Genomic DNA, 72,089 nt, shown 5'->3' with positions numbered 1-72,089 from the left:
CCGCCAATTGAAACGTTTTGTTCTCTGCCCATTTCTAATGAAGAGTTGCCGGCTTCATACGTTGACATCACTTCTCAGTCTAGAGTTGCTGTCGAATCTGCTCTGCGTTTCCAGAATATTCCTTTTTATATTTCAGGTAGACTTATACTGTCTTTGACCAATGAAACTGAGTAGTGAAACGTATTGGCTGCTCTGCCCAGGTTGAAGTGCATGTCCATTACTCTGTTCAAGTATGGTTGAACTGGTTTCAAAGGATTCTTGTTCCGTCTGCAGAGCAGTTCACAACTCAATAGGATCAAAAGATCAGAGAAGCCAGCAGTGAATCCCATTGATGAAAACGCCGCCTTGACTGGTCTGATTCAGTGTTGAGTTGAGCTGGAAGCGCAATCCCAATCTAGTCGGGAAACTAGACCCTGGCGACCATTCGCTTGCAGTAATGTTTTCTTGTGTGCAAGACGGAATTACTTTTCACAAGTCTAAAATATCCTTGGCACCGGAAAGCCCTGGGAATCAGTATTCAAATACTGCGGAAGTAATAGATAATCGACTTCTCGCTGCAGGAAAGCTCCGTTTCTATGTCATTGTTATTTCGTTCACAAGAAATGCGTACCAACCGCTCCTCGGACATTACAGTACCGTCAAAAGTCAGCAACACATACCCCCAAGCTTCAGTGATATTCTTGAGGAGTGAAACGGAGAACAGTTTGATCAAAGAACAGCAAATCTTACACTTGAAAGGAAGATGGGACCATTCAAACGTTAACCGGACCCAATGTCTTACCGAGAATACCGACCGTTGCAAGTACAGGATAGTAAATATTCGCTGTGTAGTAAATTGCTGGATATCGCATTTTAGGTGAGAAGCAGCAAGCAGTTGTTCAATGTGTTCCAACTGCCCGTGTGATTGAAATACAATTAGGAAGCCCTTATAAAGGAGAGCGTGCCTACGCCTGCTCAATTAACGCAGACGTCCTCTGACTCACATCAGCCACAGCTCACTGAACGCTAAAAATAAACTTGTTTTTTGTTATTGTACTACTGAATGCATTATGTTACTCAGGGATATCAGAATAAATGTTCGTCCAGCATGTCTGGATAACACCTTGCAAATTTTATCTAACTCCGGGTTTGATTTGATAGAACAGACAAAATGATGGAATCAGTATTACTTAGAACATTGGCCATCCCCTCCAAAAAAAAAAACAGCATCATTACAATAGGAGCATCACATTGTGCTGCACAATAAAGGATGAGCATTTAAATTAAGATATTTATGTCGCCGTCATGTGGTTTTAATGTTGCAAGTTTCCGAAATTAACGAAATTTTAAGAAAGCAAGATGCTAGTGAATTTACTTATGCAGAAAGACAATGATATATCTAAATTCATGTTTGAGTGACGTGTAATAAGAAGCAAAAAGAAATTGTTTTTAATAAGAAAAATGACATACAGAGAAAAGTCTAAAAGACCTGTTCACTTACTTGCAGTGTTACTTGTTCGGGTACTCTCTTGCACCTTACGTCCTCATAAATTTGTCTGCGTCTGCGTGTAGTTTTTCATGCTTTCTAGTTCCACTGCGATTTCCGCCATTTTTATCAGAACTGTAAAAGTTTATTTACAAAACATATACACAAAACAATCAATATTTACAAGACAGTAGCTATACTGAAATTACTATATCATCTATAATTAATATATAATTACTACAGTCTATAAAGCAGTCGATACCGGAAGAATACAACAGCTCACTGAAATATCCCAATGTGCCCGCCGCGACCACGTGATCACTCTCCATGGACAGCTCATAAAAGGGGTAGGCAGTCGGCCCAGGCAGCGCTCTCCACCTTCCGCCGCATAGACCCGTGAATGGCCATCTTCGCCAAGCCCAGGACAAGCCCAACAGGAGATCCTCCTCACGCTCCGCCGCCCCCTTCAGAACTGGATGCCCCATAGATGAGGATCGCGGGACTAAAATGCAGCCAGAAGCTCAGCAGCGGCACTCTCAGAAACTCAAAGAGCGGCTGCAGCCTCTTGCATTCGGTTTACGCATGCTACACTGACTCCTCCCGCCGGCAAAACAGATAGCTGTACGGAGTGTCAGTGAACCAGCTCAGGAATCTGTTCTATGGGACTGCCCGATGCAATACCTTCCACCCCAAGTTTCCAACGTACAGGGGAAGCACCCCTATGTAAAGAGACTTCCAATGGACACATTCTCCGCTTTCAGACTCTAACACGGACCGCCAAGGCGTGCCCAACGGCAGACGAAGGCAAGGAAGTGGAACGTGTTCAGGAGCAGCCCGTATAAGAAGCGCTTCGGAGTGTCGTGGAACAGCACGGTGGGCAACACCGCAATTTCCGCCATTGCCTTTCCCGTCCAAATAAGGCCTCTAACTAAAACAAATTCTTCCACGTATAAACCTATATCGGCTGTGTTTCCACAAATCGCTCTCCTATTACAACAGCTAATTTTCTTTAAACTGTCAGCAGGTTCATAGGTAATAAGTGTTCACAATGAAAATAAAATAATTTCGTTTTCCTATCGATCCATATCCACAATATCTAACTATAGTATGCCAATGCTTCATCAAATGCACAAGGCTCTGGGTGTAGTTTATATATATATATATATAAAGAATTTCTATTAAGTATCTTCGTGGGATAGGGTAAAATGCCTGTTGGTAGTCAATATAGCAATATTAAATATTTCGGTTTTTTCCCTGGGTTTGATTTAAAATTACGGAATCTATTATCAGTTGTTCTTTACATCTTTTCATAGAATCATTTACAGAATCATTTCTGTTCTTCTGTATGCGCCAAGTGTTTAATGTTATTCTGTAGTGCCTGTATTAGATATTACTATCGAAGCAATGTAAACTTGTTCATGTTCCAAAGTCTTTGGATTTCCTTTTTTAATTCAGCATACTTCTTGCGTTTTTCACATTGATTTCTGAACGGTATGTGCTTTTGGAATGGCTATATGTGTTAAATAAGTTGTTCTTGCTTGTTTTGTCGTGCGTTATTATATTGTGGTTTGTCATCTATAATAACTGATCGATCATAATATAACTTCCGGTATTCTGACTTTAAAACTGGATCAGGCTAGTACTTGTAGTAAGGTGCGTTTTCATTTATGTGTTTGCATCTAAAGCAAATGTTTCACGAATGATATCGTCACTTTTTGATCAACGGTTGCTCCTGTGTGAGTCACCTGATTGTATTAAACTGATATAGGTTCGTGTAACGTGTCGGATGGAGTCTGGTTTTTCTCGGCATTTTCTACATTCATCATTTTGAATTTGTTGGTCTTATACTATGTATTTTTTAATAAATTTTTATGTTAACCATCTGGTCCTGTACTGCCACAAGGAAGCCTTCTAGTTCTGGGAAGAGATCGCCTCGGAGCCATAAGTTTGACGGTTCCTTGTCGGCATCTAGTCTACTGAGATCGTGGGAATATTTTCCATGGAGGGTCATTGTGTTGCACTTAAGGCATTTGTTTAGTTTTATTACATTTTCGCTTCAGTAATTCGTTTGTAATTATTTTCCAGTTAAAGTTAAGGTTGATAACTACGTTGCAGTTGTTGAAGATAAATTCATTATCTGTGATGTATCAAGGCATGCGATGACGTCACACACGGTTTCGCCGCCTCTTGTGGGTAAATACCCGTTTGGAGAAACGGGAAGGAGAGGGCTTCAGTATGAGGATCAGCGCGAGAAAAGTTCCATTCTACGCACTAGGAAAAACCATAGAAGCAACGCCATAAGTTCATAAGACAATCAATATGTTGAAGTAAAAATGTTAATGCTGATTCTGTTAAAAGTAATGACTGTTGATAAAGTTTATTTTCTTGTGCTATTGAAAGCGTTGCTGGATAGTTTGTGTTGAAGTGTATTTAAAGTTGTTGGCGTAGGTAGATTCTGACTGTATGTTGTACATTAATGAGACTTTAATGTAATATAATTTGTTGTAGCTTTACTTTTACAAGTATTTATGATGTAAATGTGATGCCAAGAAGTATACAAATACTGTATATATTTTGTATTGTTCTATCAACAGTTTTCACCATACGTTATTTTGAAGAGGGAACAGTAAACGATTAATCTTACTGCGATCCTGCCTCATTGACTTCGGTTTAACTCTCAGAGTTAGTTCAGAGTTTTTAAACCTGCACGAGAACGGTACAGTCATAGTCTTCCATTGGTTAATGTTTCTTCAATAGTGATAGTGTTTTCATTTTTCTGGGTTGTAGTCTCATTTAAGTTTCTTGCTGCATACATCAAAATTGCATTTGTGGGAAGTTGATTCCTGTTTCTTTTGTTGTTGCTGTTGTTGTTGATGGAAGTATATCCTTAGAAGATTTATTTTGCTGTTGTGTCGAATTTTAATCTCTGATGTTCCTCTTCCCTTTCTGTCTAAGGTAGTGTTAATCTAAGCGCGTACAAACAGACAATGTTTTCAGAAATTTGTCATTTTGTATCTTATTGTTCATTGTAAATTTTCCAGATCGGTTTCGACCCAAGATATTATGCCAAACGAATTCGATAATATAGCTATGGTGAAAGTTTTTATCGACTTTGTTATATTTTTACTGTTGAGCTTGGTTTGACAAATTTTCTTAAGCCTTGAAATAAATACTGTCAAAAGCTTTTCCTTGATCACGCTTGATCTGTTTTCTTTCCTTGTTAATATCCCAGATACATGTATGTTTCATATTTGTCCATAGGTTGTATTGTATCCTGCGGCGTTGTCTTGTATTCTGTTAACTCTATTGCACCTTTTTTTATGTTTAATAATCGATATATTAACATGAAATTTGGACTGGATAAATGTAGAACATTAAACATAAAGAATGATGCAATGGAGTTAATAGAATACATAAACATAAAGTACAATGGAGCTAATATCTTTCGAACGTGGTTACAATTGTAACGCTGCAAGGATTCACTGCTAATGTAATGGCTTCTTTGTAATGGTCACTGCTGAGGTAATGGTTTCTCTGTAGCAACAATGTTTGGGTTATGATCGGGAATAAGCGGACTGTAGTATGCATGTTAGCCAATCAGGAGATTGTTGCTCCGTCTTGTGGATCTGGAAGGAGACTTTTCGCGGTCTTCTGTCGAACAGGGATGCAGAGGGAAGACACGTGCGGAGAGATCTGATAGACCACCGGACGGTCTGGACTGGGATCTGACGACTGGAGGTCGGCGACGCTCGGAAGAGATCGATGGTGGAAGAATGGCGAATTCTTGAGTTACAACGTGCACTTTTGATTTTTCCTTAATATGGGCCCTTTTTAAAATTTTCATTACTAACCCGATATTCAGATTAAGATTCATAAACTTCAATCATTTAATTGCATACGGTGTACTGTCTGATATTTTGAGGTGCGGGTTTGTAACTAGGGGGTACATTACACAACATCCACACAGTCGTGATTTCTCAGTTTGGCGGGGCCAGAGGCTGTATTCTCCTAGACTGAGGGTCACAATTGTGCGAACACGTCCAGGATTGATCCTGTTGGATGCTGATTGTATTGCCCTGTTTAAATCTGTTGCTGGTATGGATGCTGCAGGGGTGGAGCAGTGGAGCACCTCCGTGGGGTTACCGGTATCTAGCGCGTACGTGTTTCGTGGTGTTCGTACCCTAGATGAATTGTTAATTCGATTTTTGTGCATGGTTAAAGTTGTTCGTAAAGTTGAAATTGTAGCGCGAAGGTTTGATATAATGGTGGGCTCAAACCTTGTTTTCGCGCTGACGCAACGCAGCTGGGACTGCCAGCGTCTATCGGTGCCCCAGGTGAGGCGGGGCCATGGCCTGTCCAAACTGTAAGGGAGGAGGAGAAGGTGGCCGAGCGGGCTGTGCCACAAGCTGAGTTGCCCGTAGTTGGTGGCGGATATTTCAGAAACAGGTCTCTAACGTTTTTTTTTAAATATTTTTTTATTGAAGGAATGACGCAATACAGAATACATAATGGATTACATTTTCTTCCATTTTGCTTTAATATCTTACCCCTAAACAAACCTCCCCTCACCCTCCCTCCCCGAAAATACCGTGGCAGCTAATGTATTTACAATACAACAATACACAAATACAAGTACGGACATTTCACAGTCATACTCCCACACCACTTCAAGACGAAGGCCCACACACATCCACAACATGTCAGATGATCCAGAATAGACTCATATTACAATTCATCAACCACCCTTTGAGATAAACCAGATACGTGTTAAAAGGGAGTCAACTTCCCAAGTACAATCAAATGCCCTCAACTAGTAGATAATTCCCTAAGTCTCCCTAAATATGTCAAGAAAGATCCCCATTTCGAATATAAATTTTTCACAGATCCCCCAAAAGTGTATTTAATCTTTTCTCATTTCAGAAAAAAAAACATTACGTCCTCTAACCAAGCAGCAGCAGCAGATGGGGGAGTGGCAGACTTCCAGACCAACAAGATTCTCCTACGGGCCAAAAGCGATGTAAATGCAACGATATCCGACTGGTTTGCATTTAAACCCGGATTTCAAAAAGTTTAATTAGTCCCCGTCCCCTGGTGAATGGTGAGAGTTCTGAGTTGGCATTAGCCCTTACCTGCCTGGCAAATAAGTGGCCCAGTGCACAGGCAGAGGGTCCCCACTGGAAGCTAAGAATATTTTCTGGAATATTGCCCACCCCTGAGAGGAAAAAAAAGGACAGGAGGGTGGAGAGTATCTTAGCCCGTCGAAGTCTTTGGACCGAGGTGCGATGTAAAATGTGAGGAGACCTTTCAGTCGCTGAAGGAGCTGCTGACCCAGGCGCCGGTGATGGCTTTTGCAGACCCCAGATTGCCTTACGTACTGCACACAGATGCCAGCCGAGAGGGTTTAGGGGGCATCCTGTACCAGGATCAGGGCAACGGGTTGAGGCCCGTGGCGTTTGTCAGCCCGAGTCTGTCGCCCTTCGAGAAAAAAATATCCCAAGCACTAGTTGGAATTCCTGGAGTTGAAATGGTTGGTGGTGGATAAGCTGAGTGACTGTCTATACCGGTCTAAGTCTGAGGTAAGGACGGACAACAGCCCCTTAACGTATGTCCTGACCTCGACGAAAATGAACGCCACAGGCAATCGGTGGTTGGCGACATTGTCCGCCTATGATTTTAGCCGCCTGAGGTACCGATCGGAAAGCCAGAACATTGATGCGGATGTTTTGTCCCGACGGGTGCAGGAGGGACTGGACAGGGACGAGCATTGGGAGAGCGTTCCTGCCCCTGTGGTGAAGACATCACAGTGAAGGCAGAGGAAAAGGGGAAGCAGGATCGAGCAGTGTGTCAGCTGGAGGCTTCTGATGACGCCATTCCCCAAGTTTACTGTAACCTGACTGCTCTGAAGACAAATCAGCTGCAGGAATCGCGGTCTGGGGAAGTGGCAGCTGCTCAGCGAGATGATCCGGGCATTGGTACTATTTTGTAAGCGGTCGAAAAGGGAGACATGGCTCAGGCGGAGAAAACTAACATGGAATGCGTTGTTACAGCGGAGGATTCGCGGGGATTCGTCGTCATGAGTTCCAATCAAAGCATTTGTTCATTTGGCGCTTAATTGATGAACTGGATTTATGAATTTGTACCTGATCGGGCCAGTTATCTGTCTGTGATATCTGCTCAGTTGTCTTCCCTCGATTGCCACTGACCAGTCTGCCGAACACATGCTGCATCGCTGGATATAACAGTCCAAATATCCTTGTGCCTGTGTTGGCGCTCTGAGTTACATATTTACGACATTCGGTAACTGAGACTCACGGTCGTTTTACTCTCAAAATGAAGATCCTATTCAACCGGCACAAACTGTACATTCACATCTCTGTTCTGCACTTATAGACCATCTATTTTAATTATAACTCCTCACCCTCCAGACAACAGAAGCATTTTCTTCATTTTCCAATGAAGACTTAACGACTTCAAAAGCTAACACCGCTTTTCTTTCTAGAGTTGCTTTCAAGTTTGCTTTGCGTTTCCATAATTTTCCATTTTCTTTTCGATTCAGAATAAGAGTAGCAGTACTGAAAGATTTGCAGTTAGTGTCCGACAGTGTTTTTGCCAATGAAAAATTCAGCTCCAAACTGAGTAGCAACGAGTATTGGCTATTCTGCCCATGTCGATGTGTGAGTCCATCACTCTATTCAAATACAGTTGAACTGTTTATTACGCTGTTTTCCGTAGAGTGGTCTTTTTTCGTCTGTAGAGCAATTCACAACTCAATATGATCAAAAGATCGAACAATCCAGGAATGTGTCCCATTGCTGGAAATGCCGGCTTGACTAATCTGCGTCAGCGCTGTCGCAGAGAGTGCAACGCCAATCCAGCAGGATGCTGGACCCAGGCAACCATTGGTTTGTTGTAATTTATTCCGGTGTACAAGGCAGAATAATTTATATCATGTCAGTTATATCCTTGGCTCCGGAAAACCCTGGGAATCGGTTTGCAAACGCTGCTGAAGTAAAAATAAATCAACTCGTTTCTGCAGGAAAAAGACGTTTCTTTGTTATTGCCATCCCGTTCACAAGAAATGCATACCAAACCTTCCTCGGACATTCGAGTACCGCCAAAAGTCAGAAGCAAAGACCATACCACATGTTGCAATGCAATATTTGATGAGTGAGGGAGCGCAGACAGATCAAAGTACAGTAAGACTTACAGTTGATAGGAAGATGGAAACTTACAAGTGCTAAACAGACCCAGTGTCTTACCGAGAATACCGAACGCTGCAAGTGCTGGATAGTTAATGCTCGCCGTGCAGTAAATTTCTGGATATCGCATTTTATGTTAGAAGCTGCAATCAGTTGCTCATTGCTTTCCAACTGCCCATGTAATTGAATTACGATTGTGAAGCTCTTTTAAAGGAGAACCTACATCCGCCTGTTCAATTAGAGCAGATGACCTCTGGCTCACATCTGCCACAACTCAGTCAGCACTTAAAATAAACTTGATTTTTTGAATGTAATACTGAATGCATTTTGTTCCACCGGGCTATTACAACAATCGCTCGTCTGAATTGCACCTTTCAAGTTTTATATAACGTGAGGCTTGAGAGGCTTGAGTTGCTGGAATAGACAAAATACTGGAATCAACATTACTTTTAGAACATGGATGATCCCCTTCAAATAAACACCATAGGTGCATCTCATGTGGCTGCACAGTGATGGATAACGACTTCATTAAAAATACCTTACTTCGCCTTCCTTCTCGTGGTGTTGTAGTGTGTGAAGATTCCGAGATGAACGAAATTTTAAGAAAACAAAATGTTACCTGAATTTATTTTTCCTGAAAATACAAGGATGTACCTAATCCATGTTTGACTGGCTTGTAATGAGAAGTAAAAGGATAGTGCTTTCAATAAGATAAATGAAATTTAGTGAGAGGTCTATAAACTAAAAGACTTGTTCGCTTAGTTGCAGTGTCGGTCACTGAGGTACGCTCTTGCATCTTCCACCTTCATAGAGGTATCTGCGTTGCGTGTGCAGTAATTCATGTTTTCTGGTTTCACTGCTATTTCTGCCAATTCCCTTCCTGTCCGAATAACTCCCCTAACTGAAACAGATGTTCTTTTATATGATCCTATATGGCCACCTTTCACAAAATCGTATAAGGTGTTGCACATTATTTCGGGTGCAAATTTTCTTTGAGGTATCATTAGGTTAATAGGTGGAAATTATTCACAATGACAAGGAAATGAAGGAAATATTCTCGCTTTCCAATCAATCCTTAAGTTTAAATATATCACTGTTCTGTTATATTCGAAGGAAAAACTGCACAATACAAATATCAATCATGACCCATCTGAAAATATTTCGCCATTCATATTACATTTCACTCATCAACATCGTTCATCTTATGAATATGGTCTATAGACAGTTTCCTGTGCAGTGATTTCTAGTTGGAAGGGGATATAAACCTTTCTGTTATTGGCCGGTGGATGGATTCCTGAAAATTGGTCTCTGTTCCTTTCACTGATTACCAGCTCTGATGAAATAACTTGAACACGAAACGTTAAATGTTTCTGCTGATGCTCTCTATCCTGATGTGTTTTCTTGGATTTTCAGTTATGCTTGCGATGGGGAATCATAATCTCTGATCAGTGGCGTGAAATGTTTTGAGGCAGCATTACAATACAATATATTGCATATACTATAAAGTACGGCAAGAAATATATATTTTAAAGAAAATAAATTGAATAACTGGTGCAAATAGAGACAAAAAATGAACGAGTAATTTTCATGGGTTCATTGTCCATTCGGAAATCTGATCGCGGAGGGGAAGAAGCTGTTCCTAAAATGTTAAGTGGATGTCATCAAGCTCCAGCACCACCTTCCTGGTGGCAGTAATAAGAAAAGAGCATAGTGGTGGATGTCGTCTTTTTGACCCATCGCCTATTGAAGATTTCCTCGGTAGCGTGGAGGCTGATGCCGTGATATAGCTAGCTGGGTTTGAAGCCTCCGGGAGCTCTTGCCGATCCTTCATACCAGCGGTGATGCAACCAGATAGAACGCACTTTGCTGTGCGCCTGAAGAAATTTACCAGGTAAATTTCAAGTCCTTGGTGACGTACCAATGGGTTCAGCGAATGTGGATGCTTAAACTGTCGTTTGTAAAAGCTAAATTCTCGGTACGGCTAGTGAGGAAGCAAATCTCTTCCCTCGCTTACTGTAGTAATGTGAGGTGAGTATATACCGTCCGGCTCAAGGGACATATTTATTTGAATGTTTTTCAAAAGTTCTAACACATTCTCCTTATCATCGACATGATATAGTACATCATCCTATTTCACACTGTCCTCACAGACGTGAAGGTCCCTTTCACGCTGAATACTGAAGCATACTGAATACTAAGGATCTCCCCTAACTCCTCTGACTCCAGGCACATGTTTCCTCGACAGTCTCTGATCAGTCATAACCTCATTCTGGTCCACATGCGTTACACAATCTCCACCTGCGTCTCATCGACATTTTGTACAACTGTACCATGAAGTCCTATGAACACCTGATGAGTCCCCCAATGAATGCACTCGTGCCATGCGATTTTTAGCACCCTATCTATTGTTCTGCCTTCAGGAAAATAAGCACTTCCTCCCCAAGGTATATCTGTCCATCACCACTCTCAATGCCATGCTATTCACTGAGCATTCCCTGCCCTTGCTTAGCTTCTCAAAATGCATCGTTTAGATCTTAACCGCGCTAGATTCTATTCGCCTTTCCATCCCCGTTTCCCAGTGGATCAGTATCCTGTCATAACATTAGACAGCTTTCTTCACCTTCTAGTATACCACAGATATTGTCATCTGCAAACGTACTAGTCAGCCCAGCAATGTTATTATCCGAATAGTGGAGATGACAAAACAACAGAGGACCCAACCACTAAGTGCACATCACTGGTCACAGGTATCCAATCTCGGAGAGGCCGAGCTTATTGAAGATGACAATGGAGAGGAGCATCTGCCTAAAACCAATCCCTCCGTGAGCTTTCTGTAGCTTGTCATTCTATCTCACCTTCCCAATTCCATGACGCTCTGCCTTGACTTCAGTTTTCTCCATTGCTACGGGGAGGCCATGGAAGAACCAATAAAGTGTTGATCAGCAAGGGACAACATGCTTTTCTTGCAAACATGGAGGCATTGATGGAAGAATGCAGGACCGATATCCTAGTATTCCTGGATATAGAGTAGATGATTTAAGCCGTGATATGGAAGGGGTAGGATTGGATAGACCATGGCATAATTGATCAAAAGTCTGTCACTGTACTAATGATGCAGAAGTATTCAAAAGCCCCTTCAAATTAGGCCTTGGAGACGGAGGATTTAAGAGTCTGTAATCGTTGGAATCTGGTGCTGATAACGGAAAAGCTCAGCTGCTCAATCAACAATCGTCAGGACAGAAGGTGGGTATTAATATTTCTGGCTGAGGTCCTCCATCAGCACTCAGTGGGGAAAGCAGAGCTTGTCAGTGTATAGCTCAACGAGAGAGTGATTACAAAGACTTTGGTTGGAAGATAGGCAGAATGGAAGAGAGATGGATCCTGGTGGAGGTGTGTAGGGCAATGAATGGGCAAGGTGAACAATAGTGGACAGCTGAGTGCAATAGGCCACCAGGTGCATAGGATACTGAACATGAAGTATTTGTATTAGTATCCTTGACTTATCAGTTACTCAAGCAAAATATGACATTATGTTCTTCCTGCTCGTGTTTGAATCCTCCGCATCAATGAAGAAGACCGAGAACAGACAGATTGGCGTGGGAGTGGAAAACAGAAATGAAATGGAATGGAGGCTAGGCACCGAATTTTTTTTTTTTTTTTTTGCAGTCCCAGAAGCCTTAGCAGCAGAAGGGATGACGAAGATTTTTCTTTTTCAGATTAAAACTTGTGCTTTCCGATGCCAGCAGCCGCTGAAGGGAATACGTGTGAATGAAGAGCTGCCGAACGTGACTTGAGAGAGAAAAAAAAAGTTAGGCAAATTTCTACCACTAGGTAATTCTCGGAAGAAACCAAGTCGTAAAGCTACATGACAATGGGCACAAAATACGAGCAAATGATACGCTATTGTGTGGACGATCAGTTTCTTTTTAACATGTCACGGACATATTTGTGATACATGGCTCCTCCCTCTATTTATTTGCACTAGCTTCAGCAAAAACGTGACCATTTATGGATCATACTGTTTTTTTATATATGCCAGATGTTTTCTCAGTGAACGTTCATAAGCTAACATTTACTTCTATGCAGTACTTCCATGCAAAATCCGATGTCCTAATCACTTTATTTAACACCGCCTTGCCTTTCCCTTTAAATGGCTCCAGTTGTTGCAGAGCAGGTTTACACATATTCCTAGACTATTGATATTCCTGAGCATGAATCTACCAAGGTAATAACCAACTCATCGGTACCTGCTTCGCTTGGCCATATCCCTGTGTTAATCCAATGAACTGAAATATAATTTTATAAGCATAATGATCACAACATCGGTATTACATTCATTAGGACTGTTGTCCTAATAAAATAAATGAATTCGTCTACCTTCAGTTAAAATGTTTAAGCACTCTCAGTGTATTGTGTGCCAATCTGGTCACCTACCTGCAGGGAAAATATCAACAAGATTGAACGAGTATAAAGTAAATTTACAAGGATGTTGTTGGGACCTAAGGATCTGCGTTACAGGGAAAGGTTGAATAATTTTGTACTTTATTCCCTGAAACGTAAAAGAATGAGGGGGTGTTTGATAGAGGTGTATAAAATTATGAACTTCGCCCGGCTGAGAAAGGAGGAGGGTTGGGCGTGGGGCGAGCAATCCATCTCGTAAAAACGTAGCGATAAAGAAACACAACCAGCAGCTCCAATGAAAATGGGCTACACCCGGGGACAAATTGAAAGATGTCCAGGGCAGAAGACTTCGGCAAGCTGCTGGGGTTGGATGAGATTGGAACTAGAAGTCATGGTTAAGGCTGAAATGCGAAATGTTTAAGGGGAGCCTGAGTGCGGGACGTCTTCACTTGGAGGGTGATAACAGTGTAGAACGAGCTGCCAACAGAAGTGTTGGGTGCGGGTTTTTGGAGTTTTGCTTGGGTGGGAGAGGTATGGTGGATATGGTACAGATGCATGTCAATGTAACTAGGCAGAATAATAGGTTGGCACATTGCAGATGAACTGAAGGTCTTGTCGCACTGTTGTAGTGTCTATGACTGACTCAGTAACACTCGACTGCGTGGATGTTTGACACGTTTTCTAAATCCACGCATCTTTTCCAACATTTATTTGAATTCTAAAGAAAATTCGTAATTTTATCCACAAAGTTGTCCTCTTAATTTCAGCAGATATTTCGTCCCGTTCTTCAGCTCCTGTCTGAATTTCTTCTGTGACAGTGTATAGATGCACGTGTTGGTGCAGGTACTCATGAATTGGAACATGAACCCAAATTGCTGAGCGATATATAACGGGTTACTCAGGTATCTGTTCGTGTAAAAGAAATTTTGACCTCTCCAGTTGGTGGTATACACTACGTAAGGCATCCACAAAACTATGAAGTTGGCTGACAGAGCGAACAGCAGAATTATTGACTTCCTCCGGTTCTCTACTTCCGAATCCCTCTGATTCTCGTTGCTGTTCCGGAGTCCCTGGCGGACTTTGTTTGCCGCAATAATATGCTGGATTGTTAAGGCATTGAACAATAAAATTAAACCGATTGGCAATAATGGTGTCATGATACTGTTAAATACCTGATATGCTGTCCACACTGGCGAACTGAAGTATTCAGTGCTGCCGACGCACCGCCAGGGTAAGTTGTCAATGATAACGTAAGGTTCCACTGAAAAATAAAATGGAATACATCTCGCGCAGCTCCCAATAGCTATAATAACTGTCACAATAGTCGCCATTCTTTCGGTGCAATATCGTTCCCGCAACTTTTGACAACAAATTGCGATACACCGATCCAGCGTGAAAGCCACCGTGAGCCAAACGGAAGAGTCCACGGCGCCAAACCTCAGGACAACTGTTACGGCGCAAATCGGAGTAAAGAGCAAAAACCAAGCATAAATATGTATGTTATTCATCTGCTCCAGAACGACAGCAATGATAACGCCATTCCCACTAGGTAACGAGTGATGCACTTGGAGAGTCCGCACTTGCCCCGAGACAGGATCACAATCGCCAGTAAATTAACTGTAAAAAAGTATAAAGCAGGTTAACTTGATTTGCGTCAAAACATTTTTTTATATCTAGTGACGTAACACGGCAGAAGGGCCATCCAGCCCAACGAGTCCACGCTGCACATTATGTGCCCAATTAACCTACAAACCCCTATGTCTTTGGAAGATGGGAGCATACAGGAGCACCCGGGGGAATCTCACGCGGTCCCGGGGGCGGGGGAGGTTCAGTTTACAAAGTATACTCTTTATTTTAGATTTCCAGTATTACAGTTGTTTTTTTTTAATTATTATTTACTAAAACGTTCTTACTGATTACATCTTCCAGTCATTCACATGTTCGTAGATACGTGACACCTCGCCTTCAGATAAAGATCACAAGGAAAGGCAGGCTGAGTGTCTTTTATTCGTTGCTCCATTGCCTGGGACTGCTGTTTGCAGTTACTGATAGTTTAATCCAGCAGTTTAAAAAATACTCGTGAGGATGTTGGATCAAACAACAGCAACTTGTGTCGGATCCTGAACACACACCTAGCACTCAGTGGTGGGAGTTGAACCCGAGACACTGGCATGGTAAAGCACTGCGCTGACCGTTCCGAAACATTTATGGGGAAATGCTTAGTATTGTGTTGAATGGACCTAGCTCTTCTATCGTATGCTGAGTTGGGTTGGCTTGGAATCGGCAGGTGTAAATTAAGCACGTTCAGGATCCGAAGTTGCACTCTAGTTGTGGGGTGGGGTGGGGGGAAAGCTGCGGATGAGCTGGCAGTTTAAAGTGGAGTCTCAAAACTCCGCAAGAAACTTACTCACGAGCGGCTTAATGCCGCAATCATCTAGACTTGGTCTGTCACTATAGATAAAAATGCCGAAGTCAGCTTTGATAATAGTAATACGGGAGATCCAGGAAGACTGTTCTTTCAGGCATCCAATATTAGACAAATAAAGCCGAACAATCGAAGTCAAACCTGATCAAAGAAGGCCATGAAGTCAGCCGGGGGGTTCTTCATATTATTGTTGAAATTGAGTGGACATTTAGTCAGGTATAAAACAAGAGTAACTTAATGCGTCCTTATGGCTGAGCTAAAAAAAACTCCCATGCTGGAAGTACAGCGGAAAGCAAATCAAAATAGTTACAGTGATTCTGAGGATTCCACATCATTGCAAGTTTGTTATTCTAAATTGCGAAATGTCAGAATTGATACAGGTTCAGACCTAAAACAATAAACACCTACTATGGTTCGGAAGGTCATGATAGGTACAATGGTGAGCAAAGTCAGTAATAACACAAACGGGAGTAATGCATACAACAAAAGAATCCGAAATTAGCCCTTACATACTGTTCGGGTCAAATTTGATCTGTTTGACATTTGACAGCAGTAAAAACACCTTAAATGACATTTTTAGATAAAATTTGATCACTTAACCTAAAATGACACAAAAAGCGCAAAAATGAATGTATTTAAAAATGTTATACTTTTGTACAGGTGCTGCAAGTTTTTGTACATTGAGGCTGTTCGGGGTCAAGTTTGACCTGTATCTATTGAAATGGATTTTAGATCTCTGAAACATTAATTAAGGCTTGGTCACCCGTTTATTAACGTCAGATAAGCTATTTATGCATTCGAAATAGATCTGTGGTTCAAAATTTAGTATGGACACTTGTGATGAAGGGATTCTTGGGCCGAGACAAAATTGACCCGGACCATACTGTGAAGGTTTAGAATATGAACAGGTTGTCTGAGAGAAATATATTAAAATAATAAACAAACCAGATATCTCAACCCTGAGCATTCAAAAAAAATCGTCTGCACTGGGTATCAAGACGAGTATCGTACAGTGCAGCCGACACAGCAAGAAGTCCGACCCACACTATACAGTATATACTGTAGTTCCGGTATCTTACCTGGAATACCGACCGTTGCAAGTACAGGATAGTAAATACCCGCTATGTAGTAAATGGCTGGGTATCCCATTTTCGCCATGCAGCAGCAATCAGTACTACAGAACGACCCCAAACGCCCTTATGTACTGGTGACTGTGTCAGCAATGTCTTATAAGGGAGTGACAGTCCACTGAGACAATTAACGTGGCCAACTCGGCAGACACATCAGGCACACACCACTGAACAAACACTTACTGTGAACCATTTTTACTCAATGTGTCACTGTGCGTTGAATTTCGCTCTTGCTTGAATATTATGATCTTTTTTAGTATCGTTTGCAGCCACGTTAAATGCAAATGTTGGACGATCTATTTCCATGACCGGAGATTAGAGCTGCTTTTGTAATCAACAATTAATAGCGTGGATAATCAGCTTCAAATCGCTCGTGTAGGTTCAAGATTGTTTATTGTCATCCTTCAGCTCACAATGTAAATGGAAACGACATGATTGTGACTCCAGATCAGATTTAATAAAAGCATTAAGAACATAATTTTAAAGAAACAAAAAAGCGCTGCAAATATAAACTGAAAAGCAGTCCTAGAAAACACAATATACAACTAACTATTATATACATAGACTGACTGTATGTATATAAAGTGATGCTCAGCGATCCATATGTAGTGGTGCTTTGGTCATCTACAACATGAGGTGTGAAGCATGCTGAGAAGAAATGGACTTTACTTTGGCAGGGTGCATGAGGTGCATATCTTCCTGGAAAATGAAGATGTTACCTCACCTCCAATCATTTCAGCCGTTCTCCGTGCTGGAAACAGCAGTTTCTGTTTCTAATTATATTTGTATTAAGATTAAAAATATAAATATTTACAGCGTTAAGTCAGCGGTTATGGTAACATAAACTATGTGTTGATATCTTAAGACAAATTAATACTTATCACATACCTGCATCAGAGTGGTCTGTGAAGGATACGTTGCGGCCATCTCACGAAACCAGCCGTAGTTTCTGGTCCAAAAGAAGAGCAGCAAATCCCAGCAAAGAAATCGCCCTTCCGGTCTGAAACATCCGACTCAGGCACTGAAAATCCTGATGAACTCTTCAATCATCCATTTTCTTTGCCGTAGTCCCTTGTGTTTTATAAACACTCGATCACTTGCACCTTCTGCGGTATTTCTAGGCCAAGATTCTACCACAATTTTTGTCGGGCCGATTCCTCTCCGCAAAAGTTTGTCGACTGCATCTACACATGAATTCTCTGCCCCTTAGTGAAGGTCTCGCGCTCGCATATATCTGTCCCTCTGACTCGTCATTTTCTGTACCACCCGTAATCTGCAAAACCGAGTTGCTTGAAGCAGTCGGTCACAGCAGGCGAACGCCATGTTTTGGCGCTAAAATTTTCAAGTTCGCTTAGATAGATAAATGGTGTTAATGTCTTGTAAAAATAAATCTAAAAAAGTTTTTATTCCCTTAATTTTCCATGTTAGAAAAGCCTTATCCAAAGTTGATGGCTTAAGAAAATAAATATTACTAGAAATTAAAAAATCACTTAATTCAAAACATCTACGAATTTAAAACCAAATTCTTGAAGTATGTTTAACAATAAGGTTAAGAGCTTGTCTACCTATTCTGGAGAGCGAAAACGGAAGAGGAGCTCCTAATAAAGAAGCTAACGAAAACCACACTACTGAATTTTCCTCCAGCTGTAACCATGAAGGACAAACTTGGTCGTCCAGATCATAAATCCAAAAAGTAATATAACGAATATTAAATGCCCAATAATAAAATCTAAAGTTTGGTAAAGCCAGTCCTCCATCTTTTTTTTTTTGATTTTTGCAATAAAAGTTTATTCACTCTAGAGCTTTTATTATTCCAAACATAAGACAAAATCAGAGAATCTATTTTATCAAAAAATGTTTTTGGAACAAAAGAGGGAACTGCTTGAAATATATATAAAAATTTGGGTAGAATATCCATTTTTATAGCATTTATTCAACCTATCAATGATATCGACATAGGTGACCATTTGAGCCTGTTGAGTATATTCAACTAAAAGGAAGAAATTATACCTATATAGGTCTTTAAATTTTTTGTAATTTTGATACCAAGGTAAATAAAATGGTTTTGGCAATATTAAAAGGTATTTGATCATAATAATCAGAATAATTATTAATAATAAATACTTCACTTTTATGTAAATTAAGTTTATATCCAGATAAAGTACCAAATTCCATAAATATAGATAACATAGAAGTAATAGATTTCTTAGGATTTGAAATGTAAACTAATAAATCATCCGCATATAACGAAACTTTATGTAATTTATCCTCTCTCCTAATCCCCTGCACAGAATTAGAATCCCTAAGAGCAATAGCAAGTAGTTCTAAAGGCAAATTAAATAACAAAGGACTAAGGGGACAACCCTGACGGGTACCTCTATATAATCTAAAGTAAGGAGACTTTTGATTATTAGTTAGAACCACAGCTACCGGGCCATGATAAATCAATTTAATCCAGGAAAAAAAAATCCTGAACCAAAATTGAACCTCTTCAAAACCTGAAATAGATAAGGCCACTCCACCCTATCCAAAACTTTCTCTGCATCCAAAGATACAATACATTCAGATTCTTTGGCTGAGGGGGAATAAATAATATATAATAATCTTCGAATATTAAAATGTGCGTACCTATTTTAATACATCCTGTTTGATCGCTTGAGATAACATTCGGCAAGATACGCTCAAGCCTATTTGCTGGAATCTTAAGAGGATTTTAAAAGCCACATTCAATAAAGAAATACGTCTATAGGATACACATTCCAGTGGGCCTTTTCCTTTTTTTGGAATCAATGAAATTAGTGCTTCATAAAAAGTTTTAGGAAGGTTCCCAGAGGATGTAGAATCGGTGAACGTTTGATGAAGATGTGGTATAAGCATTTTATGAAAGGTCTTGTAAAATTCTACCATATAGCCATCAGGTCCCGGAGATTTACCTAATTGCATAGAGGATATAGCCTTGGCTATCTCCTCTTGTTTAATAGGTGCATCTAACATATCAGCATCTTGAATCGAAATTTGAGGTATGTTTAACCTTTGCAAAAATTTATTCATAGTAATAGTACTATCAGAGAATTCAGATTTATAAAGATTAGAATGAAAGTCCATAAATATCTTATTAATTTCATAAGGATCCAAAGTTTCTGCTCTATCTGGTCGGCGAATTTTTAAAATCTGTCTTCTGACCATCCCAGCCTTTAATTGACCCGCTAAGAGTTTAGTAGATTTTCCGCCAATGTATATAAATAAACTTTTAGATTTAAAAATTTGCTGTTCAATGGCAAGGTCAGAAGCAAATCATACTGTGATTGAAGTTCGACCCTTTCTTTATATGGGTCTTCAGTAGGTTTAACTGAATACGCTTTATCTATCTGTTTAATTTTATTAATAAGCACTGACAATTCCGCTTTAGTTTTCTTTCTCAAGACTGCTGAATATGAGATTATCTGTCCCCTAAGAAAAGATATCAAGGTGTCCCATAGAACCAGATTTGACATTCCTTCAGTTGTATTAAATTGAAAAAATATAGAACTTTTCTCCTTAATCAAATTAACAAAAGCTGGATCCTGTAACAATACGGGGTTCAATCTCCACTGTGAGATTTTCAAAAATCTATACGCAAGTTTAAGGGTTAACTTTAAAGGCGCGTGATCTGAAAGCGCAATGATGACATTTGCACATTCAACAACGGAGTTTCAAACAAATGTAATCAATTCGAGAATATTCATGATGGACGTGTGAGAAAAAAGAGAAATCGTTATCATTGGGGAGTTTATATCTCCAAAATCGACAAGACCATATTCTAATAAAAAAAGAGTTAATACAAGCTGCCGCTTTATTAGGAAGCGACGGATTGGTTGATGACCTGTCAATCACCGGATTTAAGCAACAATTAAAGTCACCACCCATGCTCAGTTTATATTCATTGAGACTCGATAACTCTGAAAAACGTTTCTTTAAAAAATCAGAATTATCTACATTAGGTGCGTACACACACACCAGAGCTACCTTTTGCTCGCATAATAAACCAGTAACAATTAAATATCTTCCAATCGAATCAGTAGTAGTATTAAAGTGTACAAAATAAATTTTGGGACTAAGAAATATAGAAACGCCTCTTGTTTTACTATCCGACAGCGAGTGAAATAGAGGTTCTTTCCAGAAGCGGAAAAACCTGTCCTCATCCTGTTTTCATATATAATTTTCTTGCGCAAAAATAATATCAGCATTAAGTGTTTTTAATTTCTTAAAAACCTTTTTACTGTTAATGGTGTGATTGACACCGTTCCAATTCCAAGATATTATATTGATTTTATTAACATCCATGTTTAAAATTGAGTTTAATATTATACAAAAGAAATGTTACGCAAGTACAGATTAAACCAAAAGGCGCGGGTACAACCAGAAGGAGTGACATTTACGAAAGAGAAATCCATCAAAAGAACTGCCCAATCAAAAAAAGAAGCTACCCTAATAGACCCCCTCCCTCCTCCCCCCACCCAAAGGATAGAAATGAAGGAACCAATAGGCTGGTCCCATTCTGACTAATAACCTTTGACCCTGTTCTCCATCATGCAGCTCTGTAAGAAAAGCAAACATCCCACGAAAAATAGCCATTATAAAAGGCACAAACTGAATTCAACTACTATAATGTTATGTCTAACATTAATAAAAACATAATCAACAACGGTCTTCTTAGAATCAGCTAAAGTAGCTTAAACACATATTCAAAAGAAGGAATAAATCTGAGCAAATAATGTTACAAACAATATTCTTTCTCTCGAAAAAGAAAAGTAAATAACCCTACAAAACAGTTATATATGTACTAATTATTATTAAGGTAAAAAAATTAAATCGACCACGTCCCATACCAGAGAATGTAAAGATATAGCATTTACTTAACTCAAAAGCTCCATAAACAACTCATACAGCAGATACTTCAAAATTGCCTACTGAATATAATCGGTGTAACTTTAATATTTTATTCAGTCGGCTTAACTTTAAGGTTTGTAACATACACCCATCTCTCCTGAGGAGAGTAGATTCTCAATGATTGAGATTTTTCAGGAAAAATTATCAGTTTTGCTGGAAAGCGAAGGGAGGGATTTAAATCTAATTTATACATTTCACTCATAACTTCTCGATATTTCTCTCTTTTGGCAAAGATTTCGGGAGGATAATCAATTATACGAATCTGTGTTGAATTAAAGAATAATTTCCGTTTCTTTCTGACCTCGAAGAATAGCTTCTTTAGTCGTATAATAGTGCAAAGAAAGTATAACTGGTCGAGGGCATAATTCGGATGAACGCCGAGAAAATGGAATTCTGTGGGCTCTGTCAATAAAGGGGCTAGCTTCGAGATTCTCATTAAAAAGTGGGTACAGCATATCCGAGAAGAATTTTAACAGATCGCCAGCTTCAGTATTTTCAGGCAGTCCCAGAATACGCAGATTCCTCCGACGCCCTCTTCTATCTAAATAAACCATTCTTTTCTTCGTTTTAGGATAGCTCCGAGGTAATTTCATTGATTTTCTTTTCCACCGAAGATGTCTTCATTTCTTGATCTTTAATAGTTTGCTTGAATAAAACATGCTCACTCTCGATTCGGGTTGTAGTCTGCTGAAGTGTTTGATGTTGAGAGTCCGAGTTTTCCAGAGAGTCTTGAATCGTAGAAATACCTTTTCGAGCTTCCCGTTTGAACCGGCCAGCTTATCAATTTTAATAATAAGCGATCCGAATTCCGACTTCATGTATTATATTGAAGAAAATATTCCCGCTAGTGTTTTCTTGGTTTGTTCCGTTTGCTCCATTTCAGGGAAAGTCTTGCCGCTTCTCAGTTCCATACGAGAACGACTTTTTTCGACCATTGTAATTAAGTCGTAAATCGTTTAGTAGAGATAATAAATCCTTCAATAGAAGTAGTACATCATCAAAACTAAAAGGGATCTGTTAGTCGGGTATAAAATATATTAAAAGAGAGAGCCACTAGAAATGCGACCTACTCCATGTGCTACAAAATGGAGAATCTCGTCGTTTCCTACGAAGAAAGGACGGCAGTGCCTCTACCTCCTCAGGAGTTTGCGAAGATTCGGCATGACATCTGAAACTTTGATAAACTTCTACAGATGTGCAGAGAAGAGAATATTAACTGGAGGCAAGTCTCTCTATAGGGAAACACTAATACCCTTGAACGGAAAATCCTACAAAAGGTGCTGGATATGGCCCAGTCCATCGCGGCAACGCCCTCCCCGCCGTTGAGCACATATAAACGGAACGCTGCCGCAAGAAAGCAACATCCATCATCATGGATCCCCGCCATCCAGGACATGCTCTCTTCTCGCCCAAGTCATCGGGAAGAAGGTACAGAAACCTCAGGAGTCTCACCACCAGGTTTAGGAACAGTTAATACCCCTCCATCATCAGGCTCTTGAGCCAAGATTAACTTCACTGAGCAGTACCTGCCCCACATAGAAATGCTTCCGCAACCTAAAGATTCATTTTCAAGGACTCTTAATCTCATGTTATTGATATTTATTATTTACTTATGCATTATATTTATTATTTCTTTCTTTTAGTATTTGCACAGTTTATGCATTAGTTGGACGCCCAAGTTGATGCAGTCTTTCATTGGTTGTTTTGGTTATTATTCTATGTATGTATTGAAAATGCTCGCAAGACAATGAATCGGGGTTGCATATGGTGACTTATGTACTTTGATAATAAATTTACTTTGAACTTTGAATTGTTCGTTGTAAATTGTCCTGTAATTTGGCTAAGGTTAAATCGGTGGGTTGCTGGGCAGCGCGACTTGGTAGGTCTGACGATCCTGTTCCATACTGCATCTCGAAATAATCTCGAAAAATAAAATTATGTGTTCTATCTAAAGAGCAGTAATACGGGTGCTGAAATCTGAGTTTCGAAAAGAAACGCTGGAACAGAGCGATAAAAGCAACTATTGTTGAGTGTGAAAGCTGAAATGGTTTTGGAAATGTAGGAACAGTGTGACTGCATAACTGCGAGGGTGAGTGCTCTGTAAGTACACAGTCACGGTTTTTGTCCTTAGATTGCGAGGAGATCGGACTGAATCACGAAGACATAGAGCAATACAGCTCTGAAAAGGCCCTTCTGTCCATCTAGTCCATGTTGAAGTATTATTCTAACTAATGCCATCGACCCGCACGTGGACCACAGCCCTTCATATCCCTCTCATCCATGTTATCCTAACTTCCCTAAACAGCTGCAATTGAACCCATAACCATCACTTCCTCTGGCAACTCGTTACTCCAAGGAGGGTGGGTAGCATCTGTGTGCGCTCTCGGTGGAGGCGATGGAATCAGATACAATACCGCGTTACAGAGTCTTCCAGACAGGCACATTAATAGAAAAGGCACAGAATGGTAGGGTCCTAATGTGAATTGCTTGTATTACTGTAGAAGGGAAGCTTGGCTGGCATGCACGTAGTTGGCCAATGGGCCCGTTTAGCACGATCATACTGACTCTGCGACAAAAGATAGAACTGCATTAAATTTGTTCTCCACATTACTGCGTGCAAATCTTCAGCGAATGTATAACTGAGATCTTCTAGGCAAACGTGAGGGTCTTCAACTTGGAATAAGAACTGATGCTGCCACCCTTTTCTGGAATCTATTGCCTCCATCTCTTAAAGTGACTTTTCTATTTTTTTCATCCTTTTTCAGCATAATCGATAGTCCGGTTAAAAAAAAAACACAAACCTGCTCTCTATCCCGACGAGACTTTGCACCTGCACCAGGCTTGGAGCACGTGCTTTAACAGCCTCTCCCAACCCCGTCCCCACATCCCACGCACGGTGGTTTAATCACAGGTCGGCATTTCGTTATCCTGCACGCACCTCGAGCTGAGCTGAAGAGTTCCAGAAAGTACATGCATTGGTTTTAGGAACATTTCAATGATAGAGGTAAGTGAAGTTGAGTGAATCGTGAAAGTAAATTGCCAAACAATATTAAAGTCGATAGTAAAAGCTTTTACGAGTATGTAATAAATAAAACAGAGATGAAAGTGGATATAGGACAGCTAGAAAATTAGGCCAGAGAAGTAATAACGGGGGACGAGAAGATGGCAGATGAAATGAATGAGTATTTTGCATTACTCTTCTCTGTGGAAGGCACTAGCTGTGTGCCGAATATTTATAGGAGTGAGGGAAGAAAAGTGAGTGCAATTACTATTACAGTGGAGAAGCTGTTCAAAAAGCTGAAAGACCTAAGGGTACATAAGTCATCCGGACCAGATGAACTGCATCCTGGGGTTCTGAAAGAGACAGGGGTAGAGATTGTAGGGAGATTAATAATGAACTCTCAAAAATCATGGTGCCAAAGGAGTAGAAAATTGCTAATGTCACTTTACTCTTTAAGAAAGGAGGAAGGCAGCAGAGAGGAAATTATAGAGCAGCGAGCCTCACCTCAGTGGTTGGGAGACAACTGTTAAGTATGTGTTTATGGAGTACTTGATGGCACGGGACAAGATAGGAAAACGTCAACATGGGTTTCCTTGACAGAAAATCTTATCTGGCGATCCTTTGAGAATTATTTGAGAAGATTACAAGAAGAATAGATGAAGGGGATGCGGTGTATGTTGCATAATTGGACTTTCAAAAGGTCTTTGACAAGGTGTCACACATGAGGCTGCCACCAAGTTAAGAACCCATGGCATTCCATGAAAGTTACCGGCCTGGTTAGAGCATTGGTTAATTAGCAGGGCGCAGCGAGTGGGAATAAAAGGATCCTTTTCTGGTTGGCTGCCAGTGACATGTGGTGTTTCACAGAAGTCGGTGTTGGAACGCTTCTTTTTTCATGCTGATATATATCAATGATTTAGATGATGGAAAAGATGGCTTTATGCCAAGTTTGCAGAAAATACGAATATTGGTGGAGGAGCAGGTCGTGTTGAGGAAACAGGTCGGCTGCAGTAGGACTTCGATAGATTTGGAGAATGGGCAAGAGAATGGTAAATGAAATGCAATGTTGGAAAATACATGGTCATGCACTTAGATAATAGAAATAAATGTGTAGACTATTTTCTAAACTAGGAGAAAGTCCAAAAATTTGAGATGCAAAGTGGGAGTCCTGGTGCAAATAACCTAAAGATTAACTTCCAGGTTGAGCTGGTGGTGAGGAAGTCAAATGCAATGTTAGCATTCATTTCAAGAGGTCTAGAAAACAAGAGTAGGGTTGTAATGCTGAGGCTTTAGGAGGCACCGGTGAGGTCACGCTTTGAGTGCTATGAACAGTTTTAGGCTCTTCAATTAAAAGAAGATGGGCTGCCATTGGAGAGGGTTCAGAGGAGTTTCAAAGGAAATGAAAGTGTTATCTTACGAAGAACGTTTGATGGCTCTGGGTCTGTACTCGCTGGAATTTAGAAGGGTGAGGAAAGATATCATTGAAACATTTCGAATTTTGCAAGGGCTAGACTCAGTAGATGTGGGAAGCTTGTTTCCCATTGTGTGTGAGAATAGGACAAGAGGGCACAGCCTCAGGATGGAGGGGTGTCCATTTAAAACAGAGGCAGAGAAATTTATTTAGCCAGAGGCTGGTGAATTTGTGGAATTTGTTATCACAGACAGTTGTGCAGGCCAGGTTGTAGGATTTATTTAAGGCAGAGATTGATAGGCTCTTGATTGGACACGTTATCAAAGGGTACGGGAGATGGCCAGGCAGTAGGGCTGGGGGGGGGGGGGGGGGGAAGGGGGGAAGGATCAGCCATGATTGAATGGCGGAGCAGTCGATGGGCCAGATGGCCTAATTCTACTCCTATGTCTTATGGTCTTCTCCCCATAAGCTTTGAAGGTCTGACTAATAAAGAACCTATCAACATCCGTGTTAAATGTAGTCAATGAGTTGGCCTCCACAGCCATCCGTAGCAATGGACAAAGGAAAGGTAAAGTTAAGCATCGCATGTCCGGCTGTTGGTGAGGAAAATATCAGATGTCCATGTCCTTGGACCAGCTCGAGACAACATCGGGTTTGGATTTTACACTCCTTCCTGACGTCAGGTCGGAATTCCTCACAGAAACATGAAATTTCACGCCATTCTTCAAAATTCTCGATCACAGGCGTGGAGACGCCATGGATTGAATCCATGAACTCATACATGCACTCTTTAACTGACCTACGTATGTACTCACGTTCCTTAATTTCATAAGTCCCCTCTTTCTTCTGTTATCAGGAGAGCACAAAACATAGTCCTTGGAACACAGAGAATGGAAGCTGCCACCATCTGGCCTCATACCATACTCCAGCGCCCTCTGACATTTCAGTGACGGGTCTCCAGTGTTCTACCCCAATTCTCAGGCAGAGATGGCGATGGGACGATAGTGCACTTTTCTCTGCTTCGCCTTTTTGATCTATTGATCTGGATACTTCAGACCAAGTGCAAGGCGAGCGTTTGAAGGGTCTGAAGATAACTAAGTCACCTCGACCAGATGCTATACACCACAAGATTCTAAGAATGGTAAACTGGTAAATTGCACTGGTAAATTGCAAATGTCATTCCGTACTTAAAGAAGGGAGGGAGGCAAAATAAAAGATGTGGCTTCGGGGTAGTTGGAAGCACTTGACAAAGTATGCTATAGTCAGAATGGTTACCTTCAGAAACAACCTTGCCTGACAAATAACAAGCAGATAAGCAAAGGAGAATCGGTGGATACTGTGCATTTGGAATTTCTGAAGGCCTTTGAGAAGGTGTCACACATGTGACTGCGTAACAGGCTAAGAGCCCATGGTATTATAAGTGTAACGCCCGGTTAATATTTTTTACTGTAAATGCTGTAGGGTATTTAATTTAATAGTTTCTGTAAAAGCATCATGTTCTGCTGAGAGTTTTGGGGTTTGAGTTAAAGATCAGGGACTGTGATGTTCAACTTAGGAATTCTGAGTCATCCAATCAGGATAGTGGTATTGGGAGAAGATTCCAGACAAAGCTAGACGGAGAGCATTTGTGCCGGATGCTGGAGGAGGTTGTGGTCATTTTGGTAGAAGATAGAGAGAGAGATGGGGGATTCGATCCGACTGGAATGCGGGATTCAATGGTCCAAAATGCAAAGTTCTACTGTTGATGGAAGCGGCGCCGTGAGTAAGGGACACATTGGCTTGTGGAAAATATGAGCTCCAGCCTTGTGCACATTTCACTGGCTTAATGGGCCTTTTTCTGAAATTCATAAATACACCTTTATAATTGCATGCGGTTTACGATCCTTTATTTCTTGCCGACAGATAATTTCATGTGGGCAGTATTTACACAATAGTCCCTCAGATCAGGGTTCCGGTGGTCGAAACATCTCAACTTTCTGGTTTGGGAGGACCCAGGTCATATCAATCCTGGATGTATGGAGTTGGAGAAAAGTGTTTTTCTCACCGCTGAGTCCAGCAGCTGTTAGCGAGTGGCTAAACAGCTATGCTTGTTGAAAAGCCCGGCAAAAAAGGTGTTTCACAGGATAGGTACTAACATTGATGGTGTGAATAAAGGGATTTTCTTGTTGGCTGCCGGTGAATAGTGGCGTTCCATATGGGTCTGTGTTCAGACCTCTTCTTTTTACGTTATGTGTTAATACATCGATGATGAAATTGATGTCTTTGTTGCCAAGTTAGCCAACGATACGAAGAAAGGTGGAGGGCCATGTAGTTTTGAAGAATTAGAGAGGCTACAGAAGGACTGAAGCAGATTACGAGAATAGGCAAAGCAGTAGCAGATGGAACACAGAGTTGGGAAGTGCGTAGAACGAAGTAAAAAATTAAGAAAAATGGTGCAAGAAAGAAATTGTAGAAATTTTCCAATATGGAGAGAAATTTCAAAACTCTGAGGAGCAAAGGGACTTGGCAGTCATTGTGCAGAATTCGCTGAAGGTTAATTTGCTGGTTGAGGGTGTTTGGAAGGCAAATGGGATGTACGACACTACACACAATTGTGCACAGTTCTGGTTGCCCAGTCACAGGCAACGTATCGGGAAGTTGGAAAGAGTGTGGAAACAGGGCTACTACCGTAAAAGGAGGACATGAGTTATAAGGAGAAAGGGCTCAGACAAGAGCCATTTTCCCTGGAATGTAATAAGCTGAAGGTGACCATTTAGAAATGTATAAGATCATGGGGTGTGGATCAGCTGGATGGTAACAACTAAGGGAGCCTGACTGGAGAATATAGCTTGAAACGATTTCCACGGGCGATCCTTTTCTACACGGAGGATAGTGGGTATATGGAATGAGCTGTCAGAGGAAGTAGTAGAAAGGTAAAAGACATTTGAATAGAAATGGTGTAGAGCAGAGGTGCCCAACCCCATGCTTAATGATATTGGTCATGACACAAAAAAAAATGTTGGGAATCCTGGTTTAGAGGAATATAGACCAAACACAGTCAAATGAGACGACCTCGGTTCTTGGTCAACGTGAATGAGTTGGACCGAATGGTTTGTTTCTGTGCTGTGTAACTCTCTGACTTAGTGAGTGAAAGATGAGTAGGACTAGCAGCTCGCCACTCTGGCTGCAGAAAGTTAACACCCGTGATACGGAGGCATGTAAGAGCAGAGCGGACTCTGCATTGATAAATCAGCCCATTAATGCAGTAATGATGGAGGGTGTCTCAGAAGACTTTTCACATGGGTAGAGCTTAGAAATAAAAGGCCATATTCACGTTGCTGGGATTATACTGCAGGCCTGCCAACAACTGGTGGGAATTTAAGGTGGAAGTGCTGGCAAATCACACAGATATGTAATGGAAATAAGGTTACTGCAGTCAGGCATTTCAACTTCCACAGTATTAATCGGATAAATTTTGTGTGAAAGGATTAGAGGTGGGATTTTTAACGTGCATCCATTTTATGCCAGCAGTTCTCCTGGCTATAGGGCAGCGAGCTGCATTATGTGTCAGTGCATGAGGATTCGAAGGCACCTGAACATAACTGGGTAAGTTTCAAAGTTTTTCTCGAACAGGAAAATGGACGGTCTAGAAAGTGAGGCCATTATTAATATTAAACAGTACCTGGCACGTGTGCATGGGGAGAATTTATCTACATTTGGGGAGTGGGGGTCATTGCAGAGTGTAAGTAGTGAACATATCATATTCCTGTAAACGGAAAGGACAAGGAACATTGGACGTCAATCTCTATTGAGGGTTTTGTTAAATGAATAAGACGAAGACACTTGTCATAAGAGCACTGAAGACTGGTGGGGAGGGAGAGATATTCAGCTGTATGGTAGGTGTGTAAGGCATTCAAGGAAACGAAGCTAGAAGTGCAAGGTGAAATTATAAAAGCAACTGACACCTAATATTAAGGAAAACAATAATGTTTATAAATATTAAGATTTATAAGTAGATTAAAAGCAAGGGGGAATGGGTTTCTGGCCAAGACACTTGGTAACATCTGTATTCACCAAGGTGAAAGACATTGTGGTGTTTTCAGAATTAGAATCAGATTTAATATCACCAGCATGTTGTGGAACTTGTTGTCTTTGCGGCAGCAGTATAATGCAATACATGCTAATAGAAAAAGGTGAATTACAGTAAACAATAGTTAAATTAAGTAAGAATTGCAAAACTAGAAATAAAAAAGTAGTGAGATAGTATTCATGGGTTCAATATCCATTCAGGAATTGGGCGGCAGAGGGGAAGAAGCAGATCCTGAATCGTTGTGTGCGTTGCCTTTCAGTTTCTGTGGCTCGTTCCTTATGGTAGCAATGAGAACAAGGAATGACCTGGGTGATGAGAGTACTTAATGATAAATACTGCCTTGTTGAGACAACGCTGCTTGAAGATGTCCTGGGCATCTAGCGCCCATGATGAAAGTGACTACGTTTACAACTCTCTGCAGCTTACTTCGATCCTATGCAGCTGGTGCAGTGAAATTCTGTGGAATATTAAGATTAAGAAGATCATCAGCCATAATGGAATGGCAGAGCAGACTCAATTGGGCCGACTGGAAGGAAAGATATTGGAAAAAGTTCTGGATAATCTAGTATGGTATGGTAATTTTAAGCAGTTAATAATTGATTAGTGACTTAGTCACAATAATTAAGGACTATTTTAAGCAAAGTAGACGAATTATGTTGCTTTTTTACGTGTATTCATTGTTTTACTGTAACGAGCAGATTGAAATAAAGCATCTAAGAAAATATTTTCAAAAATTATTACCATCAATCTTTTCATAAGGCAATTGAAAAACATCATTGCTAATTAGTACTTCTATTGTAACAAGTTACTGTCCAAGTACTTAATGTGTATACCAGGTCTGCAACGAATTTAAAGCGTTTACGGTATCCTCCACGTCACGTGCTCTAGGTGGCGCCAAAGTGTTGCGATGCTCTGAAAATCTCAGTGCACTCGAGTTGGCAAATCATTCTTCGCGGCTTCATTTTGCAATAAAGATAATTGTTTCTATGTCTTTTATTGTGTGGCGTTTAAAAACATCAAGGAGCTTTGTGTATGTCACATACTTACATATTTTTTCCATATGCCATTTTGGGCTTGGATGTCATACGCTCACCACACCTGGTCAAGGATTTTATTTTTTGCCTGAAGCAGAAGAGGCTGAGGGGTGGTGACCTTATGGGGGTGTATAAAATTGTAGGGAAAAAAGGCAGTTCTTTTCCCAGCACGAAGGTGTGTAAAACAGGAATGCATAGGCTTAACGTCGGGGGGTGGGGGGGGGGGGGGTTCAACTCTTTCAAGGAAGCGGTGGGTATGCGAAATATCTCCCCCAGAGGAAGTAGGTATTATCACTAGATTTCAGAGACATTTAGACAGGTACATAGATAGGAAAGATTCAGAGAGATTAGGCCAGCCCCAGGTAATTATGATGTATAACAATGGGTCCAAGCAAAAGGTGTGTACAAGATGGCATGAAAATACAGAGGAGCAAGAGATTTGGGTGGGATCTAAGAATATCCTCTTTCACCCAGAGAAAAGTTACTTTAGATCACACTGGCTGAGGGGTGGTGCAGACAAGTAAATGAGCACTTGAATCATCAAGGTACAGGTGGTGGTTAGTGGACAGATGCTCAATGGTCAACTTCGACACAATGGGCCAAAAGCCCTGTTTCTCTGCTGCATAAACCCAGGACTGCAAAAGTACAATGGCAACCTGATGCACGGCCCTTCAGGCCAGACTCACCTGAAACATTCAGAACTCGGCAGATTGATTTCAGTAGGACAATGCTGCTAAGTGTCAAATGAAGAACCTTTTCCTCAGGTAGGGCACCAACATCGCCCCCCCCCCCATCACCAAGTGTGCTACGCCTACATGTATGAATAACACTCCTTTAGTACAGGAAATTGGTGAGCCATTGGGGATGTCAATTTCAAAGATCAAGACGTTCGGTAAGATAAAGGAGTTGAGAGTCTAAACAGCCAAAATTACTGCAGACAGTAGAGGGCTATCATTCATTGAGATATAACAGTCCAAACTCTATGATCCACTCCATGCACAATAAACAAGATTCACTGTTAGCCAACCACTTTAATTCTAATCTCCATCCCCATTCCAACATTTCAGCCTATTGCCTCCTCTATTGCCACCATGAGGCCCCTCAAATTAAGGAGCACTTAATTTTCCATCTGCTTGGCCTCCAACATGATAACCTGAATATCAATTTCTCCAACTTCTGGCAAATTTTCCTCGTCCCACTTTCCTCTTCTTCCATTCCCCACCCATCACCTCCCCCTGGTGCCTCTTTCCTTTTTCCATGGTCCACTCTTCTCTCCTTTCAGATTCCTCCTCCTTCAGTCCTTTACCTTTTCCACCTGTCATCTCCAAACTTCTCACTATTCTCTTCTCCCATCCACTAGCTTCACCTCCCTCAACCTTATTCTGCACTCTTCCTCCTTCTCAGTGAAGAATCTCAGCCCAAAATCTCAATTTATTCCTTTCCATCGATGTTGCCCAAACTGCTGAATTCCTCCAGCATTTTGTCTTGACTTCCAGCATCTACAAAATCCCTGCAGACCATCTACTCAAGCCCTCCAGCCCCAGTCACATCCTTGTCAATGTTTCCTGCACCCTCTCCAGTAGTCACATCCTTCCTCTGACCTGAACTGCACACAATACCCCAAGTGCAATCTCACCAACATCTTGCACAGTTGTAACATACTAATACATCCAACGAAGGCAAGGAAAGTCAAGCAGTTTCATTACTACATTAGCATTTTCATGAAATCTACTGAGGTATCTCTATTGTGCAATACTCTACAGCCCACCATTTACCGTGTGATCTTTTGCCCTGGTTTAACTGGCCAAAGCACAATACTTTGCATTTCGAATTAATTTCTACCTGTCCTTGCCCAGTTTTGTAGTTAATGCACAGTACATCCTGCTGTATCTTAAAACAACCTTCCTTAAAGTCCACTATACCATCAATTCTGGTGTCATCCACAAACTTATTATTGAAATGTGCACACCCTTCCAAATGATGACATCATTGTCATAAAAACCAGCACAGATGCCCACCAAGACACCACTGGTCATGGACCTGCAGTCTAAATATGTAATATGAAGATAAGAAGGGAGGAGACAGAGTTGTGAGAAGGCACTAGGTCAGGAGAAGGTGAGACACTGTGTACCGGGGGGGGGGGGAGGGGGGGTATGCGAGCCCAAGTATGAGAATGGGAATACTGAGACAGGGAAGTGCTGCAAAAACACACTGACACTGTTCACAGGGCAGCAGACAGGAAAAGGCCAATGTCCATAGTGGAAGAGCAGTCAGGCCCACCAGACTCACTTTAAAATCCACGTCGGAATGAAAGAGAGCAAAGAGTAGCTCAACTGATCGATCCAGTTGCCTCCTTCACCAGTTAAGCCTGCAAACAACAGAAGCCCATTAAATCATTTCATCAAAACCCCTGATTATTGACCACAGGAGGAAAAGGCCGGAAGTTTATGAACCAGTTCTCATTAGGGGCTCGGAGGTGGAAAGGTCCAATACCTTTAAGTTCCCTCGCATCATCATATCAGAGGATTATTCCTAGAAACAGCAGTCAAGAGAATTCCCAAAGAATTCACAACAGTTAGTCAACTTTCAACAATTCAACATGTCACAACAAAATCTGACAAACTTCTATTGATGCACAGTGGAAAGTATTCTAACTGGTTGCATCACAGCCTGGAATGGAAACACCAAAGCCCTGGAAAGGAAAAATTTACAGAATGTAATGGTTTTAGCCAGTCCATCACAAGCAAAGCCCATTTACATTGGAACAGTGGTTTAGAAAGTCTGCAAATAATGTGAACATTAGTGGTGTTGTGGATAGTGTAGAAAGTTGTTGTAGGTTACAAAACATTGAGAGAATGCAGAGCTGGGCTGAGAAGTCCACTGAGCACACCTACATGGAGCACTGCCACAAGAAAGCAGCATGCATCAAAGACCCCTACCAACTAGGGCAGGCGTTCTTCTCACTACTATCAGCACTGAGTTTACTTGCCTTAGGTCCCACACTACCAAGTCCAGGAAGTTATTACCCGACAACCTTCAGTGGCATGAATAACTTCACTCATGGCAAGTCTGAACTCAGAAGTTAATAAATTTCACAACAGATGCCAGTGATATTAAACCTGATTCTATAACATAAAAACTCACTTTCAAGGACTCTTTACAACATGTTCTCAGTCTTATTTTTATTTATATAATGTCTTCTTTAGCAAATCGGTTGTTAATGTATAGTTTGTCATAAATTCCAGTTTTTGTATTTTCCTGTAAATGCCTGCAAAAGAAAACACAAATCTATAACGTATATATACCAACTTTTAATAATAAATTTTACTTTGAACATTGCCAGCTAATGCACACAAGATCGAAAGACACAAACAGGGACATCATCAGGGGATGATGCTTTCCACAGGTTCACTCTCAGAATGGTCACCATCATTGGCTGTAGATTCAGGTTCACTGGAGTCTGACATGACGGGTGGGGACATACCCGTGTCCTTCTGTTCAAAACTTTCCAAGATGGTCTTAAGTACATCATGAAGGGATGTGCTGTTGTTAGTGCTGTTTTCTGGTTTTGTATCGCAACCCATTATAGCTTGCAAGTTCTGCAACATCTGACGGCCAGACTGAGACTCGTTTTCAGACTGGTACCGTCTCTTGGCTTCTTTGATCGCTTTACGTACGTCGTATTTCGCTTTCTTATAAAGGACAGGGTCGCCTGATTTGAATGCTGCAGTCCTAGCCCTCAGAAGAGAACGGATCTCCTCGTTCATCCATGGTTTCTGGTTTGGAAACACAGTAATTGTCCTCTTTGGTACACAGTCCTCGACACACTTGGTGATAAAGTCTGTGACGGTAGTGACATACTCCTCGTGACTGGCAGCCGAGTCCTTGAACATTTTCCAGTCTACCGACTCAAAGCAGTCACGTAGAATCTCCTTTGTTTCCTCAGACCAGCACGGTACCAGTTTTTGTTCTGGCTTCTCTCGTTTCACTTTCTGTCTATACGCAGGGATAAGGAACACAGCCCGGTGGGCTGGATTACTCAAGTGTTGACGAGGAATGGACCGATAAGCCTCTCTGATGGTCGTATAGCAATGGTCAAGGGTGTTTGGGCCACTGGTGGCAAAGGAGACGTGTTGGTAGTAATGTGGTGACACACTTCTGAAGTCGGCATGGTTGAAGTGTCCGGCAATAATGAACAGGGCTTCTGGGTATCTTCTTTCAAAGCTGTTAATCACAGCGCATAACGAATCAAGTGCGGGTTTCGTGTCTGTCTGAGGTGGGATATAGGCTGCCGTCAGGATAGTTACAGTGAACTCTCGTGGCAGGTAGAATGGGCGACACTTCACCGTTAGATATTCCAAGTTTGCAGTGCTGGCGCTCGCTAGAACCTTCACATCCGAGCACCATGAGGAGTTGATTAAGAAGCAGACCCCTCCGCCTCTATTTTCATCGGAGGATGCCGCGTAGTCCATCCGGTGAATGGAGAAGCCCTCAGGTTGAATGACGCTGTCAGGCAAATCGGACGTAAGACCCGTTTCAGTAAGACAAAGCACACAACAGTCCCTCAGCTCTCTTTGCGAGGTCAGTCTGGACCTTAGTTCATCAACTTTGTTCTCGATGGCCTGGACGTTAGCTAGTACTATGCTGGGGAGGGGGGTCTTGAACCCACGAGTTTTCAGTCTCGCCTGCAGCCCTGCCCTCTTGCCTCGCTTCCGAGTTATCTGCTGGTTCCGGTCATTTTGGGCCTCGACCCCCACAGGTCGAGTTGGGCCTCGGGCTTCGCGCCAAGTTGAGCTTCGGGCATCAAATCCACCTGTCTCGGGTGAACGGGTACCCTGGTAGAACCAGCCTCTGGGGTCAGCATCAGGTGTTCCAGGCAGTCGGGTCTTCATTCCAGTGAATCCACGGGCCACTTCTTCCGGCAGTCGGGTCTCAATAGCAGGGGTTCGCTGAGGTCGGAGCCGGCTGCGACCTGGCCGGACCCACCCTAGGCCTCGCTGGTCCGTTCTGTCAGGGTCCACGAGTTGGGTTGGGAGATCAGCTCCCGGAGGATGGCAGGTTGCCAGACCTGCAAGAATATTTAACAGAATGACATTAATAATTCTTAAAGACAGAGAACTTAGGATTTTGAAGAACAGAATGATTCTAGTAGTTCTAAAATGTGGATGTGTAGGGAGCAACTTTGCCATGCTCTGGCACCAAGTAACGACAATTTGCTGGGCATAGGAGCAGCCTGGTGATATCCTGCTCCCATGTGATCTGGTGGTAATGTGAGGACACAGGTCTTTACAACATGGGGTACTGTACAAGGAGCAGGGCAAATCTGCAATGGATTGTAAGGAAAAAGATAATTTCAGCACTGAAATGACACACAACATTACAGCTCCAGGCAGTGCAGACAAGTGTCAGTAGTCTGAGGACACAGAATGATACATCACACAGAACTACACTGCAAAGATTAAGAGTGTACAAACCACAAGGCCGCAGCTTAAGGATGTAGCTATATAAACCCACCATACTGCTCTGTATAGGAACAGACAGCAATGGATGATATATACAATGAACTTTAGAACACCAAGTCTTTAACCATAAGGACAAAGATCCAAAAAAAAAGCTCTCCACACTGTGCAATGAACACAGACCTATACACACCAAGCACTATTCCACCATTAAATACCAACACAACCTGACCACCTCAAGGACTGAGACCCGTACAAACCTGACACTGGACTGTGATTCATGGAACTGATAAGAGCAAAAAAGCTTGGTGGGGGAGTCCTAAACAAGGGAGACTGTGTAATGGAGATGTCGGGAGGCACATCCTCACATACAATGAGGTCAGTCCATTGGGCAGGACAGGCAGAGACCTTGACATGAGAGGGGTGGAAGAGGAAACAATCTACTTTAATGTACCAATGATGAAGATGAATGCACTGATGATGAAGTTGATCAGCCGGAGGGAGTGTGGGATTACCGCGGGCACAGATTACAGCCTTTCAGAGGAGAGCACTCTGCAGTGTCTGAATCCCCAGGAGCACATTAACTGTATCCTCGGACAATGCAGGAAGCTAGGAAAGTAATGAAGGGGAATCAGCATAGAAATGGACACCTATTTTAATCACCAAGTGTATGGTTAACGCTACAGCTTTAAGGCTACAAGGACAAGCCAGCATAAGCCTCTGCGATCAAAGTTGCACACGTTCCACCAAGTGCAACCTCAAGAATGTCTTGCGCAACAGTAACAAGACATTCAAGAAGGCCGCAAAGCAAACAAATATCTTTGTTGCTGCCGCCTTCAGGGAACTATACACTTTTAACTCTTTGCCCCTCTTGGTTTTACAACACACACACGGCTCTGACATTTACCATGTAGCCCCTATGCTGATTTAAATCACCAATATACTTCACTTTGTGCCTGTCTGGGTTAAATTCCAAATGCTATATCCTTGCCTATATTACTAATTAGTCTATTTCCTGTTGTGAGCTTCGGCAATCATCTTCACTAATTATCTATCATGTATTAAGTATGGCATCTACATTCTCATCAAAATCATTAACACACAGCCACAGGCCTCCAATCTAAAAAGGGATGTAAAAATAGATAGCTCCAGCCCAAACCAAACTTGCTGATGACACAATGGTTGGCCTCATCACCAAAGACAAGATGGCATGCAGAGAGGAGGTGGTGCTGCATGACTGTGCAGTATGTGAATTGAAAAGCATCTGACCGCAAGGCGCTACAGATAAGTGCAAGGACTGCTTACAGGAACACTGGGTCTCTCTTCCACTTATCCGAGATATTATCAGGAGCACTGCTTACACAGGGCTAGCATTGTCAAGGAACCCTCCCACCCATCCCAAATCTTTGACACCCTACCAGCAGAACGAAGTCTGACTGGATGGGAAACATCTTTCCCGAAACCGTGAGACAACTAAACTCCCTACCACCGCCCAACTTTTAATTACTTATGTTTAACTTATGTCATAAATGCACTTTATGAAAAATGTCAATCTTCTGGAATATGTTTTACTTGTTAACTTCTTCGTAGTAATATTAATTGTGCTGTGCAGGTTACTGGTACCTTGGCCCAGAAAAATGTCTGCAGTATATATGTGAACAGTTGAATTGACAATAAACTTTAATTTGAAAAACATCTGGAGAGCATAACTGTGAGAGGGAGCCAGGACCCAAGAGGTTACCGATAGATTAAGGGGGTGACCAAGGATCAGAATGGGAAAACTGAGGCAGGGAGCCAGTGTACTAAGGCACTGTCAAGACACTCACTGTTCCCTGGACGGCAGGCAGAAAGAGAAGAAGCCGGTGCCCATAGTGGAGGAGCAGCCACAGCACCTCGATTCCAACTGTCTGCTCCAGATCCAGAAGGGAAGGGCAAAGAGCGGGGAGCAGTTCTTCTGATCCAGTCGCCACCTTCGCTGCCTTGCCAGTCGCCACCTGAACCGCCTCGCCAGTCGCCACCTTCACCGCCTCGCCAGTCGCCACCTTCATCGCCTCGCCAGTCGCCACTTTCACCGCCTTGCCAGTCTCCACCTTCACTACCTCGCCACATCAACCTGCAAACCACAGGAGACACCTATCATATCACCTCTCATTATTTGAAACCCCAGCAAGTACACACTGACCACAGTGCACTTCAGTCTCTGCAGCCTCACCCGCAGTGCAGCCTAACCACCATCCCCAAAGCCCAGTACGCACCCTACTCCATGGACCTCACGACCATTCTGCGCCTGTACTGGCCCATCACTAAGGGAATAGCATTAATGATGCCAGCACAAAAATAGCCACAAATTTGAAAGTGGTTTTGCATCACATGACACCCTGTACACAGCTCAGGAGGTGAGTTCAGCGAGCTCTCAGATGACCTGCAGCGGATAGCCATGGCGTACAGAAGCTGCACACGACATTCAGTACAAAATCTGCGACTGGGGAAAGGAAATACAACTTGGCACCAGGGCAGAAAATACACTCAGACCCCACTTAACGCTGAGGATGTGTTTCTCGGAGGTGGAGCAGTATGTAAATCAGTGCACTTTGGGGTCATTGTAACATTATGTAAATGGACATGTGCCGGACTCTGTTTAAAAAATCAAACCCAATATGCATATTTTATGTATACATGGTAATCTGTGGAGTAACAAACACACAAACAGGCCTAACGTGCACATCAGTGGAGCAGCAATACATCGCTGCAGCAGCAGAGGGAACGCAAAAATTGGTGGCATTCTGTACTGCATTGAAGATTGCCAAAGGATACAACAGGATATAGATCAGTTGCAGATATGGGTGAAGAGGCAGATGGAGTTTAATCTGGATAAATGTAAGGTCTGTATATTGGGAGATCCAATATGAAGACCATTAGTTAGTGGGAGGAACGCTATCATTGATAAACAGATGGACCTTGCAGCCCAGCTACAAGGCTCCCTAAGGTGGCCACACACACGGATAGGCTGGTAAAAATGTGCATACAGTGACTACCTTCGTTAATTGAGGCATTCAGTTCAAGCACCAGGAAATAAGGTTACAGCTTTAGTCGAAGTTAAAATAAATTAAAGTACATTTGTTATGATGTAGACAATCATGGTCTTGGCAAATTTTCCTCCAAAAGTGGTCTGTCACTGCCTGCTTCTAGACTATGTCTTTACAAGACAGATGATCCCGATCACGATCAATACTCTTCAGTGACTGTCTGCCAAGCATCGGTGGTCATATAACCAGGATTTATAAGTAACTGGGACAAATCACACAACCATCCACCACTTGCTCCCATAGCTTCACTAGACCCTGATTGATGGGGGGGGGGGGGGGGGGGGGGGATTTCTAAGCAGGTGCTGCACCTCGCTCAAGGGTGACCAACGGGCTAGTGGGAAGGAGCACCTTGCACCTCCTTTGGTAGATGTTTATCTGAACCCTCCCACCCAAGTTATCAAAGTACAGTGGACCCTCCTTATCCGCGAGGGATTGGTTCTGGGACCACTTGCGGATACCAAAATTCGCGGATGCTCAAGTCGCTTATTCAACCTGTCTCAATGTGGTGGATATTAAGACGCGGCCGCAAAGTTCTGAATCCGTAGTGTTTCTGTTCACGAAAATAATTACGATAACAATTGAAAGTAAAGTGGAAATAATAAAGAGTTCGGAAAGAGGTGAAACACCATCGGTCATTGGAAAAGCGTTAGGCTACGTCGGTCAATGATCGGAACAATTTTAAAGAATAAAGTGAGAAAGGCTGTGCCCCGATGAAAGCTACAATTATTACTAAGCAACGCAGTGGTTAATTATTGGGTTTTGGGCTTTTGATCCTCCACATCAACCAGGCACAGCGGAGAGTGCACTTGGGAGCGATCTGACACTAGATCGAACTCGGGAATTTCCCCTCCCAAGCGCGGCGCTGAAACATACGTTTTTAAGTGCTTTATATGCATAGAATGGTAAAATATATACTATATACGAAGACAAACATTTGACTAACTGACACTAAATAATACCAGATACCTGTTCCGACTTACTTAGTAACAGAACGTCCGATTTTTTTTCGATCCCGGTCCACGATAACCCACGCACATCCTCCCATATACTTTAAATCATCTCTAGATTACTTATAATACCCAATGCAATGTAAATGCTATGTAAAATAGTTGTTATACTGCATTGTTCAGGGAATAATGACAAGAGAAGAAGTCCGTACATGCTCGAACAACAAGTGCTGGAAGAGCTGTTCCAGGTTTTCGTGATTAGCGGTTGGTTGAATTCACGCATGCGGAATTCGCGGATAAGGAGGGCCGACTGTATATGTCACTATATATTACCTTTGAGATTATTACAAGTTGATTAGGCTACATTTAGAGTATAATGTTCAGCACCGCTCACCTTGCTATAGGGAGGATGTGTAGGTTTTCGAGAGGGTGTGGGGGTGGTTTACATGATGCAGCCTTGTTTGAAGGAGATGTGCTGTGAGGTAAGGCGGAACAAACGGGCCATTTCCTCTCGAGTGGCAGAGCCTCAAGGGATATTTGACAGAAGTTATCAAAATTTTGTGAGGTATAGTTAGACAGTCAGTATTCTTTGCCAAGATTTAATTGGCCAGTACAGAACGAATGTATTTCACCTTAGCCAGGAATACACTGCCAGGGCTGATGGTAGAGGCAGTTGATATAGGGGTACTTAAGTAATGATTAAATTGGCGCATGAGCAAGGACAAAGACCATCCAGCCCATGCACTCTTCTCACCACTGCCAGCAGGAAGGAGGTACAGGTGCCTCAGGTCTCACACCACCACGTCCATAACTGAAACAGTTATTAACATTGAATCATCAGGCTGTTGAAGCAGCATGGATAACCTCAACTATGAACTGATTCACAGAGTCATAGAGATCACAGAGTCATCAGGTGCAGCAGGGATCTTCACAGCTGTAGTTGTGTTCTCCCTTTCAAAGCAGGCATGGAAGGCATTGTGGTAGTGAAAAACCACTGCCATTCATACGATTGTGTTTCACTCAGTAGGAAGTAATGTCTTGGAGACCTTGCCAGAGTTGCCGTGCATCTGATGTCGCCTCCAACCTCATTCAAAATTATCTCTTCGCCCTTGATATAGCCCTCAGCAAATCATACCTGGTTTCCTGGTATAGGCCTAGGTCGCCAGACTTGAATGCCACAGATCTAGCCTTCAGGAGATGACATAACTCCTGGTTGTTCCACAGCTTTTGGTTTGGGAGCATACAGTAAATCTTTGTAGGCACACACTCATCCACACTTTTAATGAAGTCGGTAACAACTGAACCATATTCATCCCAGTTCGAAGATGAATCTCTGAATACAGTCCAGTCCACCAGTTCAAAGCAGTCCTGTCGGCACTCCTGCAATTCCTTTGTCCATATCTTCTTGGTCCACACTACTGGTGTTGCAGTCTTCAGTCTCTGCCTATACTCAGGGAGTAAAAGTAGAGCCAGGTGATCAGACTGCCGGAAGTGAGGGTGTGAATTACACTGTAGGTATTCTTGATGGTGGTGTAGCAATGGCCCAGTGTGTTGTTTTCTCAGGTATTGCAAATGATCTGTTGATGGTAGCTGCTTCGTGATTTTTTCAGACTGGCCTGGTTAAAATCTCCCAAAACGATGGTGAAGGCGTTAGGAAATGCTGTTTTGTGCATGTTAATCCCATTGCTTGGATCATTTAAAGCCTCCTTGACATTGGCCTGACGTGGAATGTAAGGTGCTACCAAACTGACCTCAGAGAACTCCCGTGGTATGTAGAAAAGACAGGACTTAGCTGCTGGATATTGTGGGTCTGGCGAGCAGAATTGGGACAGCACTGATATATTTTTGCACCAAGAAAAGTTATTCATGCAGCATACTCCTCCACCTCTGCTTTTAAGAGATTCTATAGATCTTTCGTGAATAGTAAATATGTCAATCTGAATTGCTACATCCAGTACAGAAGGGGTGAATCAGGATTCAGTGAAACAAAGGACACACGGGGTCCGAATGTGCGCCTGTTTCAACACCCTAGCTCTGAGATCATCAATTTTATTCACCAGTGACTGCACATTCACCAGCAAGATAGTTGGTATAGGGAGTTTAAAACCCCTTTTCCTTAAACATACTTGTAACCCCGCTCTACACCCGCGCTCTCTCCAAGGTATCTTAGGTGGGCGCTTCCGATCACAATCAGTATTGCTTCCGTCAGTTTTAAGCAGCGATAGTTCATTTAAACGCAATAAGACATCTTTATTGACTGCACTAATCTTGGAAACAGTTGTACTTTTCAGCTGAGTCAGGCCGAAATGGGAATATTTAATCATATCCGTTGAGAGTACTGCTGCTACTCAAGTTGCACCTAGGTGCATCTGTTTTGCGGTGTAGCGGTTTCTTAAAAACAAACCAAAACCACTGAAAGACTGAGTATGGGTATTGACACCTTATGATACACTCCCGAATAACTGAGTTCCAAGTTGAAAGAAGTTGTTTTGACCCTTTACTATGAAACCAACAAAGATGAGAGATCTTATAGGAATAAAAAACTAAACTAAATGAGTGAAATAAGACTATTTGCATTCAAATTAGCATAATTAAGTGAAATAACAAAATAAGCAGTCAACACAAAAAAAAAATCACCTCCCCCATCCCATCCCTCTCAACTAAACTAACAAGGACAGTGTAAATATGTAACTATACTCACTGGCTTCTGCCACGCCCTGACCCACATGACAAATTACCATGAGCCATAATGAATGCACAAGACAATAGACAGACAGAAAAGAGATAGATGGCTCCAACAGGAGGGGTTGATTGCCAACTCATTTCCATTATTCAAATGCTACAAGCATGATAAAGGTAAGAAAGGTGGGAGAAATGTGTTTTGATCATGGAGAACATAACTGATGTTGAGAGGTGTTCTTGGGGATTATCCAGTGATGTTATTCAGTTGACCTTTTAAATAAGAACGGGATGACAACTTTAATGGGATTGTATTATAATTATACCATCAGTCAGCATAAGAGGCACCAATATGTCAGGAGAATGCAGATAACTAAAAGGATTATAGGGTTTTCAGCTTCCCCCATATCGACTGGACTGCCACAGTTCATAGAGCTCGGGCGAACAGAAATTCCTCAAAAAAGTTTTCCCAATCTGCATGTAGATGATCCTACTAGAAAAGGTGTAACACTGAACCTCCTGTTGGGAAATGAAGCAGTGACTGAGATGTCAGTATTTTGGGATCAGAAAATTAAACATCATTAGTTTTAAAAAGTTGTGGCCAAGATTTACACAGGAATTTGCACAGGTTGATTGCTAGAAGTTGTTTGTGGGTAAAGTGGTGCTTACCATGTGTGATGTGGCACGAGATGGGGAAAGTTCAGGGACAACAGGTTCCTGTGTGAAGGGCAAAGATGGCTGGATTAAGGGAACACATGTTGACACAGAATATTAAGGGACTGGAGGACACAGGCTTAAAATTGAGGGGTGACCAACAGAGAGAATGAGTGATTTTTTTCTAGCCAGAGAGTAGTGATCTGTGGAATGCTCTGCCACAGACTGCGGTGGAAGCCAAGTCCATGGGTATATCTAAAGCAGAAGTTGAGAGTTTGTGATTGATCAGGGCATCAAAGGATATGGTGAGAAGGCTGGTAAATGGGATCTGGGATCAGCCGTGATGGAATGGCAGAGCAGACTCAATAGGCTGAATGGCCTAACTGTGCTCAAATATCTTTTTGTCTTACTTGGATGACAAATAAGGTATAAGCACAGAATTAGCCCATTCAGCCCATCGACTCTGCTCTGCCATTCCATCATGGCTGATTTATTATTACTCTGAAACCAAATTCTCCTGCCTTTTTCCCTGTAACGCTTTGACTCTCCTACTGCTGAACAACCTTTTAACCATTTCAATTTGGTCAATTTGGTGAGAACATTTTTGCAGATGAGACCATGTCTGTGGTGTAGTGCACAGTGAAGGTTAAAAAAAGATTATAACACGACCTAAATCAGATGAAACAACAGGTAGAATTCATCTCTGACAATTGTGATGTGCAGCATATTTTGATCAGTTAAACCCGGACAGGATGTACAGAGTAAATTAAGAGTGGTGGAGAACAGAGAGACTGGGGAGTACATCATTCTCTGAAAGTGTAGAGATGATGATGAGGAAGGCATTTGGCACGCTGCCTTTCATTGGTTAGGGCTTTGAGAACAGGAGCTGTGAATTCATGTTGTAAGTGTACAAATAATTAAGGCCACAATGTATTTTATGAGTTCTAACAGGAAAGGTGTGACTAAGCTTGAGAGGATACAGAAAAGATTCAGAAGGGTAGTCCTCAGACTGGAGGGTTTGTATCAGGAGAGATTGAATATTAAATGCTTGGTATGCCAGGCACAAAGTTGGCTGTGGGTACATGGAGGTAGATATAATTACGAGGCATACATAGGTTACATACCCACAGACTGCTTCCCACGGTGTGGGTGTCTAAAACTCGAGGATATAGTTATAAGGTGACAGGAAGTTGTAAAGGGGATCTGAAGGGTAAATATTTCACAGAGAATAGTTGGTATCTGAATGAGCTGCCAAAGGGGGGTGGAGGAGGCAGAAACGCACAAAGTGTGTTTTGATCAACACTCCCCAGGAACCTGCCATTCACTGTGTACACCCTACTTTGGTTTAACTGCGCAATATAGAGAATTTAATTTACATGGCGCTAAAGCAGGCCCTTCAGCTAAAACATGCTGACAAAGTAGCGTACCTCAGCTAGTCTCATCAGATTGTATTTGGCCTATATCATTTTAAAGCATACCCATCCCTGTCTAAATGCCTTAGATGTTGAAGGTATATCTGCCTTTTCAACTTCCAGTGATAGCTCATTCCACAGACCTGCCACCTTGTGTGGAAAAAGTTGCCCCCACCAGGTTTGCTTTATATTGCTCTCCCTCACCAGAAATCCATGCCCACCAGTGTTAGACAGCCTTGAACAGGGAAAATGACCTCAACTGACCATGCACCTCAAGATCTTGTATACTTCTACAACAGGTTCCCGACTTGGGGCCCATGGACCCCTTGCTTAATAGTATTGGTCCATCACATAAAAAAGGTTGGGAACCCCTCAGTTTTCTACTTTCTGGGAAAAACTTGAGGCTTCACAGTCTCTCCTTCTAACCCAAACTCTCTGCTCCTAGTCACATCCTTGGATGCTGCCCATCCTGCTGAGTTCATCCAGCTTTTTGTACATCTTGATTTGACCACAGCATCTGCGGTGTACTTTGTGTTTACTTGTAAATCTTTTCTGCCCCCTCTCCAGCTGAATCTACCCTTCTGATGCTAGGCAGCAACAACTGCAGTTTCATCAACATATACAATATATCCTGATTCTGCGGTTGTACACAGCAACCTGAAAGCTGCACATTAACGTAAACATCAAATCAGCCAATCACGTGGCAGAAAAGCATGCAGACGTGTTCAAGATGTTCAGTTGTTGTTTGTACCAAACATCAGAATGCCAAGAAATGTTGTCCAAGTCACTTTGACCATCGATGGACTGTTGGTGCCAGTAAGGGTGGTTGGAATATCTCAGAAGTTGATCTTCTGGGATTTTCACACACAACAGTCTCTTATTTTAATGGTGCAAAAAAAAACAAAAAAAGGGAGTGAATTTATTTCAATAAAAGATCCGAGGAGAATGGCCAGACTGGTTCAAGCTGACATGGAGATACACATTAAAAACAGTGATGTGCAGGAAAGCAGCACTGAATGCACAGGACATCAGGACTTGAAGTGAATGGGTTACAGCTACCGAAGGTATCTAATAAAGTGGCCATGAACAACAGGAACCCAGCCCGTATATCTACAAGCCACCACTAGCCAGAGACTTCCAATCTGAAAAGGAATGCAACGATGCACAAAGTGCCAGAAATTGAAGAAAGCAAAGCTGTGAGGCTGCAAAAATGGAAAGAGATTACAGAGAGAATGAGGGATCTGAACCTGAGGCTGGGAGCCAGTGTAGTAGGGCACTGGCAAGACACTTACTGTTCCCTTGGCGGCTGGCAGGAAGAGAAGCAACCCACAGAGGATGAGTAGTCAGGACCACCAGACTCTATCAGTCCACTTCCAGATACACTTGGGAATGGCAGTGAACGAGGAGCAGTTCGCCATTCGCCACTTTCTTCATCTCTCCACATCGACCTGCAAACCAAAGTAGAAGCCCATTAGATTACCTCTCATTCTTTGACACTCCAGCAAGTACAAGCCAACCTCACTACACTTCAGTTCAGTTACACTGCCCAAGGTGGAAGTCTCACTTCCACCCAGCTACAATTCCCTCTGTGGACTTCGCCACTTCCCCGTGCCCACAGAAGCCCATTTTTGATGGAACAATGTAGGGGATCGTGTGCGTTCTCTGCCGTCAGCACACACAATCCGGCGAAAAGCTGCTGGACTCCACGTGAAGAACAGACAGCAGCTGGGATGTGGGGCAGACTGAACTGTCAATTGAAAGGGATCTGGCAGGGAAGTCTTTGCGCACAGGGACATTTTGGTGTAAAGTCGGCAACCAAGGAAGGGAAATACAAGTAACACATACAAAATGCTGAAAGAACTCAGCATGTATGCAGAGGAATAAAGAGTCAACATTTCCATCAGAGATCCTTCATTAGGAAGGAAATATGAATTTTCATTGTGGGCATCAAAGGGAAATATTCTAATGCGAGCACCATGAAACAGTACCGACACTAGTTGGGCCATTTGGCACACAATGTATAAAATTGCCACTTTTAAGCTTGCCCCCTCGAACCATAAAAGCATGTTTCCTGATGTTTAACATTTTTACCTGGGAAGCACATCCTGACTGCCCTATTATGCTTTTCATAACTGTTTAAGCTTCCATCAGCCCTCACATTTCCCTGTGGCACTGAGGAGAATAACACAACTTTGTTCAAAATGCCCTCAGTCCATACACTGCATCCTGGTAAATTCCTGCACATTTTCCAAATCCTTCCTGTAATGGTTCATCTATGTTTTCAGAAAAGATAAAACATTGAAGAAATTGGGGAAAAAAATTAACTGTCAGACCAATTTGCTCTTTACAATACTGCAGGTGATTTTATATGACTAAAAGACTGAAGATAACTGAAATGTCAGAAACATGGAACAAACACAGTGTTGGTAACAGCTGGCAGCTCAGGTAGCAGCTGTGGAGAGGGTAAGAGGCAAAAAGCAAATTTGCAGAAAAGTATGGGGAAAGAAACGATCTACAAAATAAAATTAATTTCTTATACAGCATAACCCACATTGTATGGAGACAAGACAGATAGCAACTATGATTACGTGAAAGGCACAGTAGCATAATGATTAGCACAACACTTTACAGTACCAGTAACCTGGATCCAAATCCCACCTGTAAGGAGTGTATATGTTTCCCCCCCCCCCCATGACCACGTGAGTTTCCTCCAGGTGCTCCAGCTTCCTTCCAGAGTCCAAAGACATACAGGTCGGTCGGTTAATTGGTCATTATAAATTATCGTGTGATTTGGCTAGGATTAAATCAAGGGATTACTGGGTGGCGTGGCTCGAAAGGCCTATTCTGTGCTGTATCTCAAATAAATTATTCCCTTAAGAGCTGCTGATAGCAGCTAGATTCCTAGTTTCAGAGATGTTTATAGCACTGAAAGAAGCCTTACAGCCCCAGCACTGACTAGTGGTAATCTATTTGTATGATTCTCATCTTCCAGCACTTCATATCAGTCAGTGATAATAAATCTAGTTAGTGGATCAGGTAAACATTGGTCTGAGAACTGAGGGAGTACTAGTGGGCATACGCTCTATTAAAAATGACAAGACCCAGTACTGGATAAAATATATTCTAGACTGTTGAAGGAAGTGGAAGGAGAATGTATTGCGGAGGCTTAGGATGTCATTGCTCATTCTTCCTCCAGCTACAAAAAGTGGGACCACAGGATCAGATGATACTTGTGTCGCGTGGGTTAAAATGTGAGAAAACAACACTATGCAATCACAGACGTTACTGTACTTGAATGGTGGGGTAATATTTGAAATCTGTTCTGAAGGAACACTCTAGTGTAAACTCTGGAAGGGCAGACATTAGACAGGGTCAGGTAACTGTTGGATTTACTGTGGTGGTAACAGGAAGGCGGATGACGATTTCAGCAGTACCCTTTGAATAGGTTCCAGAAATCAGGACCCATCTACAAATTCTGTTCCAGCTCGTCCCTGGTATAGCGAGAGAGTGGGGTTTCTTTGTAGCTGTCTGTCTCTTGTAAAGTAATAGTGGGATTTGTTCTGTACCTGTCAGTCCCTGATATAGAGTGAGAGTTTGGGGCTCATTCTGTACCTGTCAGTCTCTGGATCAGTGAGAGTGTGGGGTTCATATTGTACTGGTGAGTCTCTGATAGAGCCTGAAGGCATGCAGTTGATTCTGTACCTGGCAATCTCTGGAACATTTGAGAGTCTGGGTCAATTCAGCCTAACAAGTTGCACCGTCTGGCAACCTACCTATTTAACTCAAGCCTGATCTCAGGACAATTTACAATGACCAATTAACCTACAAACAATGCATCTTTTGACCATGGGAGGAAACCAAAGCACCCGGAGGAAACCCATTACGTATGTACAGTCAGCCCTCCTTATCCGCAGTGGATTGGTTCCAGCACACCCCCCCCCCCCACCCCCAACAGACAGCAAAAAACGTGGATGCTCAAGTCCCTTATTTAATTGTAACACTCACCCAACAGGCTGGTATATGTCTAGGGGAAAATGAGATCCAGCCACACACCACCCCCAACTCCCGTACACGCAGGTGCTGTGGGAATCAAGTTTATGCCTCGCGCATACACACAGTATCAAATTCACACCAGATACCGTTAAGAAATACACTTTAAAGATTTTACTAAAACTAAAAGAGAACTGGCAATACAATATATATGAAAGAAAAGAAAAAGCAAAAGGCGCCAACTTATCAAAGTTCATTTAGTTTAGTGCACATCTTGGGAGCTCAACCATCAAACCATTCGACCCCTCGTCACTTGCCTCCGACCTCCACGTCTTCCCACCTGGGACCACCCCCGGTGGTCAACCAAGCGGTGCAGCGCACGTCCACCTTCCTCGGCGTCTTCTTCCCGACTCCCCTGAAAACACGCGAAAACCCCCCAAGCTCCCAGCCTCACAAGACAAAATAACATTCCCCATTGGTTAACAAATGAATACAATCCCCATATCAGCAAGTCTAAAGCTAAACAACTGCGAGAGAAACACATACCAGACAAAGAAGCATTCCTACTCTTAACAAACCAAAGAAGCCATTTTAAGTAACATACACGGGACATTGTACATTCTCCCCCCACCAGCAAATGTCATACCCTCATGACATTACCAGAGTTCCCCAAAGCTTCTTGCAACACACAAAACCCAACCCAGGGGTAGAAAGCAGCGACATAACTACCCAGAGCAGTAGAAATCACACTCAGTTCTCCTAGTACCACATATGTCAACCGCTCCGGGAGGCGCCTACTTCTCTGAGACCCCCGTACCCCTTCTGCCGACCCTTCCGCCTCACTGGGCTCCCTCTTCACCTGCGAACCCGCTGCCTCGGACACCCCAGGTCTACCTGACAGACCCTCACCCCCTCCCTCACGGGGCTACCCCCTCACCTGAGAACCCTCCGGCTCACGTTTGGGTTCCACTCTCTCTCCCCTCCCAACACTGGTTGCCTCTCCATCTGACCCTCAATACCTTCCCTCCTCTCACCCAACTCAGTATGGGAAGGGCCAGGAGCCTCCTCTTCTGGTACTGGAGCACCAGCGAATGGGAACAGGGGCCACTCATCTGAGTCGTCATCTTCCGAATTGGTATCCAATCCCAGGTTAAGGACCCGTCTCAGCTCTTCAGCAGCGGCCTCTTCCTTCGCTTCGCGCCCTCGCAGAGTCCTTGTATTAGGCGCAACCTCTCACTCTCACTTCTTGTCCACCCCCACCGCTTGACCCAGGAGCAGCAGGTGATTCCAATGGAATACCTTGATAGGCCCATTCCCATCCTGAGGTTTCACCCGGTAAACTGCTAGATTCAGCATCTGGCTCTATATTACATAGGGGCTGACCGCCCATCGATCTGCCAACTTGTGCTTACCAGGGAGTCCCAAATTCCGACTCTGAATTTGAATCTGGACTGCCTGCCATTGTTAGAATAATACCTCTTGTGTTTCTGCTAATAATCCACAAACAATGGAAGGATGGGAAGACCATCAGTGGGATTCCCAAACAGGATTAAACTCCCAGGATCTGAGCTCCTGCAGATGCAATAGTGCTGCGCTGACCGTTGCCCCACATGTACTGAACCCAGTCATAGAGCACTACAGCACAGAAACTGGCCCTTTGGCCCATCTAGTCCATGCCCAACTATTATTCTACCTAGTCCTGCACCTGAACCACTCCCTTTCTCTTCCATGTAATTATTCCAACTTCTCTTAAATGTTAAAATCAAATCTGCATCCACTGTCAGCTCTACTTGCCCTCATGTTCCCCTTCAACATTTCAATTTTCACCCTTAACCCATGATCTCTAGCTCTACTCTATCTATACCACTCATAATGTTATATACCCCTTCATTCTCCTATGCTACATAGAATAAACGTTCCTCTTTCAAGCATTACCTACTCCTGCATTGTGCTGCCCTTCTACATATCTTGTCTGTGGATTGAAAGTGAAAAGGATTGTGAAAGTAAGATTTGATTTTCAGAACCTTTGCAGAGGTAGGGGTGTGTGTGTGTGTGTGTGTGTGTGTGTGTGTGTGCGTGTGCGTGTGCGTGTGCGTGTGCGTGTGCGCGTGCGCGTGCGCGTGCGTGTGCGTGTGCGTGTGTGTGTCTGTCTTCCGGCCATGCTTCTCTTCTGTCATTCTTGCAACCTACTAAAATGAGGGTCAAGGTAGAAAGTCGTAAGTTGCAAAGAATTGAGTAACTCTACCAGTGATTTTGAGAAAGAAGACTTTCTATTTATTTCACTAACTATATAGCTCAATTCAAAATTACTTAAAGCCACAACAATGGACAAAATAAGTCAAGAAAGCTACATTGGAAACTTAGAGAGTTTATAATGTCAGTTCTTATCATTTCAGTTTAGGGGTGTATAAGAAGCATTAGAAAGACCTGCTTTGATATCAGTGCAAGGTAAAATCTTAAAGAATATTCTTGTCCTCAAAAAGAATGTGACGGTGTAGAAGATTGTCAAGAAGGAGCTAGATAGATATCTGATGGATAGGGGAATCAAGGGATATGGAGACAAGGCAGGGACTGGGTATTGATAGTGAATGATCAGCCATGATCTCAGAATGGAGGTGCAGACTCGAGGGGCCGAATGGTCTATTTCTGCACCTATTGTCTATTGTCTAACATGCACAAGTGCTGCCACACATCCTCAACATCTGCTGGAACCAGCCGCCGTGATCTCTCTCAGATCGGGGTGTCCTCCGTCACCCGGATGATATGGCGAGTGCTTTTGGAGCAGCCCACATCAAACTCGCCCCGAGAAAAAACAGCTTCCATCTTCAGCATCTTCTCCACTAGCCTACGTTTCCACTCCGGCGACACAGGGGAATCCCCGAAGTTAAAGGCTTCAGCGGTCAGCTCCCTTCGATGCTCCAAACCCTCCCTGGTCGGGGTCCTCAATGGTACGCTCGACATTACCATCACCGGGAACAGATGTGCCAGTGGCATTCCCCTCTTCAAGGTGATTTCTCTTGCTATAGTGTTCCTGACACTTACGGCTATACGCCTCGCATGTACCACCCCTGGTCTCTGCACTTCGGACCTCACCAGCTCCCCCGCCGGAAATCATGTCTCCCCTTCAAGATCGTCCGGGGGGTCTACTAACAGGGCTTCGCCCATCGGCACTCCGGGGAATCTGGGGGTCCCCATCACTAGTGCTACCTCCCCTGGTCCAATCACCTCGGGCCTCGCCTGCGTACACCACACTGTCCCACAGTTACACTCCTTGAGAGGCTACCCCTTCTTCGAACACCGCTCAAAACTCTGGATGCACCAGGAGGGTCTCCAGAAAGTTTTCCCCCACTTTCTCCTTACAAGCTCCCTGGAGCTGTCGCACAACGGGGGTTAGTCCCCACCAGGAGGGCAGCACCATTGGTTTCCACCAGGTCAGGACACCCCAACACCAACGTCTCAATAGTTTCAGACACTCCCACATCGCCCTCCGAGAACTCCAATCTCACCAATAGGTACCCATCGTATGGGTAGTCACCCTCACTCACACCACAAATCTGCAGGGCGTCAAATGGGGTTACGGGCAAATGCTTTAGATATTGGTTGTAGAATCTCCGGTACAATAAGGTCACCTGCAATCCCGCATTAAGAACGGCTTTCACGTAAACTCTCTCTATCCATAGGCAGACACTGGCACGGGGTCCTACCAGCCCATCCGAAATAAAGGCGTGGGCACGCGGTGGTCCCCTGGCTGATCTCTGGGAACGTGTTCCTCCACAGGCTCCAGTCCGTTCCCTCACTGAGCCTCTCCTAAGTTTCCCGACACCTCTCCCTTCTTAGTCGCAGGGGAGCATGCCCTCCGCGGGAGTACTTGTCTCTCACAATCCCACCTAGTGTCCCTCCTCTCCACAGCTATAGCACATCCTTGGCCGCCCACAGTCCCACCTGAAATGCCCCTCTTTCCCACAGTTAAAGCACACGCTGCCTGCCACCCCTCCTGCTCCCAATCCACTGCACTGGTCGCCCCCGGGAGTGGGCACCTCCCCTGTCCCTCCCCTCCAAAGGGGGTTCTCTACTCCCCAGTGGGTTGTCATTCCTCCATCCAGCCACCACTTCCTGTATCGCTGAGGATCGCTGCCGTAGGCCCGCGCCCCTTTTCCGCCCCAACGCTCTCTCTTCCTCCCGCACCTCTCTAATCACTTGCCCGAACAATGGCGGGGGCCTTTCCTATAAGCCTGCCGGATAGTCCACGCCACCTTGTCCTCCTCCAGAGAGCCACTGAATATCTGACTCATCCACGCCAGGCGCCTTCACTACCCCCTGGCACCGCAACCCCGTAAGCATCCCCTCCATGCGAAATATGTACTCTGAGAGCTTTTCCACTCTCCGTTGTTCCAGGCGTTGAAACTCTGCTGAAAGCAGCCAGGGTTCCCCTGACAACCCAAATGCTTCCACCAAAACTTCTATGCATTCCTCCACTGAAGCCCCAGGCTTTTCAGCTTTCAACTCCCAGACTGTTTTGGCTGCCAAACCCCTCAAACTGCCCACCAATCGCTGTCTCTTCTCCTCCTCCGAGCCTGGCCACTCCTCTAACATCCAAGACATATGCTCGATCCAGGTCTCATAGTCCACCTCCCCATCCGGAGTAGGCTGGCTCCAGAGAACACCCACAGCTTCAGCCGTGGCCTCTCAGCCACACCCACCAGGGAGTTAAGTGCGGCTGCCAGCTCCGAGGCTTCCCCCCTACCTGGAGAGCAGGGCCTAGTCACGCCTCCGACCTCCCTTTACTAGTGCCGGGCACCTCTCTGGGGGCCACCTCTAGCTGTAACTCCTCCTGCGGTGTCTCATCATCATCCTCGGAGAGGGTGTGGAGCCCCCATGGCCCCGCCTCCCCCGGAACACTGACCGTCGCTGGCAGTTCCAACGTCCTGACGTCAGCACTCGTACGAACCAACACACAGCTAGACTCCACCTCTTTACCACACCGTCTAGCTACCAATTCAATCTGCCCAATACCTTTTACCAAACTTGATCCCCACACTAACGCGTCTCCCGAAAATCGAAAATCCACTCCACTCACTACACAGGCATACTGCAGTGGTACATCTTCCAACTCGCACGAGTTAACAATCTTATCTCTGTCGATCTCCACACTGCTGCCTGTGCGATTCCACAGCCCGACAATCCAATCCCGGGACGAGCACCCCACAAATGTAACACTCACCCAACAGGCTGGTATATGTCTAGGGGAAAATGAGATCCAGCCACACACCACCCCCAACTCCCGTACACGCAGGTGCTGTGGGAATCAAGTTTATTCCTCGCGCACACACACAGTATCAAATTCACACCAGATACCGTTATGAAATACACTTTAAAGATTTTACTAAAACTAAAAGAGAACTGGCAATGCAATATATATGAAAAAAGAAAAAGCAAAAGGCGCCAAATTATCAAAGTTCAGTCAGTTTAGTGCACATCGTTGGAGCTCAACCATCGAACTATTCGACCCCTCATCACTCTCCTCCAACCTCCACGTCTTCGCACCTGGGACCACCCCCGATGGTCAACCAAGCAGTGCAGCGCACATCCACCTTCCTCGGTGTCTTCTTCCCGACTCCCCTGAAAACCCGCAAAAACCCCCCAAGCTCCCAGCCTCACAAGACAAAATAACATTCCCCATCAGTTTACAAATCAATACAATCCCCATATCAGCAAGTCTGAAGCTAAACTACTGTGAGAGAAACACTTATCAGACATTCCTACTCTTAACAAACCAAAGAAGCCATTTTGAGTAACATACACAGGACATTGGACATAATCTAGCTCAGTGCAATGGTCTTTAGGACCCAGCAGAACTCAGGACCTTATTTAACCTGTCTCAGTGCGGTGGACTTTAAGAACCGGCGCAGGTTTGAATCCCCTGTGTTTCTGTTCAAGAAAATAATCACTATCACAATTAAATATAAAGTGGAAGTAATAAAGCAATCAGAAAGAGGTGAAACGCCATCGATCATTGGAAAAGCGTTAGGTTAGTCGGTCAACAATTTTAATGGAGCATGTGAAAGGCTGTGCCCCCAATGAAAGCTACATTACTAAGCAAAACAGTGGTTAAATTATTGAAATACATACGTTTCTTAAGTGTTTTATATACATAAAAAGGTAAACTACACACTATATACTAAGACAAACATATGACTGACGCTAAATAATACCAGACATACTTGGTCCGACTTAAAGACGGATTCAGGAACAGTATTCGTTCATAACCCGTGCTTGTACTTTAAAATCATCTCCAAATTACTTATACTTAATACAATGGAAATGTTATGTAAATAGTTGCTGTACTGCATTGTTTACGGAATAATGACAAGAAAAATAGTTTGTACATGCTCAAACGACGAGTGCTGGACAGAGAACTTCCGGGTTTTCCTGATCCGCAGTTGGTTGAATCCACACAGGTGGAATCCGCAGATAATGAGAGCCAAATGTCCGTACAAACCACTTACAGACAGCAGTAGAATGGAACTCTGAACTCTGGAATGTCATGCTGACTGCTATGCTACCGTGGTATCCATTGTTTTGGAAATAATCTGGTTACTATTGTTGTTACTCTGTGGAAGATGCTTAAACCGTTTATCAGAAAATTGCCTGGACTATTATAAACACATGCAGGTTTATTATCACCAGCATGTGTCGTGGAATTTGGTAACTTAGCAGCAGCGGTTCAATTCAAAAGACAATATAGAAGAAAAAAATAATAAAAAATAGATAAATTCATGTAATTTTGAATAGATTAAAATTCCTGCAAAAACAGAAATAATATAAGTGATGTACAGGTTCAATGTCCATTTAGGAATAAGATGGCAGAGGGAAAGAAGCTGTTCCTGAATCACTGAGTGTATGTCTTCAGACTTCTGTACCTCCTACCTAATGGTAACAGTGAGAAATGGGCATGCCCTGGGTGCTCGGGGTCCTTAATAATAGACACTGATTTTCTGAGACACCGCTCCTTGAAGAAGCCCTGGGTACTTTGTTGGCCAGTTCTCAAGATGGAGCTGACTAAATTTATAACCCTCTGCAGCTTCTGTCCTAAGCAGTAGCCGCCCCCCTCCTGCAAACCAGGCAGTGATGCAGCCTATCGGAATGCTCTCCACAGCACATCGAAAGAAGTCACTGAAGTTTTTTGTTGACATACCAAATCTCTTCCAACTCCAAATAAAGTATGGTAGTTGTCTTGCCTTGATAGCTGTATCAATATGTTGGGACCAGTATTGTACTCAGAGTTCGACACCCAGGCGTGTACAGATTAGAGCGTATGTCCTATCAGAATTTAAACGAGAAGACCCACACCCCTCCCTCACAGCTCACAAAAGGAGCAGATAGACACCTATTTCCAACCCACCCAGCCTTCCCCTGAAACATGGGACAAATCGAGACCTCAGCCAAGATTTGGCACTTCCCTTCAGGGACAGATGAACCGGGGAGGGATGGGACAGGCCACCTCAGGGGTGTGGATTCGATGTGGGAAGTGGACATTTTACCCAAATTATTTTAATGCTGACACCCACAGGACAGATACTCTGAACTGGGGCTGACCAATCCTTCAGCAGTTCTCTGGAGTTTCAGAGGCTGAAGAAAGGCCTAATGAAAGTATTCAAAATTAAAAGCGACATTCATCATTTGCATCTAGGTCTTTCTTTTTCTCCTGGGGTTGAGGCATCAAATAATCTACAGGCGAGAGGGTGAAAGTTTAACAGAGATGGTTTTGTTTTACACAGTGGGTGGTGATGCCTGGAACAACATCCAGAGGAGGTGGTGGAAGCATTAAAGAGGCATTTAGTCAGTTACATGAATAGACGTGGGATGAAGGGACATAGAAGTGTCAGTAGAAGTGCAGTTTCAATTGACATCTATGTCTACACAGGCATCACATGCTAAGGGGCCTGTTCCTGGGTTTGCTTGCAGCTACAATGATATGGAAAGGTTCCTTAAAGTTGTTACAACTGTGGGAGGAAGTGGAGATAAGCTCCCAGTGGTGTGCGCCTCAAATAGCCTCTGACAACTTAGTTCAGCTCCTGACCTTCACATGTAGCTTAGCTACCAAGCCTGGCGGAACTGCTTCTACTGACAGAATGGCAAAGTGGGTTTTAAAGCCAGTTACTTCAGGCAGGTAGGGTTCATCAGTTGTGGTTGGCAGCTCATTAGGAGGGGGAGCTTCTGAACTCAAACCTCCACTGCCTTGAGGCTCTGCTCACTCGTGGGGAATGCTTGCGAGTAAACACCAACCCCCCCCCCCCCAACCCCCGAGGGAAAAATCCAGAGCTGGAGTCCCTAAAGTAGCCCTACCTTGAGCTCAGTGTTGACTAGCAACTCCTGCAGTGATCCTGGGACGAACCGTATCAGTCTCTGCCATTACTTTGAGCTCATCAGATGTGTGGAGAGGAGGAACTTGCTACATGGGAAACAGCTTGCTCTCCATAACATACTGCCCAGGCTTGTGTATCTATACAGCTAGGACACAACATCCATGGTTGACCCTGACCAACAGAGGCCTTGATTGAATAAGAAAAGCTGAGTGAATATTATAGTTCACTGATGGTGAACTGAATATAAACATTAGGAGGTACAATACATCTGGAGGCCACATCTAGACCCCTTGATCAGCTCAGGTTTCTTTTAAGACATCAATATATTGGAAGCAGTTCAGGGAGGGTTGTGGGATAACACTGACAATAGGCTAATGAGGAAAGCATTGAAAAGTCTGGGTTTGTACCTGCTGGTGTTTAGAAGAGAGGAGAGAGGCCTTGACAGGACAGGTGGGGAAAGGACAAGACCACAAGACAAGGCGAGCAGATATAAATTAGGGGGTGAAATGTTACTGTGGACTGACAGGAGGAAATCTGCAGATGCTGGAAATTCAAGCAACACACACACAATGATGGTGGAACGCAGCTTGCCAGGCAGCATCTATAGGAAGAAGTACAGTCGACGCATCAGGCCGAGACCTTTCATCAGGACTAACTGAAAGAAGATAGTAAGAGATTTGAAAGTGGGTGGGGAGCGGGAGTCCAAAATGATGGAAGACAGGAGGGGGAAAGGTGAAGCTACGAGCTGGAAAGGTGATTGACAAAAGGGATACACAGCTGGAGAAGGATCATGGGATGGGAGGCCTAGGGGGAAGGGGAGCACCAGAGGGAGATGGAGAACAATAGACAGTAGGTGCAGGAGTAGGCCATTCGGCCCTTCTGACCAGCACTGCTATTCACTGTGATCATAGTTGATCATACACAATCTGTACCCCGTTCCTGCCCTCTCCCCATATCCCTTGACCCCGCTATCTATAAGAGCTCCAACTCTCTCTTGAAAGCATCCAGAGACTTGGCCTCCACTGCCTTCTGGGGCAGAGCATTCCAGATATCCACCACTCTCTGGGTGAAAAAGTTTTTCCTCATCTCCGTTCTAAATGGCCTACCCCTTATTCTTAAACTGTGGCCTCTAGTTCTGGACTCACCCATCTGCGGGAACATGCTTCCTGCCTCCAGTGTGTCCAATCCCTTAATAATCTTATATGTTTCAATCAGATCCCCTCTCATCCTTCTAAATTCCAGTGTATACAAGCCGAGTAGCTCCAATCTTTCAACATATGACAGTCCCACCATTCCAGGAATTAACCTTGTGAACCTACGCTGCACTCCCGCAATAGCAAGAATGTCCTTCCTCAAATTTGGAGACCAAAACTGCACACAATACTCCAGGTGGGGTCTCACCAGGGCCCCAGAGACAAGGAGCGATTGTGAGAGGTACAGAGAAAGAAGAAAACAAAAGGGGGGTAATAAATCAATAAGGGATGGGGTAAGAAGGGGAGGAGGGGCATTAACAGATGTTAGAGAAATCAATGTTCGTGTCCTCAGGTTGGAGGCTACCCAGACAGAATATAAGGTGCTCCTCCAACCTGAATGTGGTTTCATCTTAACAGTAGAGGAAGCCATGGATAGACACCTAAGAATGGGAATAGGGCATGGAATTAAAATGTGTGGCCACTGGGAGATCCTGCTTTCTCTGGCAAACAGAGTGGAGGTGTTCAACGAAACACATCTCCCAGTCTGCATAGGTGTTCAACGTCTCCCAGACTGCGTCGGGTCTCACCAATATATAAAAGGCCACACCAGGAGCACCGGACACAGTATACCACACCAGCCGACTCACAGGTGAAGTGTCATCTCAACTGGAAGGACTGTCTGGGGCCCTGAATGGTGGTGAGGGAGGAAGTGTAAGGGCAGGTGTAGCACTTGTTCCGCTTACAAGGATAAGTGCTAGGAAGGAGATCAGTGGGAAGGGATTGGGGGGGGGGGGGGGGGAAACGAATGGACAAGGGAGTCACATATGGAGCGATCCCTGCAGAAAGCAGAAGGCGGGAAGGGGGCGAGGGCAAGATGTGCTTGATGGTGGGATCCCGTTGGAGGTGGCAGAAGTTACGGAGAATTATATGTTGGACCCGGAGGCTGGTGGGGTGGTGGGGACAAGGGGAACGCTATCCTGAGTGGGGTGGCAGGCAGATGGGGTGACAGCAGATGTGCGTGAAATGGCAGAGATGCGTTTGAGAGCAGAGTTAATGGTGGAAGAAGGGAAGCTCCTTTCTTTAAAAAAGACATCTCCTTCGCCCTGGAATGAAAAGCCTCATCCTGAGAGCAGATGCGGCAGAGACGGAGGAACTGTGAGAAGGAATAGCATTTTTGAAAGAGACGGGCGGGAAGAGGAATAGTCCAGGTAGCTGTGAGAATCCATGGGCTTATAGTAGATATCAGTAGATAAGCCGACTCCAGAGATGGAGACAGAAAGATCAAGAAAGGGGAGGGAGGTGTCAGAAATGGACAAGGTAAATTTGAGGGCAGGATGAAAGTTGGAGGCAAAGTTAATGAAGTCAACAAGCTCAGTTCAGCCCAGCATGTGTGCAGGAAGCAGCACCAATGCAGTTGTCGACGTAGCAAAAGAAAAATGGGGGACAGATACCCGTATAGGCTTGGAACATGGACTGTTCCACAAAGCCAACAAAAAGGCAGGAATAGCTCGGACTCATACGGATGCCCATGGTTTGATGTTAAAATGAGACCAGCTGTAACCTCATTAAACATCAGAGAAGGTGGAAGGGGCTGAATAGGGACTCCTGCTCCTAATTCCTGTAGTGTGATGACCAGGACTGCACAGAGCACGCCAGCTTTGGGCCAACTTGTGGTTTTACAGTTTCAGCAGAACCTCTGCTCGGGCATTCTATACCTTTAGCCAACAAAACCAAGTCTCCTGTCTGCCTTCTGAACCCCCCAATCTATCCCTTAGCTTCAGGGACCTGATCACATGTGCTCCAAGGTCTTTCTGCCCTACTACAATTCTCCTCATTCTCTCATATACTATGCCTTGCCTGGGCTCCCCTGCTGCAACATCTCACATGCCTGGAATAAATTCCATTTGTTTCCTGCCTGCCTACCTCCCCAGTCCACTGATACCTTCATGCAGTCTTTAGCTTCCCTTCTCATCGTCATCCACACAGACAACTGTCACATCCCCTTGATCAAGTCACCACACTGACAGCAGAGTTGTCCCTTTCCACCAAAAGTAAGGGCCCTGGCACAGGTCTCCAGGCACTCCCACTCACGCAGTCTTCAGGCACTAAAGCACTTGTCAAGTCTTCTCACTCCCTGTCACTGAGACAGTCCAGAATCTAACCTGTCAATTTTCTTTGTATCCAATGGAATCAATCAGACCTGTAGGATTTGCCCAATACATTGCTAACAGCCATGTGGTCTACATCAAGCACACTCTACACTGCATAAATCAGTACAACACAGGAACATCCACAACAACTGCACCAACAGACCCTTTGGGTACAGGGAATGATTTGGGACAGTCAACATGGTTTTGTGCATGGCACACATCTACCCAATCTTAGAATTCTGTGATTACAAAGGAAGGTCAATGAAGGGAAGCCAGTGGATATTGTCTACATCAGGGGCTCCCAATGTTTTTTATGCCATGCACCCTTACCATTAACCGAGTGGTTCGTGAACCCCAGGTTGGGAACCCCTGATGGACTTTAGCATATAGTGTGCAAGTCCATATTTGTAGGCACATAAGTTCAAATCAACATTGCCTTAGCTGGAGAAGACAGTGGTAGTAGATGGTTTTCTCTCTAACTCTGCTGTTCCCAATCATTTTTATGCCATGGACCAACACCATTAATCAAGGGGCCCCAGAACTCTAAGTTTGGGAACCCTGCTATAATTGAAGCCCTGCATTGGTATAATGTCATTTGTCATCTATATTAATAATTTAAATGCGGTAAACTGGCTAGGCAAATTTGCAGATGATACCAAGATTGAGCGTGTACAGGACAACAAGGAAGACTATCAAAACTTGCAACGCAAGCTGGACCAGGTGCAAAAAAATGGGCAGATGGAACTTAATGCAGTCAAGTGTCAGGGGTTGCACATTGTCAGAACAAACAAGGACGAGGCTGACACAGTGAATAGTCAAGCATTGAGGTGTGTTACAGAACAAAGGGATCTTGAAATACAATGGAGCTTCCCTTCAAAGTGCCGTCATGAAATAGATAAGATCGTCAAGAGAGCGTTTGGAACTGGCCCTTATCAATCAAGTATTGAGTTCAAGAGTATGAATGTTAAATTGAAGTTGTATTAAGACGTTGTCGTGACTGAAATTGGAGTGTTGTGTACAGTCTGGTCACCTCCCTAACTGCAGATGCAAACAAGCTTGGAAGGAGTGCTGAGAAAATTTACAAGGTCGCTGGAACCCAAGTTACAAGGAAAGGTTGAAAATGTGAGGATTTCATTCAGAATCAGGTGTATTATTACCAGCATGTGATGTGAAATTTGTTAACTTAGCAGCAGCAGTTCAATGCAATACATAATTTAGCAGAGAGAAAAAAATAAATAAAATTTAAAATAATAATAAACAAGTCAGTCAATTATGGTAAATGTATATTGAATAGATTTTTTTTAATGCGCAGAAACAGTAATTCTGTATATTAAAAAAAGTGAGGTAGTTTCTAAAGATTCAATGTCTATTTAGGAATCGGATGGCAGAGGAGAAGCTGTTCCTGAATTGCTGAGTGTGTGCCTCAGGCTTTGGTACCTCCTAACATGCCCTGGGTTCTAGAGGTCTTTCTGAGACACCGCCCCGTGAAAATGCCCTGGGTACTTTGTAGGCTAGTATCCAAGATAGAGCTGACTAGATTTACAACCCTCTGCAGCTTCTTTCAGTCCTATGCAGGCTCCCGCCACCTCCACCCACCCACCCCCCCCCCCCACCGTACCAGACAGCAATGCAGCTTGTCAGAATGCTGTCAACAGTACAATGTAAGTTTTTGAGTGTATTTGTTGACATGCCAAATCTCTTCAAGCTAATGAAGTATAGCCGCTGTTGGGACCAGGTTAGATCCCCAGAGATCTAGACACCCAGGAACTCTCGACTTCTGATCCCCCTATGAGGATTGGTACGTATTCCTTCATCTTACCCTTCCTGAAGTCCACAATCAGCTCTTTCGTCTTACTTGAGTGCCAGGTTGTTGCTGCGGCACCACTCCATTAGTTGGCATATCTCACTCCTGTCGGCCCTCTCGTCACCACCTGAGATTCTACCAACAATGGTTGTATCGTCAGCAAATTTACAGACAGTACTTCAGCTATGCCGAGCCACACAGTCATTCGCTGCAGCTTAGAAAAATGAGGGGTGATCTTAGAAAGGCATACAAAATTGAGCAGCACATTTGAAGTAAATACATGCAAGCTCCCACCCCCACCCCCCCACCCGAGGCTGAGTGAATCTACAACTAGAGGTCATAAGTGAAGAGAGAAATCTTAAGGGGTACCTGAGGGGAAACTTCTGCAGTCAGAAGATGGTGCAAGTGTGAAACTAGCTGCTAGCTAAGATGGTGGATGGGGGTCCAAATGCAACATTGAAAAGAGGCCTGGATAGGTACATGAAAGAGAAAGGTATGGAGGACTATGGACCAGATGCAGGTAGATGGAACGAGGCAGAAAACAACATGTCATGGACTGGCTGAGCTAAAGGGCTTGCTCGGTACTGCAGCGTTACATGACTATTCGGATAACTCACCCCAGATTCCATTTGATCAAATTTCCCAGAACAGATGACCATATAGTAGTCTGTCAAAAGACACTGCTACAGTCCATGTAGAGAATGTCTACTAACATCATTTCCTTCAACTGTATTTGTATCCACCGCTTCAGAAAGTTCAACCAAATTCAATACTCATTAGGCACAAAGCCATGTTGACTCACCCTGACCAGGCCGCACCTTTCCAAATGCATGCTGTCTAGGAAGCCTCTCCAATAGCCCAACCACCACTGATGCTATGTCTATAGTACCTTGGAGCTTTCCTGAAATAAAGGCACAACAGTGTCACCGTCTAATCTTCTGTTCCTCTCCCTTGCGGCTATCCATGGCCCAAGTATCTCCGCAAGGTTCACTGCAATTCTTTCCCTGGCTTTACAGATCAGGCATCACAGATTTATCAGCTTTATACATTTTAATACACTCAGAACCTTGTCTCATTTAGCCTGTTTCAAAATAACATTAACTTCCTGGGTTTGCTAGCATTCATATCCTTCACAATAAACACACATGTGAAGTATTTGTTACTGTCTCACCCCATCTCCTGTGTTTCCACATGAGACCTTGATGCTGTTTACTGGTTCTTGTCCCCTCCCACCATTTAAATGATGCAGGGAAATGTGTGGCTGGATTTTGGGTCAGTGTGAGTCTAGAAATCTCTGTTCTGAAACTGTGGAACTGATGAGTTGCCACTGCCTCTGTGCTCTGTAACGTACCTTGTCTGTGAGTGATGGAATGAACGCTCTGTTCCTTGTGCCTCGCGAGGTCGGAACATCGGAGTTGATGGAAGATTTTCCCTGTGGAGAGGAAAAGAAATATTGGTCAGTGAGTGAGGCAGACATTGTGTGAAACAGCTGGTGTAACCAGTGCCAGTATTGGAGGCCACTGCAAGACTGCAACTCTCAGCTTCCGTCAAGCAGCAGAGAGCAGCTGCTCTCCACGAAAGGAAGGACAGACACCTCACCACTGGTCCGGGCATGGGACTGTTCATGCAACAGGCACACCTCGCATTTCCAGTCTGCTCTCCACTGGGACTCAGTGCCCACCAGCTGGCAACAGTTAAAGACCAGTTCATCGCCAGCTGAAAAACTTACTGACCACCCACCCCAGCAGTTGCCCATTCAACAAATTGTCATCAGGCAGGTGCTACAACCATCACCACCTTAACTACAGCTTCTCTCCTGTAGCTATCCAGCTTCTCAACAAAATAGGTGTATATCCCCACACAAAACACTGCAGAAACTCAGCAGGCCAGGCAGCGTTGTAGGAGCAACACATTACATTAGGTCTGAGTAGCCTCAAACCTGATAGGATGAACATCAATTTCTCGCACTTCCGGTAATGCCCACAGCCACCCCCCCCCCCCCCTCACCATTCCCCATCCCCTTTCTCACCTAAATCCTTGCCTGCCTATCATCTACCTCTGGTGCTCTTTCTTTCTTCCATGGTCTTCTATCCTCTGTCAGGTTCCCCCTTCTCCAGCCCTATATCTCGGTCACCAATCAACTTCCCAACTCTTTACTTCACCCTCCCCTCACTCTCAGTTTCACGTATCACCTTGTGTTTCTCCCTCCCCTCTAACTCATCTTTTTTTTCCTGTCCTGTTGAAGGGTCCCAGTCCAAAACGTCGAATGTTTATTCTTTTGCATAGATACTGCCTAGCCTGCTGAGTTCCTCCAGTATTTTGTATGTATTGGTTGGAATTCCAGCATCTGCAGAATTTCTCATTTGTCGGTGAAATATCCTAACTGTCTTGCACAATGGCCCTTCATGCTCTCCTTGTTCTGTTGAGGATTATACAGTCTGTTCATACGTTCACATTTGTTCCAGTTTAATTATTGACATTTGCACATGTGACTGTTCTGTTAATTGATCAAGGCTGTTTGAATTATCATCTTGTAAATTGTTGGTTGCGATTGTGTTGTCTGTTATGTTATTGAACAGCGTTATGCTTGAAACCGAACCATAAGCAATGTTTCACATGCTGGCAATAAAGTGAATCTGAAACAGTCACTAAACTGTGTCGACCAGTTGCTGCTGTGTTGTTTTCGCTTGTGGACATACGATGTCAGAATCAGGTTATCACTGATACATTATGAAATTCACTGTTTTGTGGCATTGGTACAGTGCCACACATCAAAAGACTGTTACAATAAGAATATTGAAAAATAAGAGGTGCAAACAGAAAGCTACAGTGATGTAATACACATGAACTATCCAAAAATCTGACGTCGGACAGGAAGAAGCTGTTCCTAAAATTCAAGCTATCGTAGGGGAAGAGCTATGTCTTTGTGAAGCAAAGTCTCTGATGTCCCTCTGGTACTGTAATCTTGCTCTGAGGGCATCAATTTTATTTTGCAGAGCATGTACATTAGCCAGGATTGTAGCGAGTGACGGACCTTATGGCCTTGCAGTCCAAAATGTGTAGCTCAATAGATTTTTTTTCAAAACATATTAAAGAATGTAGCTTTCTAAATTACCCAAGGCTGGTACTGTAGACTCTCACGGATTCTACAGTTGCACCATGGAGAGCATTCTAATTGCGGAATCACTATCTGGTATGGGGGTGGGGGGGGGGGGGGCCTTCTGCACAGGATCGAAATAAGTTTGCAGAGTGTTGTAAACTTAGTCAGCTCCATCATTGAGGAATGCCTCAAAAAGGCAGCACCTATCATTAAAGACCTGCATCACACAGGTCACGCCTCTTTACCATCAGGGCAGAAGCAGAATCGTGAAGGCACACACAGTCAACGATTCAGGAACAGCTTCTTTCCCTCTGCCATCCGATTTCTGAATGGACATTGAACAGTACTTCGCTACTTTTTTTATTTTTATTTGTGCAGTACTTATTTAACTATTTAATTGTTTCCTGTTACTATGCATTACATTGAACTGCTGGCACAAAGTCAACAAATTGAAGTACCGCTGATGTTAAACCGGATTCTGATTCAAGAAAATACGGCTGACGGACAGGATTGCATGGAAAATTTTAAGGCAGGGCCCCGAGTCATTAATATGCTGCTGGCTCATATACAGTCTTTGCAAAATATAATTTTAGTCCTTTAGCGATAATATTTGATTATTTCATTCGAAGCTGCACACAAAGAGTTGCCATTCTCCGGCGCCATTTTAACCAAAGTGTGGCGAAACTTGCGAGCTGCCCCCAGCACTGAGTTGTTAACGCATTTCACTGCACGCTTGCATGTGCATGTGATTCAAAAAATGATCATGCAAATCTAATTTTGCTCCAGTCAGCCTGCAATAGCAACTCTTTGTTGAACTGCTCCCACCGAGTACCCGGTTCTGTAAACAGTGGCGCTCCCACTAACACTCTCGGGGGGAGATTCCCCATTGATCTAAGTAAAGGAAACAACTTATTTTCACTCCGCCTACCCACCTTCCGCCCGGTGAACGTTCTCCTCCCTCCCCACACTTACTCCATGCTTCGGGCCCAGTCGCCTCTCCACTCCGCCTCTTCTCCCCAGCCTCCCCGGCTCCGGTGCCGATCTCTGAGTCCGTCTGCGGAACCGCTCCTAAAGCGATTCGCTGCCGGAAAGAGGCTGCTGTCCGCGACCTGACCCCGGAACCGAGAGCTCTCCATTCCTCCCCGACACTCTGTTTCCAAAACGACTCCCGCCGCTCGTTGACAAAATGGCGCTCGCAGGTCGCGCTGAAGCAGACTGCGCATGTGCACTGCTGCCGGCTGTCAATCAGGTCAAGGGGCGGGACCGTACGGCGCATCCGCTCTGCTACCCGCTGTCAATAAGATCATGGGGGCGAGATTTTAATAGGGTCCAGGAGCCGTACCTGCCGACTCGCAATCTGGTCAGGGGGACCTGTTCCCGTTCGGATGACGTGAAAGTGAGGGTCGCCGGAATTTGACCCAATCTATTCTGCTCAGAGTTTGAGCCTGCCATTTTAAACACGGATCAGCTTGCACTGCTCCCAAAAAGTGGTTGAGCAAATAAAAAGCATTTAAAAAGTTAAAATTAAAATCCCTCACTCGAGTCGGAGTGTGTACTGGGAACGTGCGGGAGCTGATATCCGACAGGAACAGCCCCACTCGCAAAATGCTGGAGAAATTCAGCAGGTATGGCAGAATCGATGGAAATGAAACCCTTTTTCGGGACTCGGAGTAACGAACTCGCCCACTGAGTTTAACGCATAAAAGCGCTTAAGGTATATCTGGGGAGAGAGGCTGAGCACAAAGTCCCTTCCTGGTAACTCTTCCGTCCCTGGTTCGTTGCAGACTCGGCTGTATCACATTCCGGATATCTTAATTTCCATCAGAACAAAGTAACATAAAGTCAAAGTAAATTTATTCTCAAAGTACGAATATATTACCATATATATCGCCTTGATATTCTTTTTTTCTTGCAGGCAATACAGGATTTTTAAAATGATTTTTAAACGAACCCATTGAGCTTGCTCCACCATTAAATCGTGGCTGCTTATTCCGCTTAACTAATTCCCTGCTATACAAAAAAAATCTAAGCGTGTCTTGAATATATTTAGTGAACTAGTCTCCACTGCTTCCCTGGACAGAGAATTCCATAGATGCACTATTCTATGAGCAGTTTCCCCTTAACTGCAACTTAAATCTATTCCCCCAAATCTTGAAACTACTTCTAGGCTGGCTTACCAGTAGAAACAACTTTCCTGCCTCTATCTTATCTATCCCTTTCATAACTTCAGATGATCCCAGAAGAGGTACATGATGAAACAGTCCAAAGTCAGCATGGTTTACATAAGGGAAAATGTTGCCTCACAAATGTGTTGAAATTCTGATGAAATAAGAAGCAGGATCGACAAAGGAGAATCAGTGGATGTTGTTTACTTGGATTTTCACAAGGTCTTTGACAAGGTGCCACACACAGGGCTGCTTAACAAATTAAGAACCCACAATATTATAGGAAAGATACTAGCATGGATAGAGCATTATCTGATTGGCAGCACGCAGAGTGGCAATACAGGGAGTCATTTCCTGTTGGCTGCCAGAGGCGAGTGGTGTTCAATATATGTCAATGAGTTGCTTGACAATATTGATTGCTCTGTGGCCACGTTTGTGGACAAAATGAAGATTGGTGAGGGGGCAGGTATTGTTGAGGAAGCAGACAAGATACAGAAGAAGTTAGACAGGTTAGGAGAGTGGGCAAAGAGATGAAATACAGTGTCAGGAAGTGCATGGTCATAAAAGAGAAGAACAGAGAGAAAACTCAAGACTTGGAGCAGGGACTTGGGAGTCCTCATGCAGGATTCCTTAAAGATTAATTTGCAGGTTGACTCAGTGGTGAGGTCGACTAATGCAATGTTAGCATTCATTCTGAGAGGACTGGAATATAAAAGCAAGGATGAAATGTTGAGGATTTATAAGACACTGGTGAGGTCTCACTTGGAGTATTGGGAGCAGTTCTGGGCCTCTTATCTGAGGAAGGATGTGCTGACTTTGGAGGGGGTTCAGAGGAGTTTAACAAAAATGATTCTGATAGGAAAGGCTTATCAAATGCAGAATGTTTGATGGCTCTTGGCCTTACTCACTGGAATTCAGAAGAATGAGAGAGGATCTCATTGAAACCTATTGATTGTTGGAAGGCTGAAAATGGATGTGAAGAGGATGTTTCCTACAGTGGGGGAGTCTAAGACCACAGGACCAGAATAGCGGGACGTCCATTTAGAACAGAGATCAGGGGGAAATTCCTTAGCCAGAGAGTAGTGAATCCATGGAATCTGTTGCCTCAGATGGCTGTCAAAGCCAAGTCATTGAGTATATTTAATGAAGAGGATTAGACAGGGCATGAAGAGGCATGGGACAAGGCAGGAGATTGGGGCTGACAGAAAATGGATCAGTGATGAAATGACAGAGCAGACTTGATGGGCCAATTGGGCTCCTGTATCTTATTGTCTTATTTCATCTAATTCACCTGAATTTCAGCAAGTATAGTCCCAGGTAACCCAATCTCTCCTCATAGGTGAACCCCCTCATTCTAGAATCAACTTGGTGAACCTCCTCAGCACCGCCTGCAAAGCCAGTATATCCTTCCTTAAGTAAGAAGACAACAGCTGCACACAGTACTCCACACCAGTACTATGTACAGTTGCATTATAACTTCCCTGCTCTTAAATTCATTCCTTCTAGCACTGAAGGCCAACATTCCATTTGCCATCTTGCACCTGTAAACCAACCTTTTGCAATTTATGCATAAGTGCTCCCAAGTTGCGAAGTAACATTGCAGCTCTGTAAAACCCTGGTTAGATAGCATTCGGAATATGATATTCAATTCTGGTCACCTCATTATAAAGAGAATGTGTTAGCTTTAGAGAGGTTGCAGGGAGATTTACCAGGATTATGCCTGGATTAGAGAGCATGTTTTAAGAAGATATGTTGTGTGAGCAAGGGCTTTTCTTTTGAAGCAAGAGGATATGATAGAAGTGTACAAAATGATAAGAGGCATAGAATGAGTATATAGCTAGAGGCTATTTCCTAGGGTGGAAAGGGTGATTGCAGGGGTCATAATTTCAAAGTGACTGGCGGAAAGTATAAGGTGATGTCAAAGGCATGTATTTTGGGAAGGTGGGTGAAATACTCAGCTAGGGCTGGTGGTAGAAGCAGATACTGTGGGAAAATTTAAGAACCTCTTAGATAGACAAATTAATCACTGGCGTTTAGGGCAGCGATGAAGTTCCTCCATCTCTGTCCCAACAGAGATAGCCATCTTCTCTATTGTAACATACACGTATACAAAACAATTACATATACAATTTTAGTGTTTAGGCAATATCATCCCAGATTTCCCCTCTTTATTTCTTGTACATTGCGACAGACGCAACAAAAGAAATTTTACTCGCTTGGATTTAATTAATTAATTAATTTATGAACGATTGTGCCCTGCTGTTGTGCAGGGGGACGTAGAACATAGAATACTACAGGCCCATTGGCCTGAACTTTTAATGTACTGTAAGATCAATATAACCCTTATCTCTTATGTAAGTCTCCGTTTTTCTATCATCTACACCAGGGGTGTCAAACTCATTTTAGGTCACGGGCCGGATTGAGAAAAATGCGACTTCATGTGGGCCGGATCAGTTGTGCATGCGCGCATGCTCCCACAGCTTTCGTTGCCTTCATTTTTTTCAACCTGCTCTCATGTGTCTCAGTCTCTGCTATATCTAAAATTGCTTAACTTTACGAATTTCATTTTTTATGAAGCAGATTGCCTAGCAAGCATTCTTTTTATGTTTGGTATTAACTTACAGACGTAGATTACAAGAAAGTAGGCAACGAGAAAGTAACGATGCTATTTCGGCTAAGATTGTTTTGGGAGCCATACCTTTTCCATTAATAAACCGTTTGAAATCAAGCATTAGCAAACACAAATGTAGACCTAATGCAGGGGTGTCAAAATCAAATACACAGTGGGCCAAAATTTAAAAATTGGTATAAGTTGAGGGCTGGACTGGTTCAGCGTTTATTGCAAAACTTATTGAAATGAATTTATTACACATATTAACCTGGAACTAACAAAGCTTAGGTTATTGCCTACAAAAACAACATTGAACATTAAATAAATAAAAAATCAGTTGCATTTATTTCTTATGGCTTTATCTGCAGTTTTTCCGGAGTAATTTCTAATGAAAACATTTTTCCACAGGCCAACACTCTGTGATTCACACTAGGCATCTCATCTTGGATGCAAGTTCATCAATGTTTGGAGTCAGGCTCTGAGCTGAGGAAATCCTCAGAATTGAGTGAAGGTGTGTATCAGAAAGACGACTCCTGTGTGATGTTTTGTTTATCTTCATCAAAGAAAACAGTTGTTCACACAGATATGTGCTGCCAAACATAGAGAGCATTTGAGCAGCTTGGGTACGCAGCTGGGGCATTGTGTCGGGAATGAAACGTAGAAACTGTGCAGCGCCCACCGAGTCATACTTTGCCTTGAGTGTGTCACTACATTGGAGTTCAATCGGCTCCATTTGTATGTTGGTTGGTGTGCTTTCCACGTCAGCTGCAAATGGATTACTGAGCAGTTCAAACCTGCATTTTTGGGCTTCAAAGTCGGCAAATCGCCGTGTGAAGTTGGCACCAAGTATGCTAAGTTTTTCAGCAAACTTTGCACGTGGGAACACTGCGGTGGGAACACTGCTGTGGAAACCTGCTCTTTCATAGTTTGGCAACACGGAAAATCGCTCAAGTTTTCTTGCTGCATCTGCATCTCCCACAGGCGCTGCTTGGTTTTAAAAGCCCTCACTGCAGCGTACATGTCTGTGATCACACGACCCCGCCCCTGAAGCTGCAGGTTGAGCGCATTGAGATGGTTCGTGATGTCACACAGAAACGCCATTTCACAAAGCAACTTTTTATCCCGGAGCTCTGTTGCGTCTTTCCCTTTGCTTTCCATGAACTGACAGATCTCCTCACGCAACTCGAAACATCTTTTCAGTACTTTTCCTTGGCTTAACCATCGCACCTCTCTGTGATAGGGTAAATCATTATATTCTGAACCCAACTCCTCCAGAAACGACTTGAATTCGCGGTGATTTAAACCTTTGGCTCTTTTGAAGTTTACTGCTCGTGTTATGGTGCTCATTATATGTTCCATTTTCAAGGCTTTGCCACACAACGATTCCTGGTGTATGATGCAGTGATAAG

General features: G+C 43.5%; 1 protein-coding gene across 3 annotated transcripts; it reads right to left on the bottom strand.

Annotated features, from left to right (window-relative positions):
- Nucleotides 1-34,355: 34,355 nt before the first annotated feature.
- Nucleotides 34,356-67,095, bottom strand: LOC132380556 (uncharacterized). Of its 3 annotated transcripts, XM_059949453.1 has the most exons (7): nt 66,877-66,925; nt 64,156-64,236; nt 63,607-63,705; nt 62,820-62,939; nt 46,594-46,749; nt 38,350-38,636; nt 34,356-36,132 (listed from the first exon to the last, which is right to left on the bottom strand). In XM_059949453.1, the coding sequence occupies exons 5-7, from the start codon at nt 46,743-46,745 to the stop codon at nt 34,448-34,450; spliced, it is 2,124 nt and encodes a 707-aa protein (XP_059805436.1). In that variant the 5' UTR covers nt 46,746-46,749; nt 62,820-62,939; nt 63,607-63,705; nt 64,156-64,236; nt 66,877-66,925; the 3' UTR covers nt 34,356-34,447. The 3 variants fall into 3 exon arrangements, with proteins under 3 accessions (XP_059805436.1, XP_059805437.1, XP_059805435.1); XM_059949454.1 differs by lacking the exon at nt 63,607-63,705 and having other exon boundaries at nt 66,877-66,932; XM_059949452.1 differs by lacking the exons at nt 62,820-62,939; nt 63,607-63,705 and having other exon boundaries at nt 66,877-67,095.
- Between the last annotated feature and the right edge of the window lie 4,994 nt (nt 67,096-72,089).

The sequence above is a fragment of the Hypanus sabinus genome, chromosome 24, assembly GCF_030144855.1.
Source record: "Hypanus sabinus isolate sHypSab1 chromosome 24, sHypSab1.hap1, whole genome shotgun sequence".
Taxonomy (NCBI): Eukaryota; Metazoa; Chordata; class Chondrichthyes; order Myliobatiformes; family Dasyatidae; genus Hypanus; species Hypanus sabinus.
The sequence above is the reverse complement of the archived record's forward strand: the minus strand, read 5'-3'. Positions and strand labels throughout refer to the sequence as shown.

Excerpts from the sequence above, each read along its gene's own strand:
- LOC132380556 (XM_059949452.1), bottom strand. The coding sequence starts at position 67,040 with ATGGAGAGCTCTCGGTTCCGGGGTCAGGTCGCGGACAGCAGCCTCTTT. Across the intron at positions 64,237-66,876 it reads GACTGGGCCCGAAGCATGGA|GGAAAATCTTCCATCAACTC; the intron begins GTAAGTGTGGGG and ends TCCTCTCCACAG. Across the intron at positions 46,750-64,155 it reads TTCCATCACTCACAGACAAG|GTCGATGTGGAGAGATGAAG; the intron begins GTACGTTACAGA and ends TTTGGTTTGCAG.